At 40.7% G+C, this 72,089-nt stretch overlaps 3 protein-coding genes and 4 long non-coding RNA genes across 8 annotated transcripts; 5 read left to right on the forward strand and 2 right to left on the reverse strand.

The window, feature by feature from the left end:
* Positions 1-4,447: 4,447 nt before the first annotated feature.
* On the forward strand, positions 4,448-5,239 carry LOC129738797 (uncharacterized). The gene is made up of 2 exons (XM_055730448.1): positions 4,448-4,669; positions 4,767-5,239. Exons 1-2 carry the CDS (start codon positions 4,600-4,602, stop codon positions 5,081-5,083), a joined length of 387 nt encoding a protein of 128 aa, XP_055586423.1. The 5' UTR covers positions 4,448-4,599; the 3' UTR covers positions 5,084-5,239.
* Positions 5,240-11,006: 5,767 nt separating this feature from the next.
* Positions 11,007-11,547, forward strand: LOC129738646 (uncharacterized). Its single transcript, XR_008735584.1, has 3 exons — positions 11,007-11,071; positions 11,132-11,370; positions 11,436-11,547. It is a non-coding gene; the product is annotated as an uncharacterized LOC129738646 (long non-coding RNA).
* Positions 11,548-17,459: 5,912 nt separating this feature from the next.
* Positions 17,460-19,085, forward strand: LOC129737768 (uncharacterized protein K02A2.6-like). Its single transcript, XM_055728931.1, has one exon. The coding sequence runs from the start codon at positions 17,460-17,462 to the stop codon at positions 19,083-19,085; it is 1,626 nt and encodes a 541-aa protein (XP_055584906.1).
* A 4,231-nt stretch (positions 19,086-23,316) lies between these two features.
* Positions 23,317-24,869, reverse strand: LOC129755099 (uncharacterized). The gene is made up of 4 exons (XR_008739164.1): positions 24,528-24,869; positions 24,133-24,471; positions 23,602-24,074; positions 23,317-23,543 (listed from the first exon to the last, which is right to left on the reverse strand). It is a non-coding gene; the product is annotated as an uncharacterized LOC129755099 (long non-coding RNA).
* Positions 24,870-34,848: 9,979 nt separating this feature from the next.
* Positions 34,849-36,016, forward strand: LOC129755085 (uncharacterized). Its single transcript, XR_008739160.1, has 3 exons — positions 34,849-35,235; positions 35,325-35,586; positions 35,649-36,016. It is a non-coding gene; the product is annotated as an uncharacterized LOC129755085 (long non-coding RNA).
* Positions 36,017-42,642: 6,626 nt separating this feature from the next.
* Positions 42,643-43,252, forward strand: LOC129755093 (uncharacterized). Its single transcript, XR_008739162.1, has 2 exons — positions 42,643-42,721; positions 42,812-43,252. It is a non-coding gene; the product is annotated as an uncharacterized LOC129755093 (long non-coding RNA).
* An 18,218-nt stretch (positions 43,253-61,470) lies between these two features.
* On the reverse strand, positions 61,471-63,677 carry LOC129755059 (uncharacterized). 2 transcript variants are annotated; one of them, XM_055751390.1, is made up of 2 exons: positions 63,515-63,677; positions 61,471-63,457 (listed from the first exon to the last, which is right to left on the reverse strand). In XM_055751390.1, exon 2 carries the CDS (start codon positions 62,493-62,495, stop codon positions 61,653-61,655), a length of 843 nt encoding a protein of 280 aa, XP_055607365.1. In that variant the 5' UTR covers positions 62,496-63,457; positions 63,515-63,677; the 3' UTR covers positions 61,471-61,652. The 2 variants fall into 2 exon arrangements, with proteins under 2 accessions (XP_055607365.1, XP_055607356.1); XM_055751381.1 differs by having other exon boundaries at positions 61,471-62,885; positions 62,947-63,677.
* Positions 63,678-72,089: the final 8,412 nt, after the last annotated feature.

Below are 72,089 nucleotides of genomic sequence, written 5' to 3' on the forward strand. Positions count from 1 at the left end.
CAATTGGATATTCTAACCTCAGTCCAGCTCAGTCAAATCGCTTATGATGTATTAGCTTAGGCGGTTTACGGTTAACTGGCGTAATTAAAAAGAAACGAATTTGTTCCTACTGAATCTTCTTTTTCCTATTTTTATTATTTTCGTTAAGAAGCTCGTTTGACAAGGTTTGACAGTTATATTTTCGTGCAGATTCGTACTGCAAAAACAAGAATAGGCGTGGGAGAACACAACTGCTCGATTATAGCATCAGAAAATCTATAGTTATCAACCACTCACAAAAAAAAAAAAATCTCATTATAATTATCAAATTTAAATTAGAACATATTGATTTCTATTATTTCTTATCCAAGAGCATAACAGAGAATTAATATTAGGGACATGTTAAATGAGAATTGCTTGATCCTTTTTGTTTGATGAAATGAATCATAACAAAACTCTCAAAAAAAAAAATAAAAAAAAAAATCCAGCTGGTATTGATCAATCATAAATTGAAAGCTAAACATGTTGATCGTCAAAGCCTGATCTCGGCGATGAAAGTTTCCCGAAATCCATCGTAAATTTAGTAGCTTTAATCGATAAATAAAATAAAAAAGGAACCTGAATGAATGAACAAAGGATGAATGAGAGAGTGAATGAGAAAGGGCCCAATGATTGATGACTGGAATGAAAGAAAAAGAAAGGAATAAAAATATATATAGTAGATTTTGTAAATAAACAAGTAAGACAATAGCACATAGAATATAAAAAAAAAAAAAAAAAAAAAAAAAAAAAAAAAAAAAAAAAAAAAAAAATTATTATATATTAGGATCCGGACTGATGCCACTGCTCGGAGATTGTTATTCATGTAAATTATTCCCTCTAGTGATGATAAAAAAAAAAAAAATACTTTGTATTTTTTTTCTCTTGGAGGGAGATAATTGTTACCGTAGAAAGGTAACAACTTGAAAGTTTAAATTTAATTTAGAACCCTTACCAGGTGTATTTCGTAGAGTAAATGTAGATTTATAATTAATTATTAATAATGTATAATTTTTGTGATTTTTAAGGCTCTGTTGCTCATAAAATTGTAAAAAAAAAAGCTGTTTTGTCCGATAGGAGAAATTTTTATAGGGCCCAATGTTCCGCTGTCATCACGGAAGATAATCGGTCTGGGGTGTCTCAAGAGCGCGATGCCCTAGGACACACCCACCCAGAACGGTTACATGATGCGGGCTGGCTTCCGTGGCCCGATAATGACACCCGAAAATTGAGCTATGTCCCACGTATTCCCCAAATTCCAACCTCCCAGCCCTGTGAGCAGCGACGCGTCAAACGTCACCAAAAGCGTTTGAGCGTTCTTCAAGTTCCGGAATGGGAGAGGAGGAAAGAAAGCAAAGGAGAGAAAATCGATGGGAGAGCAGCGATGAGGTGTCGAAGTCGAGGAGATGCGAAACGATTAGTCAGTTGGGAGCGAGCGGCCTTTAAGCACGGTCGACTATATTTTTATCGGAAAACTAAAGCAACTTCCAAAAAGTTACCGATTCCATCCGGTGGTTCCAGCACAGATCCGGTGGCAACTTCCCAGGCTCCCACATCCCGGGTCCCCTTGTAGGGACACGAAACCGAGGCACAATCCGTGGTCCTCTGGCGGTGTACGAGAGAAGAGGGAAACCGTCCGGTGGTTTCTATCAACATTTACCGGCAACACACTCATCTCCTGCACCACGTGTCTCCCAGTAGAGACACGAATCCTAGGCACGATCCGTGGTCCTTCGGCGGTGTCGGGCCGGACAATACGTTTTTTTTGTGGCCGGCAAATCCCGTTGGAAATCAATCCGGTGGTCATTAAATTCATCGCTAACAAGTTCCGAGATTCCCGCACCACGTGTCTCCCTGTAGAGCACGAACCCTTGGCACAATCCGTGGTCCGTAGGCGGTGTCCGGGCCAAGTTAAGGAACCCTCGTCGGTGACAAAACCCTGCTGGCAATCTATCCGGTGGTCCTTGCCGGCATCCGCTGGCATTCTACCAAGTTCCTGCACCACGTGTCTCCCAGTAGAGCACGAATCCTCGGCACAATCCGTGGTCCGTAGGCGGTGTCGGGGTAAGCTATCTTCGTTGGCGGCAAACCCTGCTGACAATCCATCCGGTGGTCCTTGCTGGCATCCGCTGGCATTAAATCTGTGGGTCCGAGAAGGCATCCGCTGGCATTCTACCAGGTTCCCGCACCACGTGTCTCCCAGTAGAGCTCGAATCCTTGGCACGTTCCGTGGTCCTCGGCGGTGTTGGGGCCCTGTCGGCGGCAAATATCGCTGGCATTCATTCTGGTGGTCCAACTGTTCCGACAGACGATCCGAGGGATGCAGAACAGCGGTAAGCAAATGACCAATCCCTCGCTATACCTGTCGTCGAACCCAAGCCAATTCCTCAATCGCCACAATACAATTCCTCCCACATCAAATCAAGTCGGTGGTCCAGCAGCATGAGCAGCAACGGCCGCAACGTATTTCCTTTCCCATTAATGTTGTTTGTGTCATGAATAAAAAAAAATATTAACAAAATTAAATGAACCTGCCTTCTGCATAATTAACCCCGAAAGAGCCGGTACATTTGGGAGGGGTTCTTACTTGGTGTTTAGTTTCGTCTATCTTCCTTCAACTTTATCGAGGTTCTCCTAGGTAGTAAGCCGACCCTGGGGATAGCGAATCCGCTGAGCTAGCCTTCGTTACAATGCCAGGTGCTCTAATTTTTTGTAAAACACGAAGTTTTGCCAATCACCAAGATATTGCTTAGACAAAGATTTCGCCTTGATTTTGCAAATATAATTCATAGAATCGAAACAAAATCTTCCGGCTGAGCTCCGGGCTGGTAAGCAAAGCTGGAAGAAGTTGGACCTATAAACGACGGTGCCAGCTTTGTCGGTAGCGGTGAGTAACATTAATTTTGCATTACTTATGACAAATTTATGCTTATTCAACACTTTTTTCTTTCAAGAGCTATCTAGAAGCAGCAGAAAGTCATCGAATCGGATGGTAACATGGCGAGGCGTTACACACCATCGTCCGAGAAGCGGCTGGCTCTCCTGCAGGAACATCCGATCTTCATCGAGATGAAGAAGCTGCTTCATGAGGACCCCCGTCTGTTGCCATCGCTGCTCCAGAAGATCCAATCGAGTAATCCGGATCTGATGGATAGCATTTGGGAAAATCAGATGAAGTTTTTGGCACTTTTGAATGATGGGACCGATGAGCTGAAATAGGAAAATAGGCACAACGTTAGGCGCCTGAGCAGCATGACGATAAGTCCGATGAGTGGGTTGGGGAATCAGATCGATCCACTGCAGACTGTTGATTGTCCGGAATGGATTGAGCCCCTGAAGGATTCTGCAGGTGATGCTGTCCAATTGCTAGTCATCCTCAAGTGCAGCAAAGCTCCAGCTCAGCGCTACTCGTGGGTGGTGGTGAAGGTACATTAACTGAATATGTTAATATTGAAAAAGGCTTAAGCAGTATCTACATGATGCAACAGTTATTTGAAAATAAAATTTCGAACCATAAAATCGTTTATCATTTAGTCATGAAAATTATCAATAGCAGAATTTATAGCATTCCTTTAGCAGAACCGATTTACTTTTATTTTCATCTAACACTTTTCGATTGGAGGGAAACAAAATAGCCCTTTAGATAAGGTAACAAGAATAAGGAACAAGCAACATCCGGTTTAGGGTTTTGGTTGTTTGTTCCACCCTTTAAGATCCTTTCTATCATAACGGTCAATGAAAAGTTTTTCTTTTTCGGAACATACGGATAGACCGAACTGTATTGTAATTTTATTATAAAAAAGTGTTTAGAATACAAATTAATTCATTGAATATACTCATATCATTGTTTTTTTCCGAAAACTCAATTTAAATATAATAAAATAAACTAAACGCCAGTACGGTTTTGAATCTTTTGATCTTTCGTTTACGATTGGCTTGTGCACATACACACTTTTTTGCCATCTGATTTTTTATCTCTAACACCTGGCATCCCTGGACCCCTTTTTTCGTAAACACTACAGCCAGCTGTCAAAACTTTTTTCAATATGGCGGAATGGCGATTTGGCATATGAGATCACCATACTAGAGCCATCATGGTCCACACTAGGCAACATGAACTGCGATTTTTGTTATGAGACGAACGTTGTTGTCTGTTGTTGTTGTTGGAAACCTGAGACGGTCTCAGTGTCTCCCGAAGAAAATGGGAGACGCTGAGACCGTCTCGAGACGAACCGTCTCCTAGTGTACACGCTCGAAATTAATTAACCAATTATCGTTAAAAAGTAACCATTTTCACACCTTTCCGCGTTAAGTGATTTTTTGATTTTTTCCATAGAAGTCATTTTTTGACTTCTCTGGAGAAGTGGGAATGTGGTTAATTTTCAACCGCAGGGAATTCTTGCGTAGAAGTAGGAATATGGTTATTTTTCAACCACGTCGTAGAATGGGAAAAAGCGGGTTGATGATAGATTCAAATTAAATTTTGTTTCTTACTTATAGAGACTTTTTCAAAGAAAAAAAACCCAAAAAATCTTCTGTTTTAAGGATAATTTATTAGTATTAAGTATTCGTTTTTTATTCATGCCATCAAAACTTGTGACAATTGAAGGGAAGCCTACAGAACGGACAACACCACCCAATTTAAGATACAGTTCGTATGAACATTCCAGCTGGATGTTAAAGTATTATCATGTGCGACTTTCATAGATTCATTATGTTGTATTAATTGCTTTTTTTAATCTTTTCAGAGTCCTACCTAGATGAAACAGTAGCAGTCCCGGAGCTGTTGGATAATTTACCAGCTAATACTACTGCTCTGCTTAATTCACAAAAAGTACTCCAGTGCCGTGTCTACAACAAGGGTCTACCATCGATCAAGTGGTTCCGCCGTATCAATCTCAACAACGCGTTGGATGATCACAGTTTCAATCAGAACCAATCGATTCGTTATCTGGAGAACTTTTATGAACTGTTGCCTTCAGCGGGGGAGAAACTCTTATCGGAAGATATCTATTTAAGCAAACTGATCCTGCCAAGCGTCTCAGAGCGAGACATCGGTATTTAAGTGTGCATCGGAATTAACTATGGCGGGGTCAATACGGCAGACGCCTATGTCAATGTGGTCCATCCGAATGGTGTGACGGTCGGTACTCATGAAACAGCGTCAGACAGACGAGCCATCGGGTCGATCGCTTTGAAAACGGATTCGATAACTGTTGAGATCTAAGCAATCGGCAATCTGTAGCTTGAATTTTTTCACTTTAGTTAGTCAGTTCAATTCCAAACTCCAAACTGTAAAGACCCCAAATAAAAAGCTCTTGTTAATTTATGTAACTGCGTTCTTTCTTTACGGACCACAAACTACAAGAAGGCAACTACCGGTTGTTCTTTTCTCCCAGATACACCGACTAAGTATGCTGAAATCGAAGGCCGAGATGATTCGAAGATGTGGTTCCAAGCTGTCAAGGATGAGCTCCGTTCGATGGAAACCAACCAAGTATGGCAGCTGACGTCGTGTCCGAAGGGCGTAAAACCACTCCATTCCAAGTGGGTTTTCCGCATCAAGCTAGATTCTGGTGGCAGGCCGGTCCGATACAAAGCGCGATTGGTTGCCAAGGGCTATCTTCAGAAAGCAGGACTGGACTACGAGGAAACATTCGCACCTGTGGCGAAGCTGGCCACCATTCGTGTTGTTCTGGCGGTTGGTGTACACCATGGTTTTCAATTTCATACCATGGATGTACAAACGGCGTTTTTACATGGAAATCTCACCGAACAGATTTTCATGGCGGTACCTGAAGGCGTGGAAGCAAGACCAGGTCAAGTCTGCAAGCTGCTGAAGTCTCTCTACGGACTTAAACAGTCCCCCCGGTGCTGGAACGAGAAATTCAACAAGGTTATCATCGACATGGGTTTTCTTCGCTCCAGGCATGACTATTGCCTGTATACCAAGATGGACGAGGGCGATGAGCTGATCATAATTCTGTACGTGGATGATTTGCTTATCGCTGGCAGAAAGGGAGCGTCAATCAAGAAATTAAAACTTCAATTGGCATCGAAATTTTCTATGACCGACTGTGGATTGCTGCAAAACTTCCTGGGTATGAAGGTGGATTATGACCAGCAAAAAGGCACACTGGAATTATCGCAGGAGGTGAACCTTTCCAAAGTCCTCCAGCGGTTCCGTATGGAGAATTGCAATCCTGTTAAGACGCCGATGGAGAAAGGTCTTTCCCTAGATCGAAATGGATCCGAAACACAGGAGCCGTACAGGGAACTGCTGGGTAGTTTGATGTACATCATGTTGTGTGTCCGTCCAGATATCTGTTACTCGGTTGGTTATTTGGCCCGTTACCAACAACACCCAACCACAGTCCACTTCAAGCATCTGAAGCGTGTCGTCCGTTACCTCCAAGGTACACGAACATGGAAGTTGCAGTTCAAACGTTCATCTTCAAGTCCCCCGTTGATTGGATACGTTGACGCAGATTGGGCATCCGACTCCGAAGACCGGAAATCTATCAGCGGTTACTTTTTCAAAGTTTTCGGTTGCGTCGTAGCATGGTGCAGCAAGAAGCAAACAACGGTGGCCACTTCAAGCAGTGAAGCAGAATACGTTGCCTTGAGTAATGCGGTAGCCGAGGCTCTTTGGCTCCGAGGCATACTGGAAGATTTGCGAGAACCTGGCGGTCCTGTTACAATTTTCGAGGACAACCAGGGGTGTATGTTCATGGCAAAGAATTGTGAGACCCGAAGAACGAAGCACATCGATGTGAAGCATCACTTCATCCGGGACCATGTCGCAAGCGGTGTCATCTGTATCAAACCAGTTCGAACGCAAGATCAACATGCAGATATCTTCACCAAGGCCCTGGATTCCGTTCGGTTCTCTCAACTCCGAAGTTCCTTAGGATTGACCGTTTGAGAGGGGGTGTTGAGATCTAAGCAATCGGCAATCTGTAGCTTGAATTTTTTCACTTTAGTTAGTCAGTTCAATTCCAAACTCCAAACTGTAAAGACCCCAAATAAAAAGCTCTTGTTAATTTATGTAACTGCGTTCTTTCTTTACGGACCACAAACTACAAGAATAACCCTTGTAAACTAAACATTTATACTAAAATAGTAATCCGGATGTTAGCCGGGAACACTAATTGGCTTTTTGACCGCGACTTCTTTAAGTGTGAGATCTGCAAAATAAAAAAAGGATTATCAAAATCAAATTATTTCATCGATAACCAACTTACCAACATGTGTGTCTAATATCCTGAAGAATTTGAAACTGCAATTTCCATTAAACTTTGTAGATTGGAAGCATCCGTCTGTCAGATGAATGGCCTCCAGGAACTTCAACAGACCTAGTGGATCTAGCTTTGTTCAGCATTCTCAACCATGGCTCTTTGGGCTTCCGGAACAACGTCTAAGTGAGATACTATCAACACGATCGGACTTCTTTGTGTATAGAAAGCCTGCATAGTTATTGCTGAACAGTTGAGCTCGTTGAAATTTAAGGTTTTGTCTATTCCATTGAGTATTCTCGCCACGGTGCATGTTGTAAATAACGAAAGATAATGGATCACCAATCAATTCAATGCAGTATGTTTTCGGGGCTTTTGTGAAGTTTAAAGTCCGTTCTTTGGACATTTCAAATCCCATAGTGATCCGTTCTTCCAGCAGCGGGAAACTTAACGAATCGTGTAAACTACGCTGGCGACCGCAAATGTCTTGCAGATCCGCGGAACTTGAAGGAAGCATTTAGCAGGTGTCTCGGAACTATTTCCGTGGTGCACATCAATATCGATGCACAGAAGTTGAAGCCAAACGACCGCTGCTGAAGATCAAACGGAACAGAAAGGAAAAGTAAGTTTCCTGGGGATATTTTTTTTCTTTTTAAACTCACCCGTACCACCGCATTGTTTAATAACATGGTCATCTGTTTAGCCTGTTTGATGGTCGTCTGAATCCGCTGAGTACTGGTTCTCTTGGGAAGGGAACGAGACGATCTGGTTGGTTATTGCATTTAGCAAACACCGACACAATTATAAATTGTATGGTCATCTCGATACTTTTTATCAGGATCAAAAGTTGAGCTCGTTCCGGTAGAGATTCCTCCCGAGCTAGTTGTGGCCACTGGAACTGGAACCGGACTGATAGCGGATCTATCCATTCGGTGCACTGGAATATAAATTTTATTTTGTTTGGTTGGGATTTTTAAAGGACGCAAGTTTCTTACCTTTCATGTTCTCCCGATTCACAAGCACGCGGAATTACTTGGAAACTTATTAGCTAAGTATATTTTATTCGTGCGAGAAAACTAGAAATCTGGAACGCTTCGGCTTCCGCCATCGATAACTTTCAAAATGGCTGTGTAGATTTTCAACCGTTTTGTGGTTAATGCTCGAGAACTACCAAAAATTTAACCATTTAATGGTTAAAACTCCTTGTTGAATTATTGTTAAAAAATAACCATATTGGCGGTTTCGAAGCAAAAACCATAAAATGGTTATTTAAGAACCATAAATGGTTAGAAAAAAATGAGCGTGACTCACTCAAATGTAACCCTCTTAATAAAAAGAATAGTAGGACCACTAGAAAGATTAGTAGGAATCCTACTTGCCGCCTACTAGCCATCCCATTGTTTTGTAGTGGAAAATGGCCCAACCGATACAGTAGAAATGAAATTCCCGGTTCAAAATGACAGCTCTCGTTGACATCTGTCATGGTTTGATTGTATTGGTGTAACGTGTATGCTCATGTGTGAGTGCATTGAAAAATATAAATGCGCGTGTATTAGTGCGAGCTAAAAATAGGATTCGGAATTTTCAAACAAAAATGAATAAAACAAAAATTATTTTTAAAACTTTTCATTAATTTTCACTTCACATTATCACTATTTGAATTAACACATATTTTACTTCTTTATTTTATCCTTTGTTATCATCACTGGTCACGTCGATAGCGCCCGATCAGTAGACGCGCAATGATCAAATTCCTATGGCTTCCGGCCGTGATCATCTCCGAAACAATTATCACTTGAAACTTGTTTTCCGGAGCCACAGGTCCCTCGAGCTATCCTGTATGGAGAAAGAAACAAGTCCGTTAAATTAAAAAATAAATACATTTTTTTTGACTACTTACAACACGCAGAAAAATATATTTTAAAAATAATAAGATTTCGGCCAAAAATAATAAAAATTTTGGTTGGGAAAATGCACAAATATATTTTTGATAACACTGACAAAAAATATCGATTCGATTTAAACTTATCGTTTGATTGAAACAAAAATACACCTTTTTCAAAAATGAATCGAAATTTCTGTCAAAACAATAAAATAGAATTGATTTGAGAACTACAAAAATTTTATTTTTGGAAAAATGTATCATTAGGGGGTTCAAAATGAGAAAACTTTGTGCTGGAAATATTTTGTTTTTGTTTTAAATTTAAAAATATGTTGGTCTGAGGAATTTTCGGATCTATTAATACAATCTAAAAAAAAACATTTATGATATATTTTCTTTATTCGCATATTTCTTTAAACACTAATGGAACATGAAAACAATTACCATTCCGGAATTCCGGCCGGCATTGGAGACTGCTTCCGTTTTTTCTTGATGCAGAATAAAGGGCCCGACTCGCACTTTTAATCACTTTCTGCTTCCGGATGCTGCAGTAGTCGACCATCTCCGACTGCTGCATGACTGGAGTAGGCACGATGGCAAGCTTCGTTTTGGCCGGAATGATGCCCTACCGGCCCTTGATGTTCTTTTTCGGGTCCTCACCGTCTTCTGGATGGGTGGCACCTGCACCGTGTCTAATTTGTTCATTAGAACGAAGCACTGAGGACCCGGGCTTACGTCCATCCTATTCCGTGACGGTCACAGCAGTGTTACTGTGACGGTGACCTCTTGTGACTGTTGTTGTTCGGACGATGCTGAAAACTCATTAATTTTTTTTCTTTTTTCGACTGATCGTTTTTTAGTTACATGTTCATCGCATAAAACCAATATTGGTTTCAAACTAAACCAAAATTTTAATGCATGTAATAAAAAATGAGTGTGTAAAAATAACAAAATTCTTCGATTATTTATATTCCAAATTTTTGTGAAAGCTGTTCAAAAATCTGCTTTTAAAATACAAAATAAAATAACAAAACGTTTTGTTGAAACTATACCCCATTCTTTTTCTGCGTGAACATGCGATGCTTTAGGTCGGAAAAGAAAATCTTCCCACTCAATTATTATTCTACCTGACTTTTTTTAAACGTGTATTTATGGCAGTTTACAGACAGTTAAACCGTCGAAAATCTTAGTATTTGTGAGTTTTTCACCCTGGAATATAAATCTGTCACTCATACATCTAAACTAAATGTTGTTCATGCGTATGCTACACAAACAAGATGAACCAACCTACTGATTGTTCATGTTTTTTTTTTTGAAAGTGTGAGTGATGACAATCATGGCTGCCCGGCGGCCATAATGCAAAATTTAGAAACAATCATGGCTGCGGAAGTGTTTCCAATGAAATAGTTTTGGCGATTTTTTTTAAATTTACAGATATATGTGACGCATTCAGATAAAATTCAATTTAAAAATATCATTCAACGATAGAACTTAGAGCATTACGATTCTGAACAACAATATACCGGATTCTAATAGCACATTTCTTGGATAACAAAAAACGATAAAAATGTAACAATTGACAAATTAAAGTGGTTACAGTTGAAAAATCTAATCACGCCCAGATATAACCTGCGAATTATAATTTAACGCAGTTAATATTAAAAACCGTTGCGCTCATAAAATTCCAATATATTGTGTAGAACCAATAAAAAAACCCACCTTATGAAAAAGGAAAGTTCTAAAGAAATAGTTTGAAAAAACGAATAAATTTCTAATATAAGCAATTCATACTAAAACATTTTACTCGAAAAACTGTTAACTCAATTCCAAACTGCATGCCTAGCAACACTGACCCTGACATTTGCCGTTAGAGCGGCGAAAAAATTTTCACCACCATTTATCAAACGTGCTTCAATGAGGAAGAAAAGGCTTTTTGGTAAGTTTATAATGAAACTGAAATCTTCGGAAAGAAATGATAATTTTTCTACTTCAATAGGTGCCGCAACAACCGCGAGGACTGGATGCTGATAGTGGTCGGCAAAATCATCCAGAACATCTGAAGGCACATCAAGAAGGAATGGATTTGCACCTGAACCGACGGAAGACCAGGCTCGCTTCCAACATGGCCTCTCGAGTGCTCCCCGGTCTGATGATGTAATCGCTGCTGTGCCACAAGATGCCAAGCCTGATCTGCTTCCTGAGCTGAAAGCGCAACCAATTCGGACTGCTAGTGGGGTAAGTTAATTTTCAGTGAAATGTGAAATTTCCAACATACTAATTTTTTTTCCCATGACTTACAGATTGCAATGGCCGTAATGCCTGTCCGCACAATAACATGACGAGCAACATTTGTGTGTACTGTCTCGGTAGGCCGGCTATTGACTTAAAATATATAACCCAGAGCTACACCAGGGGTGAAATTATGAATCCTATTCGTTTCGAGTTACCCGTTTCGAGTTGAACTCGAATCGAATTAGAATCAGTATTACGAATCTCGTTCGAGTTCTAAATTTTAACGTATTAGATTTCGAGTAAATCGGGTAGTAGATCATCTCGATACGTTCCATTCGAATCGAGATCGGTGATGCCAAAGTCGGTCGAATCGAACGAAACTCGATTGTTTCGAGTTCCATAATCCCGCCCCAGATTCGAGCCGACCTCGATGAGGGCCATCCGAGCCAGATACATACAGTCTTTTCTGCAAATTCGGAACCGTGTTGAGCAGCCCAAACAGCTGGGCCACTAGTGAACAAAGGTGAACGAAGTTTAATAAGGAAGGAACTTTCATGTGTCTACCGGAAGACAAAACGTGTTTTATGTTGACGTGTCCAAAACCCCATGTGCATCAACGTTCCACCGGTGGTGGCGAAAACCGGCTGAACAAATCGACAAAGGAAAAAAGAAAAAATGTTTTTCTTCGATTTACAATGAAAATATTATATAAGTGTACTGTGTAAATAAAACTATACAATAAATGAAACTTAAATATGGGGATTTTTTTTTATTATCTGACAATTTGCGCCGGGGGTCTTCAGATTTTCCCCAAAATTGAAAATTTGGTTCATTTTTGCGGCTTAAAAAATTATGTATTTTTTCAGATTTCTAACATTTTTATTTTTTGAGTTAGCTTCGATTAAATTTTTTTGTAAATAAAAAATAACCATTTTTCAAAGCTACATAACTCTGTTGTTTCTCAACGGAAATTATAAAAAAGCACATCAAAATGCATTGAAATTTTATCAGCTTTCCAAATAGAATAGTAGAAAAAAATTAAATAATGACCTTCAACATGAAAAGTTGTAAATAAACTTTAAATGGCGTCTAAAAGTACCGTCTGCACCACCGAATATTTTGCAAAAAATACCATTGTGTAGCTCGATTCATGATGCAACTTTCATCTGAAGACACCAAAGTGGGCCATTAACACCTTGAAGAGTTATGAAAGAAATAATGACAATAAATCTCTTTTTTTGCATCGAAAACAAACAATGGTGGAACAACTGCACTCACATATGGAGATAGCAAGCACTTCTAACAACATGGAAACAAAAGAGCTTACCAAAGCAGGTAAAAAATACTACTTTTTCGTGCTTTGTAGAGTGTTGTTTAAGTGATATAACTAATAATGGGAATGTTGCTTTTACAACCTGGTCATATACTATGTAACTTATTTATTTTTCGATCAAATATCATTGTGAAGCATAATCAATGCCCATAGTAGAAGGTTCAGTCCCTGTGTTTGGGATCACAAAAATGTGATTAAAATAATAAAATATAGACTAGACGTGCTTTACATAGGACACCAAAATCCTTTCCCATTGATCAAAAAAGTATGAGAAAGTGGCACAAATGTTGTAGAAATAATCAAAGAGCTCAGTATGGCCAGTCCAGGCTGTGAAATCATGAAAATATGATACTTTTACCGTATTCGTTTTCTACATTCGCCCAGTTTTGAGGTTTACCATACTAAAACGAACACAATTCGTCGTCAGTGTTTTGCTACCTCGATCGCTCACACAAGAATCTTTAGTTTAATTAATAACGAGACTTAATCACCGGTTCCTTTTATATATTATCACTTATTGATTTTTCTCGTTGAGTGCATTTTACTCACCGAGAAAAATCAATAAGTGATAATATATATAAGAATCTTCAGTGTTCCACCGTCCATTTTAAATCAAATCGGGGGAATTACGGAGGCAAAACTTAGCGCATAAACTTTTAAAAATGACAGTAAAATATACATAACTTGTTGTGACCTGGGGCAAAACTGGGTATAAACGAATACGTTAATAGATTTTTGGATATAACATGAAGTCAGTTAAGCTGCAACAATCTACCGCCCCTTCTTTCATAACAGTCCCATATAGAAAAATAAGCAAGCGAGACAATCAGCTTTTTCTGTTTTAGAATATATTTTCAAATCGTGACCACCACTTTCAGCATAAACGAAAATCGTTTCTAGGTTGTCATAATAAAACGTTAGGCCTGAAATTTTCGAAATTGGGTTATTGGTAAGGTCGAGAGCACCATTTTTATTCATTATGGGACTGTTAATCGACCATATTTGAAACCTTTTTCGAATCTACTAGCATAACAGTCCCATACAAAATATATTTTTCTCACCAAGCTACTTTCTAAGACTTAAATTTGATCATTTTTGAACTTCTAAATGCAATTGTCAGAAAAAGATATATATATTTGCAAAAAAATATCATGAATTCCATAATCATGAATTAAGTTGAATCTTTTTACGATTTTTGATTGCATCCGATAGTTTTTCGCTCAGGAAGTCATTCCTAAGAAAGTCAGACCTGCCTTCGAAAACAAGTGTGCATCATTCGACATCAAGTGAGTTAAAAAAATGTTTAAATGGTTCAAAGCAATAAACCAAAGACTATTTCGCCGAAAGAAACATTGAAAAGTAACCAAATCCGTGGTATTTCACATATGGGACTGTTATTCAGGTATATTTCATATAGGACAGCCACAAATTGATATTATTTTTTCGAAATTTCTAGAACAAAACCTCATTTTTTAGTCTTTTATGATGAAGCCTTATGTTGACCTAAAATTACGAAAATTCATATGGGACTGTTATGCGAGTATGGGCAGTCTGAAAAGGACGAAAAAGTGGTATTTTTTACCAGCTTTGATAAGTTCTTTTGTTTCCATGTTGTTAGAAGTGCTTGCTATCTCCATATGTGAGTGCAGTTGTTCCACCATTGTTTGTTTTCGATGCAAAAAAAGAGATTTATTGTCATTATTTCTTTCATAACTCTTCAAGGTATTAATGGCCCACTTTGGTGTCTTCAGATGAAAGTTGCATCATGAATCGAGCTACACAATGGTATTTTTTGCAAAATATTCGGTGGTGCAGACGGTACTTTTAGACGCCATTTAAAGTTTATTTACAACTTTTCATGTTGAAGGTCATTATTTAATTTTTTTCAACTATTCTATTTGGAAAGCTGATAAAATTTCAATGCATTTTGATGTGCTATTTTATAATTTCCGTTGAGAAACAACAGAGTTATGTAGCTTTGAAAAATGGTTATTTTTTATTTGCAAAAAAATCTAACCGAAGCTAACTCAAAAAATAAAAATGTTAGAAATCTGAAAAAATACATGTGTTCTTAAGTCGCAAAAATGAACCAAATTTTCAATTTTGGAGAAAATCTGAAGACCCCCGGCGCAAACCCGTCAGATAATAAAAAAAAATCCCCATATGTATGACAAAACGAATGAAATTAAAAATAGATTTGATTCAGACTTAAAGAACAATACCGAAAACAAACAATGATCTAGCAAGCAACACTGCAATTTTGTGCACAAAATAAATTAACTGGCAACAGTGCTTGACATTCACACTCACACAAATACACATATTTTTTAATCTAAAAAATATGCATGTGTGCGGATAAGGTCATTTTGAAACGGGAAAATTCATTCCAAGTAGAATCGGTTGGGCCATTTTCTACTTGGCTGCCGGCAAAAATTCTACTAGAATTCTACTAGAACTGCTACTAGAATTCTAGTAGCCCTAGTAGAATTTTTATTAAGCGGGTTGCTGTGGCATTTGCATCGGCCATACCCAACAAACATTTTTGCTGATTAAAAACGCCAATTCTCTGATCGTATGCTGTTTTGAGGTGCTGAGTGCTGTTTCAGCTTTCTGGCTGAAGAAAGAAATATTTCAGCGCTGTTTCAGCGTATAAGGAAGTTTTATTTCAGTCAATAGAAAGTAGGGGAAAATTGACTGAGGAATAACTCGTTCAGCCTTTGTCCAACCATTTTTGACACCTTCAAATTTGACAGCCGTCAGCTGTACAAGGGTAGCTTCGAAAGCGTCTTTCAGCAATACCAAACTTTTTGTTATTCATGACGAATCAAAATAATTATCTTTTGAATCGTCTAATGATTCGAAATTTCTCATTTTGCATGTTGAAATGGCCTTGCCGGGAAATTAACATTTTATTCTCGTAGCAATTTCAATTTCTTCATATGAAATTGACCTTGGTTGAGAAATATTTTGGTCGCTTAAGAGCGACACTTTTCTGTTCCTTCGCAGAATGCATGGTTGGTTCTGCCTTCTGCGGCATGAGACCAACAAGTCGTAGGTTCAAAGTTCGAGACAAGTTCAAATGAAGAAAAAATAACACGGGAGGGGAAAATTAGCTGGCAAACATCGGACATACATCGGTCAACATTCTTTTTGTTTTTTTTTTGTTGCTCCGTCAATTGACGTTTCATGTGGTTTCATGTCATCTTCGCTGATTAATTTCTCCAGATCTCGATGTTTAAGGGCTGAACAGCAGCTTCTCTCTGAATTTGGGTTGCCTTCTTTCAGCAAGATAGCTGATTTAAAATTAGAACAAAACAATGTTTCAGCGGTTGTTCAGCAAAAAATGTTTGTTGGGTAGCCTCTGCCACCTCCGCGATTCCTCCGACTGGTGGTTGACCATATTTTGGAATTCAAGCATCCAATTTTTACGCTAAAAATGAAAAGAATACATAAAATGAATTTTCACTTAAAACTACATGCAAAAAGAACTCACCATTTTACTATATTCGGGGCCTAAAACAGCTCGGTAAATTCCCGGAGCTGATTACATGCATCCTTTCCCGCCGAACTATGCTGCTTTAATGACGTGGTCGAAAAAACCGTTGCTAAAGAATTTCAGGCCTGCTTGGATCACACATATTCACAAGCAAAATGTTGTTAAAATTATCAAATAGTGTTGTACAGGAAGAGGACTGAGTTAATTAAAGTTGTGTACGTTCAATCGGTGAAATCAGCTGACTGGATCTATGCACGCTTAGAGTCAAAACCTCAATTTATGGCATTGAACGCAGCCCTACGCGCGAAATTTTTCTCTTAACAATGATCCGCATTGACTGGGAAGCTACCTAGAGAAAATCAGTTGAATAACGGCGTGTTCGTAAATTGATTTTTTCTATCGAAGTGATTTTTTTTATCGATGCTGGCGTTCGTAAATTCCAAACAAACGTATGCAAAAGCATATGGAAAGTGATTTGACATCTACCAAACGAATCAATCGACTGATGCATCACCCAAAAAAATCAATTTACGAACGCGCCGTAAAAGTTCTTGACCTATAAACTTGCGTCTTTCTTCTCTCTGCACCGAATACCACAACATGGTGTCAGAAGTTATCGCGGAATAATTTCGATCGCGAAAAGTTCGTCCGGAATAGTTTACGAGTAGTGGCCACGATATTAGCCGTGATAGTGATTGCTAAATATCCGGGGAGTGTTCTTTTCTTCTGTGAAATTGTTCTCCTGCGGTGTCGATCGCTTCGATAAGTGCTTTTAATTTTCCTCCGGCCCGAACTGAAAAATTTCAAAATGGCTGACGTGCATCAAATTGCGCAGTTGCTTGCGAGCCAGAATAAAATTGTACAGAATTGCGAAAATTGATATCAGAGAAGGTCCCTTGGGAATGGTCGAATGTGCAGCAGAAGGAATTTGAAAATCTAAAGTCTCTTGTTTCGGACATTGAAACTCTCCGCTACTATGATGTCCGACAGCCTCTTGTTATCGATTGTGACGCCAGTTCTTTTGGATTGGGCGTAGCTGTATTTCAACAAAACGGAGTTATAGGATTCGCATCTAGGACACTTACGCAAACAGAGAAAAATTATGCTCAGATTGAGAAAGAGCTACTGGCCATTCTCTTTGCGTGCTCTCGATTCGATCAGTTGGTGGTCGGAAATCCCAGAACTATAATAAGAACTGACCATAAACCTCTGATAAGTATTTTTAAAAAACCTCTTTTATCTGCCCCGAAACGACTGCAGAACATGCTGCTGAATTTACAGCGCTACAGCATCGAAATCCATTTTGTGACTGGAAAGGACAACGTAGTGGCAGATGCCATATCTCGTGCACCGTATAACTCCGATAGTGAAGCCGATTCTTTCAACAAAGGAAGAATTTTCCAAGTCTTTAAACAGGTAGAAGATTGTAAACTCACAAGCTACCTTAGTATCTCCGACCAATGCCTGGGATCAGTTATGGAGGCAACGCAACAAGATTTTACCTTAAATTCTGTTAGAGATTATATTTTTAATGGATGGCCGAAAAACATCAAACTTGTTCATGATGCGGTTAAGTTATATTACAAATATCGCAATGAACTATCGACGCAAGATGGCCTCGTGTTTAGAAACGACAGATTAGTCATTCCCAAATCGTTGCAACGTACGATGATAGATCGGGTCCATATTAGTCACAACGGAATAGAATCTACCCTTAAGTTGGCCCGAGAAAACATTTTTTGGCCTGGAATGAGCGCTATGATAACAGATGTTGTTAAAGACTGTGCAGTTTGTGCAAAGTTTTCTTCGAGTCAACAGAAACCTCCTATGCAAAGTCATGCTGTCCCTATTTATCCTTTCCAAGTTGTATCCCTCGACATATTTTTTGCCGATTTTCGAGGACGAAAGCGAAACTTTCTTGTAACAGTAGACCATTACTCCGATTTTATAGAGCTAAACTTACTGAAAGATATGTCTGCTAGAACGTTAATCGAAACTTGTCAGATGAACTTCGCTAGATATGGGATCCCTCAACAGATTGTATCTGACAATGGTACCAACCTAGTTAATGAGGAGATGAGAAATTTCGCTAAAGCTTGGAATTTTGAACATACAACATCTGCCCCGAATCACCAGCAAGCAAATGGCAAAGCGGAGGCTGCCGTCAAGATAATGAAACGTCTAATTCAAAAATGTGAAGAAACGGGAGAAAACCTTTGGTATTCTGTGTTGCATTGGCGGAATACACCGAATAAGATCGGAAGCAGTCCTGTGAACAGGCTTTTCTCACGAAGCACACGATGTGGAGTACCAGCTTCTGTTGAGAAATATTTTCCGAAAGTGGTAGATCATGTCCCAGAGGCTATTTTGGAAAACGGAAAGAAGGCCAAATATTATTACGATCGCAAAGCTCGAGAACTACCAACATTCGAAGCCGGGTCGCCTGTGTATGTCCAATTACACCCGGAAATGAATAAGACGTGGACTCCAGCGGTTGTTAAACACAAGCTTAACGAAAGATCTTATCTTTTGAACACGAATGGAGGCTGTTATCGTCGAGACCTTGTAAACATCAAGCCGCGTAATGAACCAGAAGTAAGCGCCCAGATCAACGACCATCCTACCATACAACCGAAATCCCATCACGATGATGTTGTAGACCCCGGTTTAACAGTGAGTGGTGACCAATCTGTAGCTGAATTACCATCGTTACCAACACCCGAGGCTTCAAGGATCGAGACGCCGTCAACAACAAAAACACACGATAGGCGTGCCAGCTCATCAGCTATGGAAACATCAACGGAATCGCCAAAGGCTGATAGACCGAGACGAGAACGAAGACTACCGTTTAAATTTCGAGACTACGTAATCGAGAAGGATTCTTTTTAGAATGAAGAGAGGATGTTATATTTGTAACAGTTAATAAATAATATGGCAACACTTGCCATCGCCGACTCACTCAAATGTAAGCTACCTAGAGAAAATCAGTTGAATAAAAGTTCTTGACCTATAAACTTGCGTCTTTCTTCTCTCTGCACCGAATACCACAACACGTACACTCTAATTCTCCGTGACTCAGATTTGAAGGAAAACAATTCAAAATGCGCCAAAACTGGGAAAACTCAAATTTTGATTAGAACGGCACAACTCAGAAATGAATTGTAGGGGTTTTTGCGAATTTTGAGTTATTTTAATCAGGCGTTTTTAAGGAGCGTTTGAACCGTCTGAGGCCGATGACATAGTGAATGCGATGCGATGCGAACCGGCGAATGCGAATCAATGCGGTGAACCACATTTGAAGGAAATGTATGTGAATCGCTTAAACCTGACATACTCAACGCGGCGAAGCAGATGTCAATTTGTTCCGCCGCTCGAGTTCGCATAGGCTGCGTCCGTAAATTTTCCGCCAATTCGCATCGCATCGCACTCACTATGTCATCGGCCTGAGCCAAAATAACTCAGAATTTCTAAAATTTTGACACGGTTTCGGAAGGGATTATAATTTTTTTGAGAAATAAATTGAAAAAAATGTCTGAACATTAATTTATTTCCCGTCATTTATTTTGCACCGAATTTGATGTGTGACAACAATTATTGGTACAATTATCACGACTGTTGCTGTACGTGTATCCTGCCTAACCTTCCAGTAGTACCGATCCTGGCTGTTCTTCAGATGATTAGGTTAACCCGATCACCGCTTTCTCCTCGACCACGCCGACTTTTGTCGCTGCCACTTGCCATCATAGGCGACTCGGTCCATACTATTTTCGCGGCAAATGTTCCTCCACCTCGACGGTTTGCCCTTCGGAGGGAAGGGAACCTGCCGCTGTCATCGTCTCCATCATTGCCACCATCGAAACAGTCGTTCTGGCTCGAAGTAGAATTGCTGCGGATGGGAACAAGATTCCTCTGCGGCATCCGGCAGGAACAGACCTTGAGAGGAAAAGCTAGATTGAGTATGGCTGAAAGTTAACGAAACTCGTGAATTTTAAAATCTTACCCGTTGTCGTTGCCTCCTTAACGATTGCTATAAGAAAAGATAAATAAGTTAAATTTTTCATTTGAAATCACATCATTATTATCTGAATTTTAAATACAGCTTAGCTTAGCTTAGCTTGATTGACTACTCACATCCACCTTTAATCGTTGAACCTGAAATGCTTTATCAACTAAACCAAATTTATAATGAATGTATTTTTTTGCATCTTTTCAAAACCTTGCTCGACTGAAAATAAATTTCTGTAGAAATCATCGTTACAAGTTATGCATTTCAAGTCCCACGATCGCAGGCGTGGCTCAGTAGAACGAATTCCACATCGCCAATGGTTGCTACTCCGTGATTAACCGAGGCCATCAATTTTGTTCAGAGGTCAAATGAATGGTGTCTGGGATTGGCAACACATTCACAATGCCCAAAACTGATGCTCTCTCTTTCAACATCAATAACGGCGCCGGCCACGTCCTAGTAGTCAATAGATAGATGGAAAGAGAGAAAGGGATTGAAAGATTCATAATTCATGCATTAGGACTGAGGTCACCTCTGCATCCTAGCAAAACAATTTTATTTGGGAGTGTGGGTTAAAGGATATGATCATGGAGACACTTTTGACTGTGTTGTGATCTTAATAGTGAAAGCTTCTTCTAAAATTGGAGTTTGAATTTAGTGTAAGACAACCCGAATTTATAAATGAGATTAAAAAGTAATAGAACTTTCTAAATTATTCCTGCATTCGTGTTTCCTAGTGAAAACATTATGTTGAAAAGGGAGCTGAAAATAATTGCTGGCTTTTGTGTATTGAATTTTAACATTTGAGACCTTATTCCGTTTAATTGTAATCGATTCCTTTCAGCTGACTATTTCTAATGTACTGAAATAAACATGAAAAAACGTGATGCCATTATCAAATTGAAATATTTAAAACTGTCTTTGCTTTCTACATTCCTTTTGAAACGAAAATGCAGGTTTATTCCAATCTATTCATATGACACTTTTATTATTTGATTTACTAACAGAAAATGAATCTTTTGAGAAATGTTATTTTGAAAATTAAATATTGAGAAAAAAAATGCCTGAATAAGAAAAAAAATTCACATCACGTACCTAAAACTACACGTATTTAAAAACATTATATATTACAGAAACGATTCACAAAAAAAACTAAAATATTGCATCTTGTCATAATCAGAACTAAACTGGAAATCTAAAAAGGTTCATAGTTGTTCAAATCATGCTTCGATACCAAACAAATTATTATTAAACAACTTACTACTTTCTAAACTTCGTACTTAGTAAACTTTTGAGAGGTTATGTTCTTATCTTTATCAATTCTCTTTAGGCTTGTTCCCTGCTATCGAGTTTTAACGATTTAACCTTCCAAAGCCGTTCGCTAAATATCCGTTTCGGGGAAATATGAGTTGTAATTTGATTTCGTTCTCCTGGCTGTAAATGTTAACCGATTTTGATGATATTATATTCATTGTGTAGGTAATTTATTCTAATTACTCAACATTTCAAAATAAAGTCGATATGTATTACCAGGTTTTCAGAAACTGGTTCAGAAAGTTTAAAGTCCGAAAAATCAATTTTATTTTTAAAATACTCATAACTTCTGACAGCTTTTCTGTATTTAATTATTTCATTGATGTTTGAAATTGTCAAGAATCCATCTATCCGACAATGTATAGATATGTTGGGGTCCAATGAAAGTTTTTACCGCTGACAGATCTTCTGGTAGAAAAAAGTCTTACTTTAAAAAAACGACATCCAGTTTTGGCTTTGCTTAGCTGTATTTCATTTCTCAATGAACCGATTTTTAAAACTCAAATTTTAGTTTTTTGGCGTTAATTTGATCATTATTTTCATAGAACATACTTGGTCTGTCAAAACTACCAGTTCATCAGTATATTGGAATGATGATAAAGATGTTTGAAATGTGCGCTTCGGGTCATATTGACCCAAACGGCTTTGGAGGGTTAAACATGTTTTCAGAGTTGTCATTCAAACTTTGTCTAATTGCCTAATTTTAGATTTTCACATCACATTAAATTTATTCTAATCGGTTCCAATCTCCACTAACAGGAAAAAATATCTTCCTACAATTACGTCAGCAATTAAATTTGAATTATCTGGAAATTTTTGCGATGTCAACTGATTTTTCAATATTTTTTCTAACCTATTGTGCTTTAGCAAAAAAAATGTCACATCAGAAGTTAACTTCATTATTGGGTCAAAAGAATCAACAAAAATCTGTTTTTTTCACTCAACCTAAAACTGATTATTTCCATTTTGTATTCTTCGAGTATAAGCTTTAGATTGATGGAACCCATTGTTTGAATGTAAAACTTTACACTTCTTAATAAACAGATATTTGAACTTAAGTAGTTTTTGAGTTGTATAGAACAAGCTAAGATTTAATCTGAAGAAACTTTGTCAAGGTTTTACCACTTTATCTTCTAATTATTGAGAAATATATAGCTAAACCTACCTATAGTTTATTTAAAAAAATGTGCCTCCATTTTCAATATTCGTAAACGGAATGATAAATAGATTATTTATGTTATAAATTGAAGACGTTGAACAAATATGTACTTTAGAGTGATACCGTAACTATTTTCTTATTTTCAAGCGATACTTAAATAAGTATGATTCCATGTCAAAGAAAATTCAATAAACGCGAAGACCACTGATGATCATAAACTTGTAGTTCGCTCCCTTGCTTTTTTCCTGAGTGTAACGAAGAACCGCGCCATTATAGTTTTTCACTACACGCTCGAAATTAATTAACCAATTATCGTTAAAAAGTAACCATTTTCACACCTTTCCGCGTTAAGTGATTTTTTGACTTTTTCCATAGAAGTCATTTTTTGACTTCTCTTGAGAAGTGGGAATGTGGTTAATTTTCAACCGCAGGGAATTATTGCGTAGAAGTAGGAATATGGTTATTTTTCAACCACGTCGTAGAATGGGAAAAGGGATTTGTTACTTATAGAGACTTTTACAGAGAAAAAAAAACCAAAAAATCTTCTGTTTTAAGGATAATTTATTAGTAGGTATTAAGTATTTGTTTTTTTATTCATGTCATCAAAACTTTTTAAATATTCATGTGAGGCCAGTGACAATTGAAGGTAAGCCGATGAAGATGTATTCCCTCCGGGCCGAATCGCCGCACATTACGCATGCGCTTCTGTGGGATGGATTTCGGTTCAATAGTCCGGAAGATCTTTTACTGAGCGGAATGTACTGTCACAGACCATAGTCACTATCCCCAGTTTGACAAGTACCATCAACCATTATTTTTTTTGTCCTTTAGAGTGATTCCGCGATATTTCCAAAAGCTCACGAAGGCCCTAAAAAGAAATGAAAATTTTAAGATGGGTTGAGAATGAGACATTTTTCAAACATTACCTTATCTCCGTCATGATTTGCTGAGAAATACCAGCTTCTGGTTAAAACTTTCCTACATCGATTGGACGTTCTTGATTCCGGCACAGTAATCCGGCAGCTCCTTTACAGAGCGAAACGTCTGCATTCGGGGATCCACATTCAGCAGCTCACATTCGACACTAGATAGGGAAGCCTCGATTTTTTCGGTGTTAATCCTTGAAATTTTCGTTCTTTGTTTGTAGTTCGTGCGAGATCCTCATGACTTCATTCTGAATGATCCTAATTTATTTGTCCATCAGACGCACCTGGCTGATAATCTCATCGGTGTGCACCAGGAAAACTTTCTAATCCAGCGTTTTTCCACCATAATCCCAGATCCTCTAGTGTTCTGATACACATGCTGGCCACAAATCCTATCTTCAGTGCCACATTGGTTGCAAAAAACGGCCGAATATTTTTTTTCTTGCGATGAGATAGATCTCAATACAGGAATTCTGAAAAAAAAAGATAATATTAAAAGTTTCCCAGCGACAAACACTGATTCTTACTTACCAGGAATAAGATTCACGTTCCGTAAATTGTTCGATTGGCCGCTTAACCAGCAGGAATGGAGTCGATTAATAGCCCAAGAAGCTGTAACAACAACCATCGTTCTCCCGGCTGTTCGTGTTTGCTCAGCGGTGCTGTTAACGAGCTCCGGACAGGTCTGCAATGGTATTATTAGCAGGCATCAGGATCCCTCGCAGCTTTTCCCTGTTAAAGTGTCGGAAGGTGTGGTTCAATATGCATTGTCTGGAATCTGAGGCCAGTGTCCGAATCACCAATCCGCTGTGTGCTGGTTATAAGTGTAGTAGGTATGCAAAACGGAAAAGAAAATAATTCCGACGGATCCTGCAAAAGAAATTGATCTTCAGTTACTGTATATAGGATGAGAAATATTTATTTACCTCGTTCGTTATTAGCACCTCCTTCATATTTTATTGTTTATTGATAGCAAAACAATTTTCACGCCAATTTTTCAATTATTTTATCACAACCAACAACAAGTGTGGTTGCAAGAATGTACAATTGAAAAATGGCGGAGAAATATTTAACCATTTTTTTGGTTATAGCATAAGAACTGGAATAATGGTTGAAATTGCATTGGAAAAAATTGTTAAAAAATAACCATATTGGCAGTTCTATAGTTAAAACCATAAAATGGTTATTTTTGAACCATAAATGGTTAAATAAAAATGAGCGTGTATAGGATTGAACGAGCTTGAAAAACTCTTAGGGCATCCGCAGCAATCGCGAGCAAAGTGAAAATGCTCACGAGTTTGATCACTTCTATACCGCACCGGGGTTTAGTATGAGAGCAAACGCACCAATGAGTGAGTATACGCGGCCCGGTTTTGCTCATTTCAGCGGCCCGGTTTTAGGATACACACTCTTTCGCGCACCAGTTGGGTGAGCATCGCGGGCCAGTCTTAACTGTTACACTGAAAAAGGGAATTAAAAAATCATTCATATTAATAAATTCAAAGCGGCAGTTATTTATTCATTCGAAAATAAATTATTTTTTTCAATTGTATTCAAATATTGCACTGTGTTATGGTTAAAAGATACATTGAATGCTATGCATTGAATTTTTTTCATAGTTTAAAAAAAATTTTAAACAGTTGCCTGATAAATTTTTAAATTAGATTCTTACGAACTCGTTCTGTTTATTTTTAAGAAATTGTACAATATCGTACGTGGAATAATCATGAAATTCAACCTTATATCGATACTCCCTTCGGGCCCTAGAAAAAACCACCCTATGTTTCAGTGAGAGATGTGCTGGCCGTGACTTGGGCCCCATTGTAACCGTCGTTACTTTTTTGCGTGGCTCCGCCACCTAATCCTGACATCCCTGCCCTTAGTGGAGAACCTTACAAAAGTCGCTCAGAACGACTAACTTCACCCAAATCATCTGTCATCCCGCACGGTCACTCTCCTTCTCTGAGTTATCCATAGGCGTCGTGCTCAACCATTTTTTTTTTTTTTTTTTTAAATTTTTTTATTGGCTTTACCTCTATAACATAACCGGCCAAGTGTTAATTACTCTTCTACTTACATGTCTATTTTACATTCAATTACAAAATTAGCTATCGTTTTATATAATTCAATGTCTTTCTTTTTTAGTATCAAATGAATATCGGGTGGAATTCCTTTTTTCATTAAAATTCGCCAAATAGGTCTACGAAGATTTTCAAATCTGCTGCATGCGAAGATAATGTGATCAGGATCTGCGATGGATTCGCCACAACTGCACGTCGCGTCCAATAGGATACCATTTCTAGTCAGATGAGCAGGGAGCCGTGAATGATTTGATATTAATTTGGAAAGGATTACAATTTGTCTGCGGTTGAGATCCAAGCTACTAAACCATGGTTGGAGCGAAACGTTAGAGATGATGCTGTGACAGAAACGTCCTTTAGTTCCTGCATTCCACTTTGCTTGCCATTTGTGCACTGTTGTACGCCGAATCGGAAACTGGATGTCGAATGATGTTAAAATATAATCTGCTGTACCACCATTGATGCACGCACTTTTCGCCTCTTGATCTGCCAACTCGTTCATTGGAATACCTCTGTGAGACGGAACCCATATCAGATGGATCTCGTGCCCCATTCTTTGTCCTTCAAGAATGGAAGCTTTTATATCGTACCAAGCAACGGGATATTTTTGATTGATGTTGATTTTTTGAAGGCTCGTGAGACAACTCAAACTATCGGTTAGAATAATATACTGAGCAACAGGAAGGCTTACGATCATTTTCGCAGCATGCCTGATTGCTAGAAGCTCTGCCATATAAACTGATGCTTTACTGTCGAGTTTGATCCCTTCTGCAGGCGCTCCAAAACTATTTACCACAGCATAACCTGTGCCGTGTATATCTTTCGACCCGTCAGTTGCCAAGATTTTCGCGTTGGCATACACTTCCAAGAGATAGTTTGAAACCAAATCAGCTGCCGATGAGTTCTGGTGTTCTGAACATAACCGTTTAACAGTGAGATCAATGGATATTATTGTTCTTACAACTTCACGGTTGACCATGTAGCATGGGAGATTATTTAGAGGCTGTTCAAGTGGAATAAATTCGTTAAGCATTCTTATGGCGCGGTGTATTCCCGTAGCCACTAAGCCACCTTCCAAGATCGGTCTGGAGTATTGACCATGCCAAGAAGAAAGTGACGCTCTTTTATTTACAAAACGCATGACAGCAAGTTCTCTTCTTTGTTGCAGCGGAATAATACCAGCCATCACTTCGAGTGAACCTGTGTGGGTGGTTTTTGTGGAGCCCAAACAGATTCGAATTCCTGCCCATTGTAGTCTATCCAAAACGATGGCTTCTTTTTGTGTTAACTCCGTCATAAATATGGAACCGTATTCCAATATTGATCTCACACATGACTTGAAAATAGCTAACATTGCTGCTGGATGTGCTCCCCATGACTGGCCCGATATGCTTCGTAGAAAGTTAAGATACGGAGCCGTACGTTTTTGTACCTCTCTAATATGACACGACCACGACAGATTTCGTGTGAGGTACATGCCGAGTAACCTCAGGGATCTGACGTATTCCAAAGTGCAACCGCCGATATTTATTTCTGGGGGATTATCGCATTGTTGTGTCGAGATCAGAAGGCACTTACATTTCGTGGGCGAAAGTTCTAACCCAAGGTCGAAAATATTTTCCACAACTATATCCACTGCCCTTTGGAGAGATTCGCAACTATGCTCCAGCGAGGTTCCTCTTACAGCAATTGTTGTGTCATCGGCGTAATTTACGGTTATCACATCAGGAGGGACACTGTTGATCAATCCACTGATCACAACATTAAAGCATAACGGACTTAGTGGAGATCCCTGAGGAAGGCCTTTCCACGTTGTCCTAGATATTGAATCTAATCCATTTGAAATGCACAAATTCCTTTCTTCAAAAAGATGGAAGATACTTCTTACTAGGCATTCAGGGACTGTTAATGAGCGTAATTCGCGGACCAGAACATTAATTTCCACGTTGTCGTAGGCGGCTTTGATATCGAGGCTACATATCACCACATGCTCTCTTCTTTTCAAAGCTAAAGAAGCTTCATTAATCAGGGGAAACAACGCATCCATTGTTCCTCGTCCTTTCCTAAAACCGTTGATAGCTGAAGGGAATAAGTTGTTGTTTTCGATGAAATGTTCTAGTCGATCTTTGATTATGAGTTCATACACTTTGCGAAAACATGAAGCTAACGCGATTGGGCGAACAGCAGAAGGAGAAATCGGATCATGACCACTTTTAGGAATCGGTACAATTTTAAAGGTTTTCCAGCTTTCCGGAATTCTTCCTGAAGCAAAAATTTGGCAATAGATTTTTCGCAACTGACTAAGCGCCGCCCATGGGAGATGATTTATGACGGAATATGGAACACCATCCAAACCAGGAGCCGAATCTTTACCGATTTTTAAAACTGCTTGAATATCCGATACTGAGAATGGTAAACCAGTTTGAGGGCAACACGAACATTGTAGAAAAGCCGGGGGTGGATTTTTGGCAGATGAGGGAGCCAACTTGTCCAAAACATCGTTGGCCAAATTGTCCGAAATTCTAAGGTTTTTTGATGGCTCTCCGCGCCCTTTGAATCTTCTAGCCATCCTCCATAAGGTTGTGAGGGACGTAGAACTATCACAACTATCACAAAAATGTTGCCAACTTTTCCTCTTCTTCTCGCGTACCAAATTTCTGAACCTTCGTTCTGTATTAGCGTACCCTTCGTAAGCTTCGGTTGACAGCTCTCGTTTCCAAGCGCGGAAAGCAACTCTGGTGGCTTTCTTCGCTTCTGTTAGCTCTTCGTCCCAATAGGGTTGCGGTATTCGGCGAGTGTGGTTCGAGTTTACTGATGGACAGGATCTGCGCAGTGCTTGCCAAATCAGCTCAAAGAAGACATCAAAGCTATCCGGTTCTCCATTTTCGACGAATGATTCCTCGAGGCTTCCGGTAAAACGTTCCCAGTCGATTTTCCGAACATTGATTCCAGAGTAGAATTTCATCGCGCATGTAGTACTCGAATGAAAAACTATCGGAAAATGATCGCTTCCATTTGGTGAATCCAAAACCTCCCAGTCGAAGCACAAACTAAGGCTCGAAGAAACCAGCGTGATATCAATTGCGCCCCACGACCGGTTTACATCAAACCTAGTTGGCTGACCATTGTTGAGAATGACGAGATGAGATGTTTCGATGGCTTGATGAAGACGGTCTCCACGTGTGTTTCCATGATCGCTTCCCCATAGGTGATGTTTTGCGTTAAAGTCTCCTCCAATGATGCACGGTTTCGGAACGGTTGATAAAAAATTATCAAACTGAGTCTGCGATATGTTGGCTTGCGGGTGTATGTACACAGATACAATAGTGATCAACCCGGAGATGTATTTGATCTGGCAGGCAACGGCTTGAATATCCGCTGACAGTGCAATAGGAAATGCTACGGGATTCAGTTCTGAACGAATCGCGATGGCTACGCCCATCGAGTTTCGTCTGTGATCTTTACGAAAAATGGTGTGCTGCGGTAGACTAAAGTTTGTGTGATTGTCGAGATGTGTTTCACTCAAAAGCGAAATATTGATATTGTGTGTATTTATGAGCTGGATTAAAGATGAGCGTTTACTATTTATCCCTCTACAATTCCATTGTAGACATTGCAGAGGAACGCTGGCTGTTAAAGTGCTCGGTGTGGTGTTTTTCATAATCTGAGATTAGCAAAATATCCTTTCATTTTATCACTTACAACATCCGAAATTCTCTCCAAAACCATTTGTTGAATTTTTTGTCGAGTTTCAACATCTTCCTCAGGAACTTCCAGAGCCTCTGCAACGATATCGATGACCTCAGTAGATTCAATCGTCGATCGGATCGAATCGCAAACCCCGTCAGAAATGTTAACTTCAAGTTGGGGAAGCTCATCGTCCGAATCGACATTATGACGACGTTTGCTGGAAGGATTAGACCCATTCTTGTCAACATTACTTGTTTGGCAAGCAACTGCCACGGTGGATTTTGTTGTTGGTTGGGAGATGATAGTTAGTGAGTTTGATGATTCATTTGAAGTTGTTCCACAAAACCAATCGACACGTCCTTGTGAAAAAGTGTCGCGCCGCTCTTTATCGGTTTTCTTTTTTTGAATTATTTTCGGACAAAGCTTGTGATCATTGGCCCGATGGGAGCCCAAACAGTTAACGCACTGGGGCTCACTATTTTCACATGCATGATCTTCGCCGCCCACTTGCTCCAAGCATTGGTTACAGCGTTTAGCACTCTTGCATCCTTTTTTATCATGTCCCAAGCGCCAGCAGTTACCACACTGGCGGACAGGATAAATGTACTGCTTAACAGAATAAAGCACTCTATTCAACTCGATGTGAGTAGGTAAACTCTGCCCAGCGAAAGTAAAAATCACCGTAAACAGGGCTTCCTCTTTATCATCAGCTAATTTTCTAAGCACACGACGAGCATGAACTATCTCCGGGTTATCAACTTGATTCGACTTGCGTTTATCGTACGCATTAGCAAACTTCAATTCTTCATCACAAATATCCGGCTCAATATAGGCTACCCCAAGGCACTCCACCAGCCGTTGGGGGATAAAAAAACGCACTTCATTTGAGGTACCGATGCCTGCTATTTCATTAGCAGCATCCCTCGATCGCATCAAAATTTTCATTTTGGTTTTAGAAACCGGCATAGCACGTATAAAATCGTCACCAAATTTCTTCACCAGACTTTTAGCAATCTTCGCAGCAGATATATTTCCGACATTTGTTTCAGCCATAACGAGATATGGCCCAGCATAATTTTCGTGATATTTCCGCACTCGAACTTCATTTTTCGATGACCTTGGTGTATCGTTGTGGGTCATTGCACCGCTCGACAATAGCGTGTGGAAGGAGAGAAGAAAAATAAATTAGATTTCGATTCAGCTCACACACACGATGTGCAACGTACCGTAGTTCAAACGAGACTGGTCGTGCTCAACCAGGGACGTCACGGGGAAGTGTGGGCACCCAGAGAGCGACACACCGTGTAAATTTGCCTCCGAATAAATATGTATGTGTGTCGGTCCACTGAAAGTAAAGTCTCGCAAATATTTTCAGAGCGGAACATGTTCTTTCTGTCTGTGACCTCGTTAGAGTGCGCGTCGTGTGTAGTCAAAGTAAATTTTGAGTTTTGTATAAGTTTGTGGTGTATATTAATTAATTTATTTCTAAAACTTATTCTAGAGTTAAAAAGTACCAAAAGTTATACGTATTACGAACACCAAAAGTAGTACGGTGCGGTTTTTAAAAATTAGTACGGTTAGTAAACAAGAACATAAAACGTGTAAAACCACATGTTAAAACTTAAATGTAATTATTGTTATAGATTAAGAAATTGTTAAAAGAACATAAAAAGTGTGAACAGAACTAAACAAAAAAGCAACAAAGAAAAGGTAAATAACTGAACAACAAAAACAGTAGATTTGTAAACCACGTGGACTATGTAAACTTTGTTATGTCATGTTTTCATCTTCTGTTTGGTTGACTTGTGTCGTGAGTGACCGTCAAAAATAACCAAAAAAAAAAAAATAATAATAATAAAACTGACGTTTGTCGTGAGTGACCGTCAGCAAAAATCACTACAACAGTAATACACTGAAATAAACGATACTAACCCAATCATGTGATGATTGTGGAATAGAAAACTCGTAAAAATTGACACAATAGTATAAAAATCTTATCTTGCTTAGCACAAAATAGGAAATTACTCAATGGGACTGTTATATTCATCACCCTCACCACAAAATGAATGAAATTTCATTCATTTTGAGGAGGGACGATGGGGTAATGTAACCGTCGTTACTTTTTTGCGTGGCTCCGCCACCTAATCCTGACATCCCTGCCCTTAGTGGAGAACCTTACAAAAGTCGCTCAGAACGACTAACTTCACCCAAATCATCTGTCATCCCGCACGGTCACTCTCCTTCTCTGAGTTATCCATAGGCGTCGTGCTCAACCAGGGACGTCACGGGGAAGTGTGGGCACCCAGAGAGCGACACACCGTGTAAATTTGCCTCCGAATAAATATGTATGTGTGTCGGTCCACTGAAAGTAAAGTCTCGCAAATATTTTCAGAGCGGAACATGTTCTTTCTGTCTGTGACCTCGTTAGAGTGCGCGTCGTGTGTAGTCAAAGTGAATTTTGAGTTTTGTATAAGTTTGTGGTGTATATTAATTAATTTATTTCTAAAACTTATTCTAGAGTTAAAAAGTACCAAAAGTTATACGTATTACGAACACCAAAAGTAGTACGGTGCGGTTATTAAAAATTAGTACGGTTAGTAAACAAGAACATAAAACGTGTAAAAGCACATGTTAAAACTTAAATGTAATTATTGTTATAGATTAAGAAATTGTTAAAAGAACATAAAAAGTGTGAACAGAACTAAACAAAAAAGCAACAAAGAAAAGGTAAATAACTGAACAACAAAAACAGGAGATTTGTAAACCACGTGGACTATGTAAACTTTGTTATGTCACTGGTACTATAACCCTTCTTGGCAGGTCCAAGAGGGCCTTTTCTTATTTTGTCGGCTAATTATACAGGTTAACTGTGACTACGAGCACACGGCGATATCTCGCTAACCAGGCAGAAGGAAAAACAAAACCTTGTTCGACGAAAAAAACAAGGTTAAGTTCTGAGGACCATCCGGTGGTAAAAGGCCCGCTACATAACCTCGTTCGACCAATTTGAGGTTTGTTCCAAGAACCATCCGGTGGTGAAAGGCCCGCACCATAACCTTGCCCGTCAATTTCGAGGTTACCAGCGAGGACCTTTCGGCAGCACCAGTCAGGGGTCACATACAGCCAGCATCGGGCTCTTCCGGGACGCCGGAAAGACGCCTGTTGTGAACCCTGAATTGCCGTTGGAAACCACCACACGCATGTGGTTAACCGTTGCTGTTCGCCGAGCCAGCCGCCAGTCGCCGTTCCAGCTAAGTTCCGTTGAAAACAAAAATAACCGCAAGTATGCCTAAATCTATGTGACGTCACAACAGGAAAATTATTATGTACAAATAAACCCCCCCCACATTATGTAAAACCTAAACTAAAGGCAGTACTTTACTGGGAATAATTAGTTGATCTACACCTTTTTGATTAATTTGATTTCGTTGTTCCATTTCCGTTCCATATTTCACTCGAGCGAATTTCCATTCGAAATTACATGTTCTGTTTATGTCCGCGTTTTGAGTAGCATAATTACTGGACCTGGGTGCTAGCATGAGAGGTAATCACCCGTGTACGCCCCTGGTTGTCTGATTCCAGTTGAATTCCTCTAGTGCGAGTTCCGCCGAAGGAAAGTGTCACGTTGCAACACACCGACCCTGAGTTCCCACCTATGTTTACCTTCAAAATTTCCCACCCACTGAGCTTCTCCGTGTTATACCATTTTCGAAATATACCTTTTCCTCTTCTAAAAAAAGTGATGAATAAAGAAGTTCCAAAAAACCTTATATCGATATACGTTCACAAATGGTTATAGTATTTTATAAACTGTTTAGGAAATCTTAACTGTTCTTAACTGTTAAGAGATCTTTTAAAAAATAATTCGCATATGGTGCCACCCAGACAGTCATCAAAAATCCCAAAGCACATTTCCAGTTAAGTTACCATGCGATCATTACTATTTTGTTATTTTAAATTGAATTTATCATGCATTTTATTCAACATTTTGTAAAATAAAGAATATCATCAATAAGCATTTAGTAGTCTATAATTTTTCAGTGCATGTTTGCTCTCGCCCCTTTCTTGTGAGCAAATTTGGTGACTTTGTCGGTCCCGACGGCAACGGCCCTATTTTGCTCACCCATATACTAACCCCCGGTGCGGTATAAAAGTGATTAAACTCGTGAGCATTTTCACTTTGCTCGCGATTGCTGCGGATGCTCTGAAGGTGAGCAAAATAGGCAAAGATAGTAGATATAAAGATACCCAGCTCTTGACATTTTTCATATAAATTCCAACAGACATTCTTTCTACAAACATCAGTACCACCTGCTGACGGAAAAGGTCAACATTTCTCACAAATTGTGTTTAAAGATACGAGCGTGCAGATCATGATGCACTCTGATATGTTTTCAATAAATTTAAAATTATTCAAAATGCACTCTGAAGTAATTTGATTAAATTTTGCAGAAACAAATGCTACTGACTCAGTAAAATTGAGCTAACCGCATTCAGATTCATCGATTGTGAAAAAACTCAAACTTAAACAGTTAAAATAATAATGAAAACATTAACGTTCACAATGTTTTTAATTTGATTATTTATATCAGCAATGAATAAAAAAAGTGTATAAAGAAAATAATAATTTAAGAATACTTTACAATTTATAATTTAAGAACATAGTGAATTGTTGAATTTCAAGCCAGTCTCAGTGTTTAAAACTTCTTAAGATTTTATTTTTTGATTCCCTCAATGTGATAACATTCCTACGGTTGAATCAGGGGAATCGAAATTAAAACATCTTAGGAGGTTTTAAGACCAGTTCAAAATTCATCTTTCAACTATTTTTAGTCACTGGCTAGAGAAGATTTTTCATTTTCACCTGAGGTGTACCGCTACCTTTATTTACTCTGTTAAATTTGTACATAGAACTAAATTTAGCTAAATGGCCTGCAAGAAAAAAAGTTAGAAAAAACACAATACTCAAAGTGCTGCATGATAGAAACAGCTGGATCAACTTATAAAACTGTGGCATTTTACTTTATCTGAAGTGTCGTGTTAAATTTTGAAGAATATTATTTTATTATTAATTTTGCAAATTTTGAGTCTTCTCCAAAGTGAAACAATCATGCTGATATTTTTTTTTTTTTGGAAATTTGAATATTGTGCAATCTTTTGCTGTCACAAAAAGCGGTTAGCGAGTAGAAAAATTAAAAAAAAAAACTAATTTCAATAGGTACTGATTTGAAATATAGCACAAATGTCACAATCCACAGATCTAAAGTGTGCAGTCCCATTTTGTGGCTGCGGATAAAATAATCCACACCCTCATTTCTGACACTGGAGATTTTTGAGTGCACAAATTAGTTATTGTTAATGGGACTTTTGATTGCTGTGCTAATAACTCTCAATTGAGTACATGTGTCCCACCGTGTGATAAAAACTGATTAACATGAGTTTTTTCTGCTAACAGTGTTCACTGTGTTTTAGTTGCATTTCTGCCGTCATATTTGATGGTGGCGCTTATTTTTTTTGTCTCCCGGTTTTCATAAGAGTTTGGAATCTTTATATAAACTATTTTTGAAATAGGGCCGTTGCCGTCGGGACCGACAAAATCACCAAATTTGCTCACTAGAAAGGGGCGAGAGCAAACATGCACTGAAAAAACTCTACCGTTTCAAGCAGAATTAAACAAACGACGTTGCAGCGTGTAGAAGTTTGTTGATTTCTTTTTAAGAAAAGAATTGTATGAAAATTAAAATTGAGGATGGATTCATTTTTGGAATAACCAGTTGAATTCGCAATTTCGATACAGTTTTCCGTGTTAAAAGTTCAATTTATCCAAGAATTGAACGAGAAAGTGCAAATGCTGGTTCTGGTGGTGAGTAATTTATTTTGTATTTTATTGTTTTTGACTTTTTTCTACCTTTGAATATTGATAACATTTTTTCCTTTCTCACTCTATTTCAGATAAACAAACTCGAAGCATCGTATTTTGTGACCAAAAATGGTTATTTAACAGAACTAGAAGAGGCGTTAGGTAGACGAAATGGGCAAGAGGAAATTACCCTGGCCGATGCGCTATTCTATGTGGCAGTGCTGAGTGAGTTTCCGTTGCCGGATGAACAACCTTAGCATCGAAGCCTTGTTCCGTTGTTTCCTTCGAAGAAAGCAATGGGGTCTGACTGGAATTTCCAAAAACATCAAGCAAGCGATGACACATGCGAATTTGGTAATAAAAATTGAATCTTCTCATTCCTTGGCGTTTTCTAAACAAAAACTTCTTTGTTTCAGATTCAACTTCTGAACGAATTACAAAAGTATGCTGCTCTGTATAACATAGCAGTGCTGTTCCCGAGCGATCCGGAAACGAAATCAACCCACCAACCCAATCGTGTAAAAATCAACGAAAAAACTGTTGAGACTTAGCCCCGGAAGTACTACCAGAGAAAGACATCCGATGCCTTTCCCGGGAAAGTTAAAGTTGTAGAAAGATCAGAGTTAAGTTAGTTTTGACAGGCAAATCCATCAACATTTTTGCCATGCTAGACGAACTAAAGAACATTAAATCGAGTGACCTCCAGTCGTTGTTTAAGTTAGTTTTTTCTATATAAAAAAATTATGTTAATTCGAATGACAGTAGCAAAAGCAAGAATTTTATTCCTTTTCCCAGGATGCACGACGTTATAAGATTTTCTTTATGATGACCTCTGTCCTACTTTTAATCTTTAAATGTATGATTGATTGGCGATTGTGTGTGAGTGCTGATGGAAAAAAGATTACAGTAGAATTGAAACTTATGATTGTTCTTTTATTACGTATGCAATTAAGCTAACTTTCGACATATTAGACTATACCGGTAAACGCTTTTTTCTTTTCGATGAAACAAGAAAGTCGATTACAAAACGAAAAAAAACTAGATTGTGAACAATTTATTTAAAAGATTTAACATGGTACGGTTCTTTTGGGGCTCTAAAATCGTCAACCTACTTTTCAACGGCGATTATCAAATTGAAACGTAGGGGAGCACGTCCCGTCAACATGAGATTGATTAACTCCTGGCTACCGTTGGTTCCATGTATCAGAGGTTCCTTTCGCTGAGAACGTTCTCCAGACGCTTCACTAGCAGGACGTTGTACAGAAGCATCAACACCATACACTCGTCCGTCAGTACATGGAAGTTGCCGGCGTAGTACTTTTCCACATCTTCGATCTGCTCCAGTCCCGTAACGGCTAGCCTCTCTTGAAATATCTCCCGTAGACAGGGTTCATCGGAAACGTCCCAGGACCACAATTTCCCACCGCCACTGAAACTTGTTCCATGATTCTGACCGACCGAAGCCTCGATACCCTGCTTGATTTTCACCTCATCAGGTGGGAGATTCTCCAGGGCGGCCACCATCTCGCCATCGCCGTCAGCTTCCTGGATCAGAATGTTTGCAGCAGCTACCGTGGACAGAGGACGAAATCGATTTACAATCCGACTGATAGCCTGTATGAATAACGTTTTGCACCGAGGTTTCCATCGGGCATCAGGATCTTTAGCAGATACACGCTCCTTTATTTAAACTCAAAATTAAGTACGACCGAGGTTCAAAACATAGTTCGATTCTATGAACTTAAAGTTAAGTACTTTTTTTTCTCCTTGCGATGGATCAAAACGGAGTTCGAACTGCGAACTCAAAATTGATCCTATTTTTTCCTTCGGCGAGGGAGCAAAGCTGAGTTCAACCATATGAACTAAAAATTGAACTCTCTTCGTTGGACTGAAAACACTTAGCGAGTGCAGTCCGAACCGGAACAGCAACCAACGAACACGTCGCAAAATTTGGTCGTTCCGAAACAATTACCGGAAGATTATGAAGAAACTTCATAATGGAATGCATGTTCACCGTGTCAGCGTAAAATTCTGTCCGTCATTGTCATCATACGGTGAGCGGCTTGGAATGTCCGGAAACTTCCGGATGTTGTTTACTTCCCGTAGGAAGTAACATCCGGAAGTTTTCTTTGACCGGGAGGGTCAAAACTTTCCACCGCTCTGTAATTGCAATGCAATGTACCGGAACAGCAACATCCGGGTACAACAAATTTCAATCATCCTTTAATTCTCTGAAAATAAGCTACCCTCGAAAAAAAAAATAAATTCGAGTTCGGCTTCCGAACTTAGTATTGAGTATGCCTATCAGAACTTAGTTTTGCTATTGCCCAGACAAACTCAAAGTTGAGGGATGCCACTGAAGTGCTGTTTTGAACCAAAACTACTTAATTTTGAGTTTAAAAAAAAGAGCGTGTACGTTTGAAATTCAAGCGAAAAATCTCACGACTCAGAAAATGTACTCGGTCCGTATTTTAATTCTTGATCAAATTTCTCTTTCCTTTTTTCTCAGTGCAATGCGGAATGTATAATAATTATGCTACCGCCCGGTGCGCGAAAGAGTGAGGGCATCCGCAGCAATCGCGAGCAAAGTGAAAATGCTCACGAGTTTAATCACTTCCATACCGCACCGGGGGTTAGTATGAAGGTGAGCAAAATAGGGCCGATGCCGTCGGGACCGACAAAATCACCAAATTTGCTCACTAGAAAGGGGCGAGAGCAAACATGCACTGAAAAAATTCTACCGTTTTGAGCAGAATTAAACAAACGACGTCGCAGCGTGTAGATGTTTGTTGATTGTAACAGTTATTTTGTTGATGTATTCAGGATTATTTTGATCATAAGTTAAAAGCTGGAAATATTCAGCAAAATTGCTCTCAGTGTACATACTTAACGCCCATCGAGGTACCCCTCGTACGTCATGCACGAAAAAAGCAAAAGGCGATTTCGTTCGGTGTAGGACAGGCATGTCAAACTCGTTTAGGTGTGCGGGCCGCATTAAAAGATTTCTAGACGTAGAGGGCCGCAGCCAAAATCAGTTAGAAAACATAACATATTAGTTTCGCGGAGATTATATACAATACAATGGAATATAGTTAAAAGTAAACTTGGAATGGAATTTTGCGTTAAATTTTTATTAAAGCATTTAATGTTTAACATCTTATATTATAATGCATTACATATATCTATTGTCTTGATGCTTCCCAACAAACATTTTTGCTGATTAAAAACGCCAATTCTCTGATCGTATGCTGTTTTGAGGTGTTGATTGCTGTTTCAGCTTTCTGGCTGAAGAAAGAAATATTTCAGCGTTGTTTCAGCGTATAAGGAAGTTTTATTTCAGCCAATAGAAAGTAGGGGAAAATTGGCTGAAGAATAACTCGTTCAGCCTTTGTCCAACCATTTTTGACACCTTCAAATTTGACAGCCGTCAGCTGTACAAGGGTAGCTTCGAAAGCGTCTTTCAGCAATACCAAACTTTTTGTTATTCATGACGAATCAAAATAATTATCTTTTGAATCGTCTAATGATTCGAAATTTCTCATTTTGCATGTTGAAATGGCCTTGCCGGGAAATTAACATTTTATTCTCGTAGCAATTTCAATTTCTTCATATGAAATTGACCTTGGTTGAGAAATATTTTGGTCGCTTAAGAGCGACACTTTTCTGTTCCTTCGCAGAATGCATGGTTGGTTCTGCCTTCTGCGGCATGAGACCAACAAGTCGTAGGTTCAAAGTTCGAGACAAGTTCAAATGAAGAAAAAATAACACGGGAGGGGAAAATTAGCTGGCAAACATCGGACATACATCGGTCAACATTATTTTTGTTTTTTTTTGTTGCTCCGTCAATTGACGTTTCATGTGGTTTCATGTCATCTTCGCTGATTAATTTCTCCAGATCTCGATGTTTAAGGGCTGAACAGCAGCTTCTCTCTGAATTTGGGTTGCCTTCTTTCAGCAAGATAGCTGATTTAAAATTAGAACTAAACAATGTTTCAGCGGTTGTTCAGCAAAAAATGTTTGTTGGGTTGACATCTTTTCTGAGATACTTGTTTATTAATATCAGGTTGAAGTTAATTTGTCACTGAAACTTTCATTATTGATGATAAATTTGTATCAGATAATCTCGAACGATAAGAAGTTTTTATGGCTTTCATTATGGAAAAAACTCCTCACATAGATAGGTACTTGCAAACATAGCAAGAAATCTGGCAACAAATTTCCGTAACGCGTTCAGGCAAATAGCTGTAAAAATTCGGTACAGCCCCTTCAATGTATTTTGCTTTTGCACTGCAGCTCTATCAACTCTAGTTGCAAATTATCAGCAGCATTTTCAGAAGCAAACGAAAATGGAGATACAAACAACGAAAATTCTTGCTCGTATGAATTTAAGTCAAGAAAACGGCTTTTGGATGCATCTAGTAACGATTCTAGGTGAAGTACGTATTTACCAAATGATGCAGCCTCATTTGATCTTTTTAGTTCTTGACACGTAGAGAAGTGCACAAGGTTTTCTTTGGAAATTTGGTTGATCAATAACAGTAACTTCGCTTGAAAGTTTTTTACATCATTACAAGCACTTATGATTTTTTTTCTTTTCCTTGAAGTTTTAAGTTCAAATCTTACAGGTGACCAGTGAGATCAACGGCAAATGTCAAATCCTGAACCCAGTCGTCTGCTTGAAAATGTTCAACAGGTTCACCTTTCATTTCCAAAAATAATATTATTTCCTTTCGTAGCAAAACAAAATCTTTTAAATATTTTGTGGCAAAAAAGCCAGCGTACTTTTAACACATTTTGAAACATTAATTGCTTTGCGCATAATGCCTCTTGGTGAATAATACATTGAAAATGAGCAAATTTGAAATTGCTATCGGTGTCCCTTATTTTCGCAAACAGATTTGCACCATTAGTTGTATTAATATCTTTATTCAGTACTTATTTCAGATTTTTATAATTTTATCTTTATACTTCTTTGAACGGACAAACACAACAACTTCCCAAAAAGTATATTGAAAATCGCACAACAAAGAAACTTTGAAGCGTGCTTTCTCGAAAGTAGCTTTTGTGCACTTATACCCCTTTGGCTCTGAGGGCCTCATGTTGTGATAGCAATTGTTTACAAAAAACTGAACTTTATTTATCGACGTCAAGTTTCAAATTTAAAATCGACCTCTGAATCCGAAAAGAAGTCTAAAAAATATGTGCGAAGAGCAGTTTAATGGTCAGATTATAGAAAAAGATAATTTTATGAACAGTAGCTGAAGATATTTTTTAAAAACACAATTATTTTTTTCATTTTACAATTTTAATCACAAATTTAATCTCGGAATTTTTTTGATTATTCAGGATGTTATTTTATACAATGAATAATGTTTATATTACGTACATCTTCAATTTAAAAATATCACAATATGTCTGTTGTTCCTTCGGTAAAACAAAAATAATAGAACCAAAATATTTGGAAGATATTTATGTTGTTTACGATATGAATGTTTACACACAATCCTCCACGGAAGCGGGAATCACCTCAAACTGTGGTTCAGAGAAACAAATTTCAGCAACGAAAAACCTTTGCATTAAGTTGAAAACCTTACATTCCACTTAAGTTTTTTTGCAGTAATATTCTACATAAAAATCAGTGGTGTTTTTTTTTGTGACAATTTAACGGGGCTTCGCGGGCCGCATTGTCCACGGCCGCGGGCCGCATGCGGCCCGCAAATCCCCAGTTTGACATGCCTGGTGTAGGAGATAGAAGAAAAAAGAAAAAACGACAAGTCATCGCGGAGCCAAAAAACGGAAAAAGTCGTGCGCGTGTGATCTCCTGTTGTGGCCTTTTTGAGGGTTAAAATTGTGTTTATCGGTACACTGCCGGACGGAAGTGACCCCTGCTGGTATAGGCGAGCAGCGATTGGATCGAGGCTGCCGAAGGGTGTTGTCATCCGCAAAAACACCGTGCAGCGTTTCGCCCCTGCCGCTTGTACCATAGGCGGAGTTATTGCTGCCTGGGAACAGCATCTTAAGGACCAGCACGTCGCTCAAACCGACACCACACCATCCGACTGTCCGCGTGGTCCGACGGAGAAAACATCCGGCTCAATTCGGATATCCACACTCCTCATTCCGGAACCCAAAGCTTCAGCAGGAACCGGTTATTTCGGAGAACTGAGCGGAATCCCTCGTTCGACAAACTGCTGCAAACTGCAAGCAGCTGCTCATTTGGCCTAAAGCAGACCACTCATAGCAGGCCACGATTTTCGGAAGCAACTGATCCTGCGCACAATTTAGAGTCGAATCTTAGAACTGGGAAGAAGCAACGCAACACAACCAAGCCCCGATAGAGGGGCTTTGTTGTGGCTCTGTCTTTTTGTTTATTTTCCCCAGCAGCTTCGGTCGGTGGTGTCGGCATCAGACGTCGCTTCCAGTAAGACAAGAGAGCTTGGTCCTGGCGTAAGAACGCTCCACCAACTTCAACAAGTCCGGTTCCCGGTGACTTGTCTGGCCATCCCTGGTCCTTCATCGGCATCATCCAGCAGCGTTCGGAAGGGCGGTACCCAACGTTTGCTTGGCCCTCTCAGGCCATTAAGCAGAAGGTTCCACATCCGGAACGGAGTGCCGGTTCGAGCAAAGGATCGTGGTAAAGCACATCATCATCCAGCAGCGTTTGGAAGGGCGGTACCCAACGTTTGCTTGGCCCTCTCAGGCCATTAAGCAGAAGGTTCCACATCCGGAACGGAGGGCCGGTTCGAGCAAAGGATCGTGGTAAAGCACATCATCATCCAGCAGCGTTCGGAAGGGCGGTACCCAGCGTTTGCTTGGCCCTCTTAGGCCATCACACAAAAGGTTCTGAAGCAGTCGGGACCGGAGAGCTGGTTCGAACCAAGGATCGCAGGAGAGCACAGTATTTATCCAGCAGCGTTCGGAAGGGCGGTACCCAACGCTTGCTTGGCCATCCCAGGCCATTGAGCAACTGATTCAACAGCAGGTGGGACGGGAGAGCCTGTTCGAAGCACGGATTGCGGGCAAGCAGTCATCACGAACACCGTTGGAAGGGTGTCATTCAGCAACTAGGGAGGAACTGAACCGTAGAAAGCCTGCACCAGAAATGAACCCAGCTGATCTGGAACTCCAGGATTCACTTCTCACATCTCCAGGCAAGAACTCCGGACGGTGCATGTGCTGACGTCATACGATGACAAAAAGTGAGTAGCAAATGATCACCCTGAATACATAAAAATGATGAAAATTAGTTTGTTGTGGCCCCATATTTTGTTCGAGAACCTTCTCGTCCCCTTCTCAGCATAGATTCTTCTCATGTATATGAAGGATAAGAAATTAGCTAACATGATATTCATTTTAAGAAAAAAATTGTATCAGATTAAAATTGTGGATAGTTTTTTTTTGTAATAACCATGTTAAATTCGCAATTTCGTTACATTTTTTCGGGGTTTTCCAGGAATTGAACGAGAAAGTGTAAATGCTGGTTCTGATGGTGAGTTATTTATTTTGTATTTTATACTGTTTTTGACTTTTTTCTACCTATGAATTTTGATAATATTTTTCCTTTCTCACTCAATTTCAGATAAACAAACTTGAAGCATCGTAATTTGTGACCAAAAATGGTCACTCGGAGTTTCTCGGAGTAATAATAATCGAGACCAGTGCGCTGTGCAGGATTTTTGTATCCAACCGGCCAATATGGGTGGCATTCCAGTACTGTCCCTACCGATTCGGCTTTCGGAACGAGGTCCAATAAGTTTGCAACTAATGGGACCCAGTTTTTCGGAGCAGCAATTATTTCAATCAGCACGTTGGATAGAAAAAGAAGTTGAAGATTTTTTAGAAAAGTATGATTTTAATATAAATATAATAAACAAATAAAGTTGAATTTTAGTTGAATTGTTTGGTTTGTTGAATTTTGTTTTTCGGGTCCATTTGTTAGGAAATATAAGTGCCCGGCGTTTTGAAAGCAAAATCGAGCTTAATTCGAAAATATATTCTTATCTGAACTTATTTTATTCAATCAAGTCGTCCTACAATTCAATAAGTTTTGAATCACAATCCAGCAAACGGGTGACACGGAATTGGAAACACCGAAAGGGAAACTCAACGCTTTACAACCACCACCGGTTGAAAGCGGTGTCCTATAGATATGACGACGAGGCCAAGCGAAGCAAACATCCTGCTCGGAAGTTCTTGCTGCATCCGTCATCGGACCCGATTGCTGGTGTTCGAAGCTGCTTGGCCTTGCTGCTTCTGTATGGCATGTTCAACCAGGATGTAGACTTTGACGTCACGATACGGATAGCAGCTATCCCGTCACCCCCAGGCCCCCAGGCCCTTTTAAGACCAGCATTCATCGAAATTTGAGCAAAAAACTGACGACTCCGAAAATTTACTCGGTATACCGTATACGTATTAATTTAAATTTAGATTTTCTTCAAAAGTTTTCTCAGTGCAATGCTAAATTTAAAAATAATTATGCTACCGCCCGGTGCACGAAAGAGTGTGTATCCCAAAACCGGTCCGCTGAAATGAGCAAAACCGGGCCGCTTATACTCACTTATTGGTGCGTTTGCTCTGAGTATACCAAAACCGGTCCCCTGAAATGAGCAAAACCGGTCCCCGTATACTCCCGTATTGGTGCGTTTGCTCTTACGAAAGCTTAAGTTTAGCTAAACTTGTATACAACATTGTACGCAAATTATGAGTGAAATATTTCAAAGCGGGAAACATTTCAATCACAGCTGCAAAAATGTAGTCTGTCAAAATATTTTCCAGCTTGGACATTTATAAAAAATGAAATTAATATGGTAAATTTTTTCATGAATTTTGATAATACTTATGCAAAATAGATCAAAACGACTTATCTGTAAATCCGGATCACTGTTGGAGAGCTCCTTCCAATGGCCCATCTGCAGAGCGACAATCAAAGTCGGAGGGCGTAGTACCAGGCCATGGCGCTCGAACATTTTGAGAATAAAAATCACTTTTTACCTTACTTTTTAACGGTATTTTATCTTTTTCAGATGAAATATGATTTAACACTAAACTTTAATCAAAACCAAACGTTTAACTATACTTTTTTCGGATCAAATCTTCGAAATTTCTTCACCACGAAAAATCATCCAACTTTACTCAAACAGTGTTGTCAGCTCCCTCCTATTATCTGAATTTTAAATACACTATACTTAGAGCAAACGCACCAATAAGTGAGTATACGCGGCCCGGTTTTGCTCATTTCAGCGGACCGGTTTTGGGATACTCACTCTTTCGCGCACCGGGCGGTAGCATAATTATTTTTAAATTTGGCATTGCACTGAGAAAACTTTTGAAGAAAATCTTAATCTTAAATTAATACGGACCGAGTAAATTTTCGGAGTCGTCCACCAACAGCTCTTCTTAGTTTACATGATCATTTTTGGTCATAAAATACGATGCTTCGAGTTTGTATATCTGAAATTGAGTGAGAAAGGAAAAAATTTTATCAAAATTCTAGGTAGAAAAAAGTCCTAAACAATATAAAATACAAAATAAATAACTCACCATCAGAACCAGCAATTGCACTTTCTCGTTCAATTCCTGAATAAACCCGAAAAAATGTAACGAAATTGCGAATTCAACTGGTTATTCAGAAAAAAAATCATCCACAATTTTAATCTCATACCTACACATTTTTTCTTAAAATGAATATCAACAAACATCCACACGCTGCGACGTCGTTTGTTTAATTCTGCTAAAATCTTCAACTTCTTTTTCTATCCAACAATAGTTGCTGCTCTGAAAAACTGGGTCCCATTAGTTGCAAACTTATTAAGAGACCTCGTTTCGAAAGCCGAATTGGTGGGGACAGTAATGGAATGCCACCCATACGGTTGGATACAAAAATCCTGCACAGCGCACTGGTCTCGATTATTATTACTCCGATAAAAATCCTCGAAACTTCACTCAAGGTTGTGGGAGTCAGTAAAATGTTTACTATACGGAATGCACAATCAAAATTTTCAGAAAGCAATCGTCGGACTTGAAGGGCTTTTCGGAAATATTTCATGGAATTAGTTTTTTCGCAATAAAAAAAGTTTCAGCTTTCCGTTCGTTTATTTAATTCTGCTTAAAACGGTAGAATTTTTTCAGTGCATGTTTGATCTCGCCCCTTTCTAGTGAGCAAATTTGGTGATTTTGTCGGTCCCGACGGCAACGGACCTATTTTGCTCACCTTCATACTAACCCCCGGTGCGGTATGGAAGTGATTAAACTCGTGAGCATTTTCACTTTGCTCGCGATTGCTGCGGATGCCCTTACTATAATTTTTTCGTCAACTACACTCCAAGCGTCGCATTCAAACAATAATTTTGTGTTTCGGATCTCTCTGAGTTGTTTTCATCTATTTTGCTCGAAAAAGTGTGCGTCTTTGCTAAGTCCCAGGATTTGGAACTCGCTAGATGAAAACAACTCAAAATTTTGAAGGATTCCCACTCAGTTGTTTTCGTCTTCATATATGGTGCGACTCCTGAATCGAAACAAATCAGTCTCTGAATAATTTAAAATTACCGTGTGCAGAGAAATGAAATTCGGTTTTGATTTGACAGCACACCTACACCCAAAATAATTTGCACGTAGGGGCTACGTGAAAAACTACATAATTTTTATCCATTTGATTTTCACGTAGATGCTACGAAATCAATATGTAAACGCGTCCCTTTAAGAATTTGTGCTTCATGGAACGCACCTACATTTTACGTGGATTTTTCGTGAGTTCAACGCGGTATGTTTATGAAAGCCACGGGGAATGTTTTTATTATCGGAATGAAATTAAGGGTGGTGTTTTTTACTTCTTATTTTTCATGATGATTTAAAAAAAAACGAAATTTTGTTATAAATAATCTTTATTTTTACATTCTTTGCACAATATATCACTAACACTACACTATTTAAGCACTAATACACTTTTATTTTCGGACATCCTGAAAAAAATAAAAAGTATGCATTAATATAAAAAGTATTATATAAAAAAAAATATTTTACCTTGTCCGTTGTTTCGTGAATGGTGTTCCGTTGATCATCTTATTCGGAAAGTCCCACCAAAGAACCAAAGATCACTAACAGTTCCAACGAGCACCGCATCCAGAGCCATTGCTATCAGAAAAATGAAAAAAAAAACAAAAATTTACTGATTACAATTGAGGAGATTATTATCACTTAATTACCAAAACGATAATTCCAAAACAAACGAATATCCGATCAAATCCTCCTTGCTTACATGTTTAGTTGATGACAACAGACACAACGGCTTCAAAAAATTCACAACAGCTAAAAAAGTAAGCTGGCGGACCACAACTTCATTTTCTAATATGAATTTACCACCACACGCTGGAGAAAAATGCACAAAACGGATTTGAAATCATCCACTTAGACTTTACGTAAAATTCATTAGTCAGTTATGTGGAAGTAAAGTAGTCGCTACCGGGGCGTCCTTTCTACACTGAGGTCACTACAAAATTTACGTAGAATCGATATGATGCATCAAAATCTTAGTTTACGTGAAAAATCCCGTAGAAATAATTTCTAAATTATTTTGGGTGTATGATAGCTCTGCACGGTAATTTTAAATTATTCAGAGACTGATTTGTTTCGATTCAGGAGTCGCACCATATATGAAGACGAAAACAACTGAGTGGGAATCCTTCAAAATTTTGAGTTGTTTTCATCTAGCGAGTTCCAAATCCTGGGACTTAGCAAAGACGCACACTTTTTCGAGCAAAATAGTGTTACATTTGAATTTTTTATTGTTAATTTCCTAACACGATATTGAGCAAAGTCGCAAACATTATTTATTTTACCCATTCCCTCATAAAATTAATCTAGCATGCAAGCACAAAATATGCATGAATCACCCCTTGTGCAGCATAAACAAACACACGAACTGAACGAAAACAAACGTACTGAACGAAAACATCATCAAAAATAAAAAATTATAAAAAAGTTGGCAACAGTTCTGGCGGGTCAACTGACACTTGAACTGACACTTAAAAAAGTAAGGATGGATCGACGGGCGGAAAAAGAAAAAAAAAACGTGGTGAACGGCTGCTGCTTCAAAACATCGATCAATTGCTCACGCATGATAAGTACCAATGTGTGATGGACAGCCATCGCGTCTGGACGTTTTTTCACTCAACTTGTTTTACTAGCGTGTATTCGTTCGCCTTGTGACGCGAAAAATTAACGGCGTTTTTCCAGTGTTTCTTTTAAAATTTTGCAAATACTAGCATTGAAAAAGTGCACCTCTTGACGTTTACTTCTCGGAATGGTGGATCCTAATCCACCATGGGCCGGGAGAATCCCGATGCCCAAGCAAAATTTAGGACGCACCCTACCCACTTGGATGGACCCCAAAGGCTTACATGGGGAAATGCAATTCCTGGTACTGCGAGCCCAAGAGGAAAACAAGCTTCCCACGAATCCATTTATTATAGCCAAATCTATCGACCGTGCTGTAGGACGAATTTACGGGGCAAATCCCATTAATAATGGTGAAGCCTATCTTCTGAAGATCCGTAGTATTGACCAAGCCAACCAACTGCAAAAACTCTCGGAGCTCATCGACGGAACCAAAATTAACATCGCACCACACGCAACACTTAACACCTGCCAGCGTGTTGTCTCCTGTAAAGAAGCTGCCGGACTTTCCGACGAGGAGATCCAGGAAAATTTAGCGGATCAAGGAGTGACAAAGGTCTATCGTTTTGTTAAAAAAGTCGACGGTAAACCGATACCAACAAATTCCATGGTGTTGACAATCAGAGGAACAGTTGCACCGGAATATCCCAACAAACAATTTTGGCTGAACAACCGCTGAAGCATTATTTAGTTCTTATTTTAAATCAGCTAACTTGCTGAAAGAAGGCAACCAACATTCAGGGAGAAGCTGCTGTTCAGCCCTTAAACATCGAGATCTGGAGAAATTAATCAGCGAAGATGACATGAAACGTCAATTGACGGATCAACAAAAAAAAAAAAAACAAAAAGAATGATGACCGATGTATGTCCGATGTTTGCCAGCTATTTTTCCCCTCTCATGTTATTTTTTTTCTTCATTTCTCGAATTTTGAACCTACGACTTGTTATGGTCTCATGCCGCAGTACGCAGAACCAATCATGCATTCTGCGAAGGATCAGAAAAGTGTCGTTCTTAAGCGACCAAAATATCTCCCAACCAAGTCCAATTTCATATGAAGAAATTGGAATTGAAATGTTTCGAGAAAAAAATAAATTTCCAGGCTAGGCCATTTTATCAAGCAAAGTGAGAAATTTCAAATAATTAGAAGATTTAAAAAATCTTATTTCGATTAATTCGCTATCATGCATATTGATCAATAACTGAACAATAGAAAAGTTGATATAGCTGAAAGACGCTTTCGAAGCTACCCTTGTACAGCTGACGCCAGTCAAATTTGAATAGTGTCAAAAATGGTTGGACAAAGGCTGAACGAGTTATTCTTCAACCAATTTTCCCCTACTTTCTATTGGCTGAAATAAAACTTCCTTACACGATGAAACAGCGCTGAAGTATTTCTTCCTTCAGCCAGCAAGCTGAAACAGCTAGAAGCACCTTCACACAGCATACGATCAGAGAATTGGCGTTTTTAATCAGCAAAAATGTTTGTTGGGATATCTACTTCGGCTTCATCCGTACACCCACCCGACCGTACTATCCCAGACCACTAATGTGCCTGAAATGTGGTAAGTTTGGGCACTCGAAGCTTAGGTGCGAGCAACCTGAAAAATGCCTGAATTGTGGGGATTCTTCTGTCCACTCAAAATGCGAAAAGGAGCCGCATTGTTTGAATTGCGGTGGAACCCATTCTGCCCAGAGCCGCTCTTGTCCTGTACAGCTTGAGGAGCAAGAGATCGTTAGGATTCGAGTTAACTTAGGGATTCCCCAGGGTGCAGCAGTGAAGGAATTCCGAAATCGTCAAAAAGCAGCACAAAACATAAGTCAAATCCAACAACGTCTCAACATCTCTTCAGAACCAGAAAAAGCCAAAGATCTTCGAATACTTGAACTGGAACAAAAAGTAGCACAATTGACTGCACAGCTCCAACAACTACTGGCCTGTCCGGAATTCGAATCAACATCGGAAACCGACAATTCGGACAACTCCACAACCACAACGATCACAGCCAACAGCCAAACCAGTTCAAATTCGAATGCATCTAAACGCTTCCGACGCAACCCCAGATCCAATGATGACAACTCAGCCAATACCGTTTCTACTCCCAAGAAGCAATGCTTCGAACCAGATGAAAATCCAGGCTCTTCACAATGCTCCAACACCGGACCCTACAACCAACAACAGATCGGTAAGTCCGTTCCAAAAAATCATTCTTAAAAATGGCTACTAACCTCAACAATATGAACCATCACATTCACAACACAATCACGCCTGCCAACAATAATTTCCCAAACAACAATACACCGTCTAATTACCCAACCAGAAAAAATCACCAATGTTTGGCAATCCAATGGAATTTATTCGGCTTAAGAGCACGCGTCTCTGAACTTCAAACTTTATCCTACCAATTCTCTCCAATTATTTTTGCGCTGCAAGAAACTATGGTACAACCACACCTCATTCAGCAAGATTTTATTAAGGGCTATAATCTACACCTCCACCACCATCCGGGCTCACAAGGCTCCGGACTAGCCATAAAAGTTGGATTTCCATACTCATCTCTATCGATTAACTCGACCCTCAATATTGTAGCTGTCCGTTTAAGATCTCCTATCGAAATCACAGTTGTTTCGCTTTACATATCCCCGAAACAGCCATTCACCGAATTTTGCGAGGAATTGGAAAACATAATTAGCCAACTTCCAGAACCGATTTTACTTATGGGCGATTTTAATTCACATTCTACGATTTGGGGTGCTACCCAAACCGACAGAAAAGGATCTTTCCTCGTAAACCTTGTGGACAACAAAAACTTGTTTATCCTAAACGACACACTACCCACCCGAATTTGTCCCTTAACCGGAAATACCTCTGCGTTAGACCTGACCATAGTCTCATGGAATCTGAGCTCAAAAATTGGGTGGAAAGTGCTCGATGACTCCTACGGAAGCGACCATTTTCCCATCTCTATCTCCCTAGAGGTCTCTACCCCTCAAGTTTCCACGAGACCTAGATGGAAATATGAAGATGCAGACTGGATAGGATACCAGATTAACATTGAGAAAAATCTACATATTCAACCCAACCACAACATCGGTTCTTTCTCGAAACTACTGTTTGATATAGCCATAAAACACATTCCTAGAACTAGTGGAGTACCAGGAAAATCTTCGGTTCCCTGGTGGAACCCAGAGGTTCGAGATGCAGTTAAGCTACGCCGGAAAAAGCTACGATCCCTGAAACGACTCCCCAATGACGATCCTAGAAAAGAAAGGGCGTTAGCCGAATTTAAATATGCACGGTCCTCGGCTCGCTCTACAATTAAACAAGCTAAACAAGACTGTTGGAAAAAGTTTGTGGAAGAAATCAACCCCTCTACTCCTTCAGCCAAACTGTGGGAAAAAATAAAACGCCTGAACGGCTCAAATAGAACCAGTCGATTCCACCTACTGCTCAACCAACAATACTCCAACGATCCTTCCCTGCTAGCCGATTCCTTCTGTAATTTCTTCTCCTCCGTATCCTCTCCCGATCCAAACTCCTCTCAAAACCAACCCATCAACTTTTCCACCCACCATCAACTAGATTACAACGCTGATTTTAACATGTTTGAGCTTGAGAAGGCCTTCCAGAATGTCAAAGGTCATTCAGCAGGAATGGACGAAATCGGATATCCTATGTTAAAAAATCTACCTCCCCTAGGTAGAACTATACTTCTCAAAATCCTTAATCAGATCTGGCAGAACGGTACCATTCCAAAACAGTGGAAGGAAGGTTTGGTCATTCCCATACCCAAACCAAATCAAGACCTTCACCAATTAAACAGCTACAGACCAATCACACTTTTGGATTGTTCTGGAAAGATCCTAGAACGTATGGTCAAGCGCCGATTGGTGTCCATCATCGAATCAAGCAACCGACTTGACCATCGACAATTTGGCTTCCGCCCAGGGCTGTCAACCGATGACCACTTAGCGCATCTCGAAAACTACCTTGAAAACGCTGTCTCCAAAAGGTATCATGTGGGATGCCTCTCACTTGACATCTCAAAGGCCTTCGATCGGGTCAGCCGCTTCAAAATCCTCTCCACGATCAAAAACTGGGGGATTTTGGGGAGAATGGGAAACTACATACAAAGTTTTCTCACAGACAGAACAGCCAGGGTATTTATCGACGGAGTATATTCGTCCCCCTGCGGGATACAGAACGGTGTACCTCAAGGCTCGGTTATTGCCCCCACCCTTTTTCTAATCGGCTTACAATCAGTCTTTGGTGTAATACCTGAACAAGTCGAGACACTGGCCTACGCAGACGACCTCATGATCCTATCTACATCTCCCTATTCACGACTAGCCCGAAAGAAATTGCAGCTTGCTGTAAACAAACTAGAAGAATGGGCCCCCTCTGTTGGATTTACATTCGCACCCGATAAATCCAAATTGATGCATTTTGGACCCAACAGAAAGAAAATACGCAAAATTCCCCCACTTACTCTTCAAAACGAGACTATTCCACTTGTCCGCACAACACGAATACTTGGTGTGTGGATAGACGACCAACTCAAGTTTAAGAACCACATCAATCGCATTCGAAAAATAGCGAACAGCAAACTGAACATCTTGAAGAAACTGTGCTCCCAAAATGGGGCCGGATCCCGTTCATCTTTACTTATTTTTCTCCATGGATGGCTGTTACCCACGATGCTTCACGGCATTGGATTGTACGGCCGTGGTTACGAATTCACCCTTAAAAAGTTGGAACCCGCTTACAATCAAGCAATTCGCATTATCAGTGGAGCTTTTAAAAGCAGCCCAATACCCTCTCTAATGGCTGAGAGTGGCCAATTGCCATTTAAATTCATCCTTGCCAAGAATATTTCCACCAAAGCAATCAGATGGATATCTCTCGACCGCTATGCAAATGCACCATTAGTACAACGAGCTAATAAACTACTAACCGAAATACATGCTTCAATTCCACCTATCTGCACTCGGCAGGACCCGAGATTGCTCAAATGGAATGCCCGAACCCCCAACATCGATCTCTCTTTACTTCCCAAAATAAAAGCTGGGGCAAATCCGTCTATTGTACTCCCCCAATTCCACCATCTAGTGAATGAAAAGTACAAATCTATTCCCAAATACTACACCGATGGATCAAAAACTCTATGCGGCCGGGTGGGCTGTGGTGTATACAGCGAAAATAACAGCATATCACTCTCTCTCCCTGCTATCTGCTCGGTCTTTAGCTCGGAAGCGTTCGCAATATTGTCAGCCGCCCAAAACGTTTGTCCACCTGGTTCGGTCATTTTCTCTGACTCAGCCAGCGTTTTGAAAGCGACTGCGGCCAGAAATATGAAACATCCTTGGATCGCTAAACTTTCGGAAATCACCGCTCAGAAGAACATCACACTGTGCTGGATCCCTGGGCACTCGAATATTCCAGGTAACGAACAAGCAGATCAACTCGCTGCAGCAGGTGGGCGTATGGACCCCCCAAATCAGGCAGTACCACATAGCGATGCCATCCAATGGCTAAAACAACACATCTCACTAATTTGGTCCCAGGAATGGAACATTATCCCTAACAACAAGCTTAGAGAAATCAAGAACTCTACCGAAATATGGAACGACCGTCCATTATTTCATGAAAGACGTTTACTTACCCGCCTTCGCATAGGTCACACTAGATTGACCCACGGATACTTGATGGGCAAGGAAGATGCGCCCGTGTGCATTGCTTGCCAAGTACCCCTAAGCATCAAACACGTTATACTGTTCTGCCCAATCTACCAACAAGCTCGGAAGGAAGCCAACCTTGGAAACAGTCTTCGACAAGTTCTTTCAAACTGCCCTGCGGAAGAAAAGAAACTTTTCGAATTCCTGCAAAAAAGTAAGCTACTAGCACAAATCTAACCAGTCAAATATATCTGGGAACACTGGACACGGAGGAAAAGGGATGAATAACGCGAGAGCGTTAAAATCCTAGACAAAACAAAAAACAAAAAACAAACCAATGTGTGATCGAATAGAAGAAAACAAACAAGAAAAAAGTTGTACGGGAGTGCGGAAAGAGCCGCAAATGAAGAAACTACTGGCTCCAATCACATCCGATTAGTTTGGCAAATACGTCTATAATTCCCCAAGACTGCCCAACCTAACGCGTCATCATCCAGTGGAAGTGAGAGGTGAAGCAAAAGGTTTATCCATATATATGAACCGGATGCTCGAAGATCGGCGGATTAATCCAGTGCTCACCGATCGCCGAGGGCAGTCAATTTCTCGGATTCAACTATCGAGGAAGGAAAACGCCTAAACGTCATAGTGGTTCATCAGCAGACGGGGAGAGTATAATCGAAATTGGAGTTCGATCACCTGCTCTGGGAGTGCAGGAAGCTGTCGCGTCGCGTCGCGGTCGATCATTGAAGCCGCGCTTTTCGGTCGCTGAATTATACGCCACGCGCGACCGTTATTAGACCGGCATAACTGTGGGCCCCAGTGCGATATTGCAAGGCTCGGTTCGGGTGTGGTGCACCTGTGTCTTGTCTCGTGAATCTGCCAACCGGATCGGTTGCGCTTTCCAAAAATCCAAATCGGTAGCCATAATCGCCTCATTCGACCATGGCCACTGATGACGGTTCGAGATCAGCAGCAGTAATCTTTGGTGTCCAGATCTCCGATCAGTGCGCAGATGTGCGCAGATATCCAATGTGCTCAGGCAGGAAGAGAAGGGCCATCGTCGCAGGAGCACGTCTCAGCTGTGGATCGGCCGAGCTCGGCAGGGATGCCAAACGATTGGACGATGATGTAAGTCGATAAAAACAATTTTATGGGGGCAGAAAATAAAATGGGACTAAATTATCAAATTTCAGTTTGCGATTCATTTTCATTTCGTGGCACCAATAGCCAACAAATATTATCAACAATGGCGCCCAACTAAATCGAACCATTTTATTACTAGTTCGAGAAATTTTAACAGACTTAGCGTCCAAATTTTATTATGATCATTGTTATTATTAGATGATTGTGTTTGGAATAATTTCATTATTGCTCATTTCGTATCACACCATATCATTTAGAGTATCGTATTGTTTGTTCGATGCTGTATTTAATTATTACCTGGTTTACACTTCGTTTCAAAGTGATTGCGCACAGTAGTCAAGGGGGTTGCCAAGGAAAATTTCAAAAGGAACGCGATCTGGAGGCGCGGTATAACCTCTATTCCGGGCCCTTGGTAATTAAGAGGATTAAATCCCTCTTTTCCTGAGATTACTGTTGCTTCTAGTTCTGTTTAGTCCTCACTGTAAAATCACAGTCATTATTTTCTTCAATGGCTACATGTTGAGATAGCAGAATTGGGGCAGGGACAGGAACAACCAGAATCCAAAAGGCTTTCAGACTAATATAAAAGTACGTCTTTATTAAGCGGAGTTCTGGTACTAAGTGATATGTTTTTCATTATAAACAAGGTTCGTTACTAAGCACTGTTGCTATGGGAAAACTAGAATTGTTGAAAGGATATCATGGATTGCTACATCTTCAACACCCCCTCTCGTTCATGTAGGCCGACATCCGTTTCGGGTTCAAAACGGAATTCCAGCAGCTTGGTTGAGACATCAGCAAGTTGGTCTTGTTTCTCGAAACCTTCTATCTTCACCAATTCTGAGGCCTCATGATCGCACGCAAAATGATATCCGGTGGACCGCTTAACAGCATACAACGATCGGTCCAAACGCCACACTTGACGGGATTTTGACTGTCGGGAACCTCCATGTAAACCGTCTCTTTCAACATTCCTTGAAGTCACTCCATCAACAAAAACCACATGGATCGCTGCTAACCGTGCTCCGACGGGGTGGGTTTCTTCGAACTCCTGCCTAAGTTGTTGTAGATAGTATTTCGCTGCTATTCGAGCCTCGTAGTGCAACGGTCGACCAGGGTCATCTCCATTAAGGCGAAACATCCATTCCGGACTCAAGAACTTCATACCATCGGGGCACATTGTGAGGTTCCAAGAGTAATTCTTTTCGAATGAACTAGTTTCGCTCCTCACATCTTTCACTGGCATCGTACGATTCGGTACCAAGGTCGGAAAAACTTTCTGGAACATCAAAAGAAAGAGGACCAGCAGAAACTGCACCAAAATTAACGGAATAAACCAGGACTTACCTGGGAGCGAGCGCTCCCTACCGCTACGCCTCACCGACGCTTGCTTTAAGGGCTCGTGGTGTTCTAGATGCGGCGGGAGCGCGGATGGCTCTCCGTTGCTTCTAACATCAGATGCACATTCATTCGCCTCAGGGAATTCTTCGGAACCAGTAAGCGAATTGGACAATTCACTATCAACCATCAATGGCGAATCTTGAACTTGGGTGACTTGTTTCGAACCATCAGTTTCGTCCCCCTCTGGTTCGATAGGTAGGGTGGCCATCATGCACTCTCTTCTGACTCGGTTACCATCTGAATTTATCTTGATTCGCAGTTCATAAAGATTACCTTTCAGATATGCGACCGCAACTGTCATTCCATCCTTCTTCAACGTCGCTTTGGTGCCAGAGAACAGCACGGAAATTCCTGCCTTTGCCAGCTTCTTGACCGACATTAGATTATCCCTGAGATCCGAAATGTACAGCACATCTTTCATATTGACGAGCACTTTGGTGTTGCTGCTTCCAATTATCGTCCCGGTTTGAGTTGCTTCAAGGGTCTGTCCATCTTTCGCCACCTCTATGATAATCGGTTTGCTCAATTTGGATAACGACGCAAAAACCGATCTATCATTCACTAGATGCTCACTGGATCCAGAGTCGAGCTTGAAACACAGCATTTTCTCGCGTTTACTTTGCTCCGAAAATTGATCTGCCATGAAGCACACAGATTTGCTCCCTGATGCTACGTTAGCCTCACCATCCAGTTTGACACGGCAATCGACCCTCTTGTGTCCCTTCTTGCCGCATCGATTGCATCTTCCGTTGAACCTCTTCGTGACTTTCTTAGGAAAACCAGCCCCAAGAAACGCTGCTGATTGCTCTTGATCTTGCACAACCCTATGACGATCCAGCTGCTTCATCTCCTCGCTTAGCAAACGTTGCTTTACGAGTTCCAGGCTCAGTTCATCGTCATCCAGGTTCTCCAAGGCTGTGATCAAGGGGTCGTATGATTCCGGCAGGGTGCCGAAAAGAATCACCACAACATCTGCTTCTGACAAATTCGTTCCTGCCAAACGTAGCTGCCGAACAAGGTCTTCAAATTTCACTAGATGGGACCGCATGGATTCACCTTCGTTCATCTTTAAACGACCAAGTTGCTTCCGAAAAAGATTCTGCGAAGCAAGACTTTTCTTGGCAAACGAATTTTCGAGAGCACACCACATCAGTTTTGCTGTTGCCTTGTCACGAACTATTTCCAGGCATTCGTCTCCGAGGAAACTAATCAACGTTGACTTCGCTTTCCTGTCCGCTTCACGAAATTTCGTCCTTTCTGCTGCCACTTCCGGTGGATCCTGCGCCAACGTGTGGGCCAATCCCAATGCGTCCAGATGCATCTTAACCCGGAAGCTCCAATTGTGGAATCCATTTCCACCACAGAATAACGGTATGCCGTGTAAAACTGCTTCTCTTCCTGAAGAGCCCATAACCTGTTGAGATAGCAGAATTGGGGCAGGGACAGGAACAACCAGAATCCAAAAGGCTTTCAGACTAATATAAAAGTACGTCTTTATTAAGCGGAGTTCTGGTACTAAGTGATATGTTTTTCATTATAAACAAGGTTCGTTACTAAGCACTGTTGCTATGGGAAAACTAGAATTGTTGAAAGGATATCATGGATTGCTACATCTTCAACACTACATGATTTTAGTTGCTTGTTTTGCTGCTTGGGTGAAAGTTTTTCAGTCGTTTGGTTCAGGATTCGAGGAAATTTTTGCCAGGTCTGCTGGTATAGATCGACATCATTTGCCAAGATATGTTGGCGTTGAGTTTCGTCTTTAGTTTTAGTTAAATCTTTGCCATAATTCGTTGGCGTAAAGATATTTTTGCCAAGATTCGTTGGCTTTGAGTTTATTATGATGTGTTTATGTATTATGTATTTATGTATTAAGTTTTAGACACCTCTGCAGTAGGTGTTATGCTTCCGAGGTATGCTCGGAATGTAGTCGATCATTTTCTTTCCTTCGAACTCCTTGTGGCGTGGTTTTGAAATTTTCATGGATTGCTGTCACAACCCATGAAAATTTCTACCAAAGCAGCAATGTTGTGTTACATTTGAATTTTTTATTGTTAATTTCCTAACACGATATTGAGCAAAGTCGCAAACATTATTTATTTTACCCATTCCCTCATAAAATTAATCTAGCATGCAAGCACAAAATATGCATGAATCACCCCTTGTTCAGCATAAACAAACACACGAACTGAACGAAAACAAACGTACTGAACGAAAACATCATCAAAAATAAAAAATTATAAAAAAGTTGGCAACAGTTCTGGCGGGTCAACTGACACTTGAACTGACACTTAAAAAAGTAAGGATGGATCGACGGGCGGAAAAAGAAAAAAAAACGTGGTGAACGGCTGCTGCTTCAAAACATCGATCAATTGCTCACGCATGATAAGTACCAATGTGTGATCGAATAGAAGAAAACAAACAAGAAAAAAGTTGTACGGGAGTGCGGAAAGAGCCGCAAATGAAGAAACTACTGGCTCCAATCACATCCGATTAGTTTGGCAAATACGTCTATAATTCCCCAAGACTGCCCAACCTAACGCGTCATCATCCAGTGGAAGTGAGAGGTGAAGCAAAAGGTTTATCCATATATATGAACCGGATGCTCGAAGATCGGCGGATTAATCCAGTGCTCACCGATCGCCGAGGGCAGTCAATTTCTCGGATTCAACTATCGAGGAAGGAAAACGCCTAAACGTCATAGTGGTTCATCAGCAGACGGGGAGAGTATAATCGAAATTGGAGTTCGATCACCTGCTCTGGGAGTGCAGGAAGCTGTCGCGTCGCGTCGCGGTCGATCATTGAAGCCGCGCTTTTCGGTCGCTGAATTATACGCCACGCGCGACCGTTATTAGACCGGCATAACTGTGGGCCCCAGTGCGATATTGCAAGGCTCGGTTCGGGTGTGGTGCACCTGTGTCTTGTCTCGTGAATCTGCCAACCGGATCGGTTGCGCTTTCCAAAAATCCAAATCGGTAGCCATAATCGCCTCATTCGACCATGGCCACTGATGACGGTTCGAGATCAGCAGCAGTAATCTTTGGTGTCCAGATCTCCGATCAGTGCGCAGATGTGCGCAGATATCCAATGTGCTCAGGCAGGAAGAGAAGGGCCATCGTCGCAGGAGCACGTCTCAGCTGTGGATCGGCCGAGCTCGGCAGGGATGCCAAACGATTGGACGATGATGTAAGTCGATAAAAACAATTTTATGGGGGCAGAAAATAAAATGGGACTAAATTATCAAATTTCAGTTTGCGATTCATTTTCATTTCGTGGCACCAATAGCCAACAAATATTATCAACAATAGATGAAAACAACTCAGAGAGATCCGAAACACAAAATTATTGTTTGAATGCGACGCTTGGAGTGTAGTTGACGAAAAAATTATAGTAAGTATAGTGTATTTAAAATTCAGATAATACCCAAGTCACCAATAAGCCATGTTAAATGGCTCTAAGTTGGCATTATAGCGGGATATAGAAAAAGCTGAACTGAGTCAAATAGTTCTGTGTACCGCCCAAGGGCTGATCAATAGCCGATTTTGGCCTGCAATTCGACCGATATACGACTTATAGGGAAATGTCAAAATATTTTGCCAGTGGGTACAACCGCAGACACCAGATACCCAGACTGATCAGTGACGCTTGAATCCATACAACTACAAGTCGCCCAGAATCATACGCCATCTGTCGGGGCATCGTGAAACTACTGTGCATCACCAAGAAAAAAAATTACACTTGATAATTAACAAGCCAAATGAAAACCGTCTTGATTGAATCACCTATTAGTATTTGAAATTCTATCTCAAATATTTTCATTATCGTTTTTGTCTTCAATGTTAATTGTTTACTTTAATTAACTGTATCATAATAAGAGATGAATGTTATACAAACAATGACTGTTGATCGATTGAGATGAAAAAAAAAACCAACGTAAAGTTATAGCGGTCCTTAGTTCAGAGCCAATTAATTTTGAAATTCAGTTTTGATTTCAAAATTAATTTATCCGGCTGAGTAACAGTATGAAAATTATAATGTCTGTTATAAATAATTCATTGAGTTCGGAATTGTTCGTCTTAATCTGAAAGGTTGACTGCGACCAAAAAGACAAACTATTTATAACTCCTTGAAAAACTTGATTTCTGTTTCTTGGCTCGTACCTAGATAGGTTTGAGGAGTGAAATAAGTTATTGACATATATTGAATAATATTTAAATGTGATGAATGTATTGATAAGATCTTTAATCCTATTTGCAGATGAAAGTGTTCGTGACATAATGCTGGTAGTTTCACTAAAACTTATAAATTTTTGGTAAAAAACCTCAGAAACGACCGTGTTTGTCGACCGGGTATTTTTCCCTGCTCAAATCTGCGTGAGAAATGTCAAAAAACAACTGTAATGACCATCTCGCGTGAGCTTTCATTACGCCGTATCAAAGAAAAATGCTTCAAAAGTTATCAAAATTCTAAATGGAATAAAGTTGCTACTAGTTTAAGTTAATTTTTGTTTTTTAAACTATTTGTTTACATTTTGTTTCATACGACGTAATGACAGCTCACGCGAGATTTTGGAATAATTCTAGACTGGACTGCAAAATTAACCTTAAAAGCGACCATGTTTTTAGACTTTTTTCCTCATCTTAATCCGTACACGAGAGCAACTGCGCGTGAGAAATGTCAACTTAAAAATCTTTTATTCGAAAAAAAAACTGCACTGAATTTGGAATATTTCAAAATGTATGTTTCAAATCCATTTCTCTTTGCTTCCGAAATTTTTTCACCTTTGACATTCAACCAAATTCTTTGATTCAAAGTTTTGTTAAAACCATATTCCGAAAGTAATTAGTTTACTAAATGAATCCATTCTTCAAAAAACTATAATTTTGAATAAGGGTCACTTTAATGTTCCTTAACCGATGTCCAGTAAATAAGAAATAATTTCGCTGTAACTAAACTTATATATCGATTTTAATGCTTTTCCACACCACCAAAACGAATTTTGAATGGTAAAAGAACAGTACTATCTTGATGCAAACGAAAGTCATTTTTATTTTCTTGTCGTTTTATGGAATGTCAAATATCGTATGTCTGTGTGAGTGAATTCCTATAGAGTTGTTTTTGACATTTCTTACGCACACTTGCTGAGCGTGTACAGATGAGACGGGACAATTAACCTCAAAAACTCTCGGTACAAAAAACGGGCAGCCGGTTGACACACATAATCGTTTTTGAGGTTGATTGCCCCAAAACTAAAAAGTGTTGGTGAAACAACGTGCATAATATCACGAACACTATCAGTGGCAAATAGGACTATAATGTTTTGATCTTGATGTGACGAATTCACGTTTGTTTTATTTTATCCATGGATAAAATCAATTGCACGTGCGATATTCAAGAAATGGTTCAAAATTTAACCATAAAAATAATAATGCAAAAAGCTAAGCTATTCTTACTAAACAGACTCGGATGATTGAGATTGTTTGTCAAGAATCATCATTATGTCAACAAACACACTTTGTTAGAAATTTTACTAAATTTGCAGGAAAATGCATCATCTCGAAGCTAAAAATATTTTTTCCCCAACTGCCTCTTCCAGTGGGCGGTAAAAGGGCTAGTTTGATATCCAAGTTTAGTTAGATATTTTAAAAAGAAGACATTTCTCGAATGTGACTAAATTTTTCATAGAAAGGGAAGTTTTCGGATTTATTGTAAAGTAAATAAAAATATTACACCGGTTTTTTGTTGCAGATGGTGACTTAATGGTATATTTCGTTGTTGCGATTTTCATTAAGTTTCTTCTGTTAACAAAACATTGCTTTACAAATTTTGTAAATATCACCTCTACTTTTGTTTTATTCAGTTTTTGTAAACCTCTGTGACGTTATCTTACTGGGGTCGATGCCACCAAGTAAAACTAATAAAATTTCGCAAACTTGTGGTAAAGCAACATTAGCAATCGTTGCATAATTTTGGGTAACCCATTTTATTATTTTCCCCCCATTAACAATAATATAGTGCAACTTACGTGCTATTTCAATTCACTTATTCCGTTGGCCTGAACGTGTGTTGTGTTGCAGTAGCATGGTTCACTCATGTTCTCGTTTCCTTGCTTGAACGGCTTGCACTCCGTTTCCGACCTCACTGGACTCTGCATTGGGAATGTTGGCCCAAAGATGGATGAGTGCACACCTCCCTGGGTGTATCCGAAACGCACCGTGATGGCTACGCCGCTCGCCCTGCGTATGCTGAAATTCAACGGATGCCACCACACTAGCCAGTAGAACACCCGGACTAACACACACTTGCTTTCCTTTTCTGCTGCAGACCGATGAGGAGTGAGCACAACGTCCTGTAGGTGCAATCCTATCCTTCTTGCTGAACTATTCTGTAGTTTCCGCTGGTTGCCAATTTGCGCCACCGTTTGTCTTACGCAACTCCGACAACCTGGTAGCGGACAACTCCGACAATGTGCACCGAGTTCCAAAATTGCTTGTAGTTGTACTGCGACGATTCTCGGCCGGTAAGCGTTCCTCAGCGCCGATGGTGTGCTGAATCGGAATGGCCAGCCACAAACAATGCCCAGAGATCTTTCTGCTTCTGTTATTACAGCTCCGTGACAAAGGAATGGAGCGCACGCTTGCACGATGGGCATGCAAACTCGAGAAGATCGCCTTTTGCCAGACGAAGAAAAGAATATTGGATCGGTTCTCCGAGAGAGCGCTTCCTTACGGGTGACGCGACCGATTCCAGTCGACACTGAAGTATGCCAATCTGCACAGCTGCTTGAGCGCACCTTTCCGAAATTAAGTGGCACTTCCACCTTCTGCTTTGCTTGGAAAAATGTTCCACCAATGCCTTGAGCACGTGCCATGCAGTTCCGCTTAATGCGGGGCGTTCCAAAACAGCAACGTAGCGAAGCAAAAACGCCTTTTGCAACTATTCCGCTTGATGTGCACCGAAATTTTCCTTGAAAGGTGTTCTTTGAAGCGTTTCGGAATGGATTCACAAATTCTCGATTCCACCAAGCGAAAGGCAGTTCGACCCACCACCAGATGGCGCTCCGAACAAGTTTGGAGAAATCACCGATAGAATAAAAAAGGGTCCTGGTGGAATAAGAATTCCGGTTAGGCCAGAGAATGTGATCAAAAGGGGGTTTTACTTACGCTGACGACCCTTTTGATTTGGTTAGCTCTTCTACCGAACTTCCTCTATCGCTTTTCCGTCTCAATCCTTTCTTTGGTGGTGGATAGTGAGGCGATATCTGAGGGTTGGGATTTGATTAGCATCTACTCCTTAATTGGCAGTTTTCTTTTTCTGCTTACCTTCGCTATTCTTGAGTCCTTCGCGATTTCAGAAATCGATATCGATGATCGACTTTCACCACAGTAGCTCCGGATTTCTCTGCTCTTGGCGTGCAGACTTCGAATGCTAGAAGCCCCGATACCAGATGTTTTCGGCCCTGTTGTGTTGCGAAAATTTAATGTTGTTGCTTCTATGCGGTTCTTTTTAAATTCCGCTTACCTATAGTGTTTTTTCCGCCTTGTTGTATGACAGAGAAGATTGCATGCGGATCTGCGGAGTTCCTTCTAGCTCTCACGCCTGTTTTGGGTGCTAATGGCCCTGTAGCGCGGTGGATGAGAAGCAATTAGTTGGTGCTTTGAAGGCGTTGATTTTGTCCGCTTACCTTGGATATTCTCCTCTTCTGTTTGTGATGGAGGAAATCGCATGCGGATGAGCAATCCTCTTTCCCGCTGTCCCAATCTTCCTGCGCACGTTTCAGGTGCTGGCGGCCCGGTATCGTTACGCTTTGTGGTGGAGCGAAATCAGCGAAATCTAGATTAAAGGTGACGATTTTTTAGCTGGCTGCCAGTTGCTGATTCTGTAGCTTACCTTTTCTTATCGCGCGAACTTTTTTTTCCGGGACGATGCCCCTTTCGCACTGCACACTTCTATCTTCTTTTTCCGGAAGTGCTTATTTGACAGGACAATAATGCCAACTTGCCAAACTTAAATGATTTCACGTTGAGCGTTCCTGGTAGCTTTTCGCGACTCGTTTTTCTCATTTGTTTATTTTGCGAGGGGTGATTCGCGCTAAATCTTATGCACGCTACTAATTTGTTGATGGGGAATGGGTTAAATTTAAATGTTTGCAAATTCGCTCAAATATCGTATCGGAATAAATAACGAAAATATTAAATGTAACACTGCTTTGGTAGAAATTTTCATGGATCATGGCAAGGATCCATGAAAATTTCAAAACCTGTCACAGAGAATTCGATGGAGTTAAACGACAACTTTCCGATTCAATCTCGGAAGCAATATACCTTCTAGATAGGCGTCTACAGCTCAATAAACAAACTCAATACAAACGGTACTCAAAACCAACTAATCTTGGCAGATATTCAATTACACAAACAACTTTAAACCATCGAATCATGGTAGATTGTGTCGGTAGGCACCAGCAGATCTGGTAAAGATTTCCATCAAATTCTGAGAAACTTCAGCAATATTACTTCCACTTCAGCAGCATACAATTATTTTAGATCTAATAGCCATTGTTATGAAGAATGACTGAGATCTTACGAGTAGGACTTAACAAGATAAAACTAGGCGGTACTGGTTTACTGGTAAAAACGAAGCAACAGAAGTCTAGGGAAAAGAGGGATTTAGTCCTCTAAGTTACGAAGAGCCCAGATAGAGGTTTTACCGCGCCTCCAGATCGCGTTCCTTTTGAATTTTTCTTGGCAACCCCCTTTGACAACTGTGCATGATCCTTAACATACGAATTTAATGAGATTTCGCATTTATAGATGACAGTTTTACTGTCGGCACTTATACTAAACGATGTTCCTCTGCGTTTTTCGTGGCTTTGACCCTAGTAGGTCTTCTGGCTTTTATAGAGCCTGTTGGGAGATTATTTTGGTTTAGCGACCAATTCCTTGATCGGGAGGTCTCAATCGGGAAGTCTTAATCGGTGAAGTCTTAATCAGGATGTCTTAGCCGTGTGTTCATGGTCGGTTGAAGGTAATCTTGTTCGTGTAGTCTTGATCGGGTAGTCTTGATCGGTTAGTCTTGATCGGGTGGTCTTGATCGGGTAGGCTTGATCGGGTAGTCTTGATCGGTTAGTCTTGATCGGGTGGTCTTGATCGGGTAGTCTTGATCGGTTAGTCTTGATTGGGATTGTTTGTAAATACCAGTATTCGGCTCTTGTTTTCTCCAGGAAGCTTGGTCAAACTATGGTCCTCCGGAGTAGGAGAAAGTCAAAAGGAATCCTGCAACCTCTTTCAAGCTACACTGGGTGTTGTCCTGATCCGTCGTGTTGATACTGTACTGGTTGAGCAGTGTTCGTGTTTGTGGGACAAAATCGGATGTTGCTGCTGCTGCGAATGAGCTCCCTCAGATGGCGCCTTCTTCCGGAGTCCACGAGCATGGCAGATGGTGGTGGTGGTGACGATAGACGTGTTTTTTCATCGACGATGATTTTGTTGACTACCTTGGGTAGTGGACATAGCTAGACTTTTGATGTACTCACGAGGAGGTAGAGAAGAGATGTTGCTCGCTGCGTTTTCCAGATGCACGATTTTTCCCGATCGGCCTAACGGTATTTCCTGCGCTGTTGCGTTGGTTGACAGGCATTGGCTGTGATCATAGCTGACGGTCTTGTATTGATTTGGAGATTGATAGGGTTGGTGGATGATCTCCCCGTTGTGGTAGTACCGACTGGCGTGTTTTGACCTCGAGAGGATCTTGTTGACTACCTTGGGTAGCGGTCATAGCTGGATTGATCGACGTGTATTTCGATAGTTAGCGAGAGAAAGTCGATATGGTAGTAGCGGCCGTCATGATGTCTACTCCTCACAACTTCTTCGCATAACTGTATTCTCTGGTGCTGAATCCTCTTCTTGATGTCCTGACAATCCTTTCAATTGCAGCGACGTGGTGTTTGGAGCTGCTGTACTTTCCTTTCCGAACATTCCAATATCCCGAACCTGGATGGGTTCTCTGCGATGGTGTGTAGCGCCTGGCTCCGGTGGCTCACCAGTACTACTATCCCCAGCGCTGCTACGCTGCTTCAAGATGACAGGATTGCATTCTGGACAATGAGTGGCGGCAATCCCACGCAAGGTTGCCAGCCCTCCCCAAATTCTGGCGAACTTCCTGGCAGAGTTCTCAGAGTCCATTCATCCGACGCTGGTCCCGCGCAAGGCCGTTGTCTCCTACATAAACGCCTACTTGGTTGTGTTCGTCGGTGTCTTAGCGACGAATTAGCATCAGCTGTGCTTCATTGAGTTGTTCGAATGGAAGAGTTCTGCTTTATTTACTCCGAGTTGTTGGGGCGAGGTTTCAAAGATGATGTTGGTCCTTCAGCCGTCTCCATTTCGTGTTTTGAGCTCCGAGTGAGCTTGTGGTCAGCGTTGTTGCTTACATAGCTTGAATATTTAATCGGGTTTGATGTCCTTCACATGGTAGCGCCCACGCTTTCCTGTGACGATATCCTCTAACACATACAAATTCGCTCCCAGTTTCTCCTTCACGATGGCAGCGATGAACTTCGGATCCAGCTTCTTGTTTATATGGTCCGCCTTCGACGATAGTACAAACGAACGACGCCATACTAGCTCGCCCGGTTGAAACGAGACAGTGCGCTTCCGTAGATCGTAGCGTTCCTTCGTTCTCTCGTGGTTCTTCTTGATTCGCTGCTGGATAAACTTGTGAATCCTGTTGATCGTGGACAACCTCATCTCCTGTGCGACCTTTGGATCATCTGACACGTTTAAGTCTTGCTGAGTGTAGAGGTCCGTGTGCAGCAAAAGTTCTCGACCGAATTGGCGAAATGAGGGCTTACCCCGGTGGATTCATGCTTCGCACTGTTAAGGCGGCGGTGATGGCTGCCAGGTTCTTGTCCCATTCGCGGTGATCCTCCTCCAACAAAGAGCGAATACACGTGATGAGAACTCTGTTCACCCGCTCGGCGTTATTGACCTGTGGTGCGTAGAATGCTGTCTTCATGTGGATGATGTTGTGACGGCTAAGCAGCGCTCGAAAGACTTGCGACTCGAATTGCTTCCCGTTATCTGACAGTACTATCCTCGGCCTGGAGAATTTCAGAAAGACCTTTTCCTCGAGAAACTCGACCATCTTGGTTGAATCGGCTGCTCGCATCGGGTGGGCAATGACGTATTTAGTGATCCAGTCGACGATGACCAGAAGAACTGTGTTGCCCTTCTTGGATCTGGTGAGCGGTCCGACGAAGTCGATGGATATTAACTCCCACGGCATCTTTGCTGGCTTGAGTTTCCCCATCTGCGGCATCATTTGCTTGTTGGGAGCTTTGCTGGCTTTGCACGTAGCGCAAGCCTTCACGTAACGAGCGACGGTGTCCTGCATTTTCGGCCAATAATAGTGTTGTTGAAGTTTGTGCCATGTTTTGTAGAAACCTAGGTGCGCAGCTGAAGGCGAATCGTGAAAACGACGGATTAATTCTACTCGCTCTTCCTCTGGAACGATCTTCTTCCATCGATGACTGATGACACCCATTTCATCTTTGACCTCCCAAGCAACCAAAAGTCACATATTTACTTGGATGAAGGCATTGAAAGTTACATATTGGCTGACAAAGAGAATTAACTGTTCAATTCCCTTAAGTGAACTTTATGTACTCATTAATGAACTTGAAAGTTGTAAAACTGATCAATATGTACGTTGTATGTGACTTGTTTTGCCCATTTCTCTTTCGTGAACTTTATGTACTCATTAACGAACTTGAAAGTTGCAAAAGTGATTTATACGTACGTTATACGGGACTTAAGTCACATAAAAAGCACAATAGTGCTCAATACGGGATTTTGTAAGTCACATAGAGGGCATAAAAGTGCTCAAAATGGGATTTGATAAGTCACAAAAAGTGCATTGATGTGCTTTCAAAATTAAATCACCACTTCGAGTTTTAGTTTCGGTTAGAACAACATGTAGGCATGGTCTTGTGGTAGCGTGTTCGATTCTCACCACGAAGGTCGGGGTTCGATCCCCAAGCTGGGCATGTTTTTTTCAATAAGAAATTTAGTAATTGAGTGACCATTCTGATGCGATATATGTAGGAAATGTAAGAAAGAAGCAATTGAGCAATTTGTCGAGTTTGGAATCCGGCGCGTGGCATCATGGCGGCACCAGTGCAGAACATAGTAAATAATCAAGAGAAGGTGATATGAACCGAAGCCAACGGTTCAGTTGAGATAGAGAGAGATTTTTTGCTCATTTTGCGAATTTTCTGAAGCTGAATTAAGAGGTCGTTGAAAGCTGAATAGAAGATCATTAAGACTTGTTTTGGAACTTGAAAGTATCAATAAGAACTTAAATTTTGAGCTGCATAGAACGTACTTCATATCAATGATAGGGCTGAGTAAGCGTTTTTGTACCTGTTTTATGGGACTTTTGGTTGCTTGGGCTGGCAATTCTTGTAGAGTTCTTCGTTTGCTATTCGGAAGTCTGGATACTTTCCGCCTTTATTCTGCACCTGCTTGAGAAGGTTTTTGTACCACGGATCGTGTATCTGCGTGATTGAGAAGACCAATGAGCAAATTATCCTGGACAGTGCGTCCGGGACGATATTACAACTGCCTTTCCTGTATCGTATCTCAAAATCGAACGCGTTGAGCCTCAACAACCACCTGCTCATGAGGGCCGTTGGATTCTTCAAGGTCTTCAGGTAACTGAGGGCGGAATGGTCACAGTAAACCACGAAATGTACTCCTTCTACGTAGCCACGGAACTTTTCAATCGCTCGTATTACGGCCAGGCATTCCTTCTCCGTTACGGTGTATTTCCTTTCCGATGAAGAAAGTTTTTGCGAAAAGTAGCAGATTGGGTGTTCGTCACCGTCGATTATCTGCGTCAACACGGCTCCAATTGCCATATCGCTGGCATCGCAAGAGATAGAAAATGGCTTCGTGTAGTCCGGCATGGCTAAGACCGGAGCTGTTACTAGGGCCGACTTAAGTTTTAGAAAAGATTCTTCGGCTGCTGCTGTCCAACGAAACTTCGTTTTAGTTTTCGTGAGCTCGGTCATGGAAGCGGCAATACGGGAGAAATCGGAGATGAAACGACGGTACCACCCACACATTCCCAGAAACCGTTGGACTTCCTTCCTGGTTGTTGGTGCGGGGAATTTGACAATACACTCTACTTTCTCGTCGTCCACCTTCCAGCCGCCTTCGCTGAGAATGTAACCGAGATACTTGATCTGCTTACGACAAAACTTGGACTTCTCGGCCGAAATAGTAAGCTTTGCACGATGTAGTCTGGCTGCGACTTCCTTAAGGACTGAGATGTGTTCCTCAAACGACTTGGAGCATATGATGATGTCGTCTAAATAATGGAAGACGTACGGTTCCATGTCCGCAAACAAATGAGTCATAATCCTCGCAAGACCTTGGCTGGCTGTGCACAGTCCAAAAGGGACCACCTTGAATTGAAAGTGCCCTCGGGAAGGTACAGTGAATGCCGTTAGTGGCCTTGATTCCTTGTGAAGCGGCATTTGCCAAAAAGCATCTTTGAGATCTATCGACGATATGAATGAACATCCTCCTAGATTGTTGATAATCGAAGAAATCTGTGGGATAGGGTAGCCCTCGTTGACCATAATGGAATTCAGATGCCTTGCATCCAAGCAGACGCGGTAACTCCCGATTTTCTTCTTGGCTGCCACAAGAGGGTTGTTCCACGGTGAAAAAACTGCCTCCTCGATCACATCCAGAGAGATCATCCTGTCTACTTCGCGATTGACCTCCTCCAGGACATATTGGGACATTGGATAATATCGCTGCTTCCGTGGCGTGGCGTTTCCCACATCTATACGGTGTTCATAAAGCTCCGTTCTTCCCAATTTCCCTTCCTCGGCTTTCGGAAATAGCTTGATTGTCTCATTCAGTATCTGGCGTTGTTCCACCGATAGTTCCTTCATCGGCTCTGCTTAAAATTCTTGCTCAGTAATCATTGAACAGCATACCGCTTTGACTCCGAACGTTTGCCAGAAGTTCATGCCCATGTTGGCGCAGTCTGGCAGACTCGGCACAAGAAGGACTGGTAATATTTCATTTCGATTATTATACGATATCGGTAGACGTGTGAAGTGGTTGATTTTGTGTGGTGTTCCATCCGCTGTCTTGATACCACCGTTTAGTGCTTCCTTTCGTAACCCTAGCTCTTCCACAATTTGTGCTTTACTACCACCTAGCAACGAACAGTTCGCTCCACTGTCCAATAAGGCTGTGATTTTCTTTCCTAGGACGTCCAGAACGGCGTGTGGACGGTTGTCATGTCCGGGATTGATGATTATAGAGTTAATGTTTTTTAAATCGGGAGGTATTGAAGGTTGATCGATGTGTTGCGAAGAATCTGGCCCTTCGTCTACCACTTCCTCGCTGCGGCGTTTTCCGCTTCGCTGTTACAAACGAGACAGCTGCGTAACGTGTAACCTTTTCGACCGCATCTGTAGCAAAAGAGAATTGCATGTGCCTTCGTGCAATCCGGAAACCTATGCCCCTCCTCATCGCAGTTCCAGCAAAGCGCTGGACGGTACGCTGTATGCTGAACAGGATCTATATCGTACATGTTGCTGCCTGCTTGTTGAAGCTGCTGGTTCTGGAGCTGTGGTTGATAGTGCTGTTGGAATTGCCGTTGAAGCTGTTGCTGTTGAGGCTGCGGCTGTTGAGGCTGCTGCTGTTGTTGCTGCTGCTGCCGCGGCGCCCATTTAGCTTGCTGTTGCAACGGATGTTGTGTTCGATAGTTCTCCGCTTGACTGCCTTGCCGATTCATAAAATTGTTCTGAACTGTTGAAGTTGTAGACGGTTGCGGACGCTGATCCGGTCGCTGTAGAGAGTTTTGCTGCTGTAGCCCTGTATTGAAACGATTCGGTCTGCGTTCCAGTTGAAGCTTCATGGCACAAACTTGCTCGTACAACTGTTCGTATTTCTCCTGCCAATCGATGAAGTCTTGTGGAGTCGTGTGCTCCTCTGCCTGGTGATAGGACGTGGTCGCCTGCTCCATTACCACTCGTTCTTGATTATCGGCTTCCACTGCATGAACCCTGTTGAAACGCTGCTGTTGATGCTGCGTCGCCTGTGCACGACCCGGTGCCGGTGTAGCGAAGTTTGGTTCCAATAGAGCTGTATGGGGTATGGTTTCATCGAAGTTGCTGCATACATCCAATAACTCCACCAGTGTTCTCGGTTGCCGTGCTGTAACGATGGTAGCGTACTCCATGTTCATGTTCTTCTTCACCATGAACATCATTTCCTCTTCGGTGAGCGGCGGCTCGATGAATCGAAATAGTGTTGAGATGTCTCGGTAGAATTTGCCAAAGGGTTCATCGGGACCTTGATATCGGAAACTGGCTTCTTGACGCAGTATTTGTGCGTATCCACTCGGCAAGAACTCACGGCAAATCTCTCGTTTGAATGCTGACCACGAAAGCAGAAGTCCTTGGGCTAACGCCCTGGAATACCAATCAAGTGCGTCTTCCAACAGAAGGTGTTTTACTGAAGCAAGAATAGTTCGATCGCTAAGCCCTTCGGATCTGGCAAACGTCTCGACCCTGTCGAGGAAGATGTTGAGTGAAGTTGTGTCCTTTTCACCCCGAAACTTGAACGGCCAGTTGTGAATCGCCTTCACCATTCGCTGCTCCTCATGTCCGAAGCTTCTGCTGGAGTGTGGAGAACTGCCACCAAAATTTCGCTGCCTCCTCTGCCGATGTTGAAGATCCACACGCAACTCGTCGATAACGTCGACGGACCTTGAACCCACTTCTGCTTCGATGTTGAAGTTCGTTGGACTCCGGACGTCCTCTTGCTCTTGCTGCTTTCCAGTAAAACCTTCGACCTGCTCTCGTGCTTGACCTGTGGCTCCCCTGCGTCGATTTGGAACCGCTTGTCCCCAGCTTGGATTGTCGTCTTCATCTCTGCATTCTGCTATTACACTGATCGGCTCACTCAATCTACCACTTAAGTTTCCCGAATCACTGCGCACTACTTTATTGACAGCGCTGTTGATCTCAGAAATCAACATCTCGACCAAATCGCTTAAAATCTTTCGCGCTTCCTTTACCGACGAGACCGGAGGTATTATTGATAAACGTTGCCGGTAATGTAACAATCTCGACCGAGCGCAAGCCATTTGCTCCGAGTTGCCATTCTGTATAGCCAAATCTACGAAGTTTTTTAGTTCTTGAATTGCCATCTGACAAGCTTCGACATTTGATTCCGGAGACATCGCGTATTCAGAGCTAACGTAATTAGTTTCTCTTAATATGTCCTCTTGGACTAGTGCCTTTAATTTAACAACTTTCGCCCTTCTGGTGCTAGGTGCTAGGTTTGTTACATGGCGCAAGGCCAGTTCGTATGCAATTTCCTCATCACTGAGGTGAAATAATTCTATTCTATTATTCATTGTAAATGGATCAAATAACCAG

Source organism: Uranotaenia lowii, chromosome 1, assembly GCF_029784155.1.
Source record: "Uranotaenia lowii strain MFRU-FL chromosome 1, ASM2978415v1, whole genome shotgun sequence".
NCBI classification, from domain to species: domain Eukaryota; kingdom Metazoa; phylum Arthropoda; class Insecta; order Diptera; family Culicidae; genus Uranotaenia; species Uranotaenia lowii.

What these genes read in the sequence shown, in the direction of transcription:
- LOC129755059 (XM_055751390.1), bottom strand. Translation starts at nt 62,495, where the DNA reads ATGGCACGTGCTCAAGGCATTGGTGGAACATTTTTCCAAGCAAAGCAG.
- LOC129738797 (XM_055730448.1), top strand. Translation starts at nt 4,600, where the DNA reads ATGCCATCAAAACTTGTGACAATTGAAGGGAAGCCTACAGAACGGACA. An exon ending in ACCACCCAATTTAAGATACA is followed by an intron (nt 4,670 to 4,766) that starts GTTCGTATGAAC and finishes TAATCTTTTCAG; the next exon opens with AGTCCTACCTAGATGAAACA.
- LOC129737768 (XM_055728931.1), top strand. Translation starts at nt 17,460, where the DNA reads ATGCTGCTGAATTTACAGCGCTACAGCATCGAAATCCATTTTGTGACT.